The 72,089-nt window shown below is 36.8% G+C and overlaps 1 pseudogene; it reads left to right on the top strand.

Annotated features, from left to right (window-relative positions):
* Positions 1-4,773: 4,773 nt before the first annotated feature.
* Positions 4,774-30,041, top strand: LOC137394934 (dolichyl-diphosphooligosaccharide--protein glycosyltransferase subunit STT3A-like; annotated as a pseudogene).
* Positions 30,042-72,089: the final 42,048 nt, after the last annotated feature.

The raw sequence follows: 72,089 nt of genomic DNA on the forward strand, positions 1-72,089 counted from the left end.
AAGCCAGAAAGGAGAAAGAAAAAGGCAGCAATTGATATGACTAAGACTAAGCCAAGCCACAAAGCTCAACTCAGCCCAAGCCTAATGACAGGAAGACTGACAATCATCTTGAAAGAGGCAGGAGGACCGATTGCTCTGGCAACTGTTATTATTTTGGTTTGCAGCCTAATTGGAAAAGCAAAAGCGCACCCAGATAATCCCATACTATGTCACACAGCAGATGACCCCAGATCGCACCCATACTTAATACTGGACTTACCTGACGAGATAACGTCAGGTAAGTCCAAAGACTCTACACTGGAGGTAAAAGTGCTGAATCTACAAATATACGAGAAGTGTTACAGTTTGGGAGCAATGAATATGCTTTCCAAACAAAGAAGTAGACACTATCTATCGTGGCCAAAGATGAACAGGAAAAATAGCAGCCAAACTTTTTCAACTCGATACCTGGATTTAACGCACCTATTGTTTCTCATGGACGAGCCAACAGCACCCAAGTGTGTTAGACAACAATGCAACAAAGGCGATACATGGCGATATACATGTATCTGAACTGTCAAACGACATGCAATCACATTACGGAAGACTTGGAGGAGAAAGCACGCCTAAAAATATGACAACAACAAACAGAAGGTATGAGCTACAAAGCCGTACAAAGAAAAAACTGATGACGGATTATATTTATGACGATGAGCTACAGGATGATTTGGAGTAGCTTACAGCATCCAGCTCTACACATATATCAATACATTTTAAAGAAAAACTACATAAAAAAAGGTTATAAAAAGAATAAAATACTTTACAGCTTGATCCTAGAGCAAATACACAACTAGATACTTATCGACAATTGAGGACATGCAGACGGCAATAATTATAAGCAACTTGCGTAAAACAATAAGCAAGTATACATATACGTATATCCAATGCGGTTGACTGTCACGATGATATTGTGAGTGCAAAATATTTCCCGGATGACCCACCTAAAATTGACAGAAGAGTGATCGACATTCTTTAACCTGAAGCAAATTGGCTATGCGATGGAGAGTCATCTAATGAGGATTGAGAAACTGCAATATGACACGCCCGTAGAGCCTACTTAACCAAAAGAAAGACAAAATACAGAAGTACGTAATGAATGTTAATGAACTGAGATGATGATCATTGTTGTGACAGGCGAATAAAGACCAAAAACCAAACAGCATATAGATAGGAGATGATCAAAATGGATTCCTGCAAATGATTAAGCCAGGGTCTGGCATCACCTGAGGGCCAGTATGTGTCAGGATTGGAAAGTTTGAAAGTTTGAAAGCTTGCAGAAAGCAGCATTCACGCTGAAATTGGCATCACGGATATTGTAATGCTAAAACCAAAGCGTGATAATTTGCCAAGTTACGAATACATCAGTATTGGAAGCTATGACAGATCAGCGTGTCAGACTGCAGAGATAGGATTGCATCAGTGATAGAAGTGATGACAGGGCAGTATGAAAAAAGCATCCATATTACAAGCCTTGCTACAACACAGCATTGCTTGTCAAACAATTTATAAGCAAATTGTTTGACAGGTAATGCCGGCACAGGAAACTTAAAAAAAACTAAGACTAACGGCAACCTCTCCCACTGCTACAAACAGCGTAATAATTGATGTATTACCCCTATGCTCCCATGTACCAAACATAGTAGCAGTCAAGCCATTACAATTGATGAAGAGATATTAACAAGCCCGACTGTATATGATGTCACCACTACACATGAAGAAGATGTATAGCCTTACGCTAATCAATTACAGGAACAAGCACAAGCAAGGACATACATACATCGAACCATCGACCAGTCGTAAACGAAATTGAACATTTACAACACTTTTATAGATATAGCTTATAATATCATTAATTATAGATAATATGACTTTGTAAAATCATAATATAACAATGCATGAATTTTAATGTTTTTAAAAAAAAAGAATTTATGTAATGAATATAGAATAGCATGAAATATGATTATCTCTTTTACTTTATGTAAGATAAATTATTATAACTGTCTCAGAATGAAGATTACAGCAAAATCCATTTTATATGAATCAGCTATTGATGGTTTTTCAGGTTATGGCCAAGTTTGTAGTTATAGACTTAGTTTATTTCATGAATGTATCCCAGCGTCATGGAATCCCATAAGGTGCCAATTGTCAAGGCATCAGATACCAAATGTCAGAAAGAACCGCTGGCTGACATGGAAGACAAGCCTTGTACAAATTATTAGTTTAATTCACAGGCATATCACATTGTCATGGAATCCCATAAGATGTCAACTGTCAAGGCGTCAGATACCAAATGTCAGAAAGGACCGCTGGCTGACATCGGAGACGCTAGAAACAGACATTACGAAAATGTTGTAAGAATCCAGTGACATTTGACACTTATGCGAGAATAAGTATATAAGGGAGAAGCTGGCAGCAAGCCAAACAGACAGGATTTGGCAGCGAGCCAGAGCGCAACTCGCAGCGAGCCAGAGAAAGGCAGAGGGCATCTGGCAGCGAGCCAGAGACAGTAACTTGGCAGCGAGCCAAGCAGCAAAAGAGGGCGCAGAGAGAGGCTAATATAAGCCAAAACCTGCAGCAGATAGCCTGCAGAGGAGCATCCCATTGAGGAGGAAACATACAGCAGATACAATCTACCCAAAGAACCAGGAAGCCACAAAGCCCTGAGAAAATAGAATTCAATCAGCCACCTGCCAGCAGAAGGAGCCGTCATTACACGCCTCGTCACTACACGCCTCGTCACTACACGCCTCGTCACTACACGCCTCGTCACTACACGCCTCGTCACTACACGCCTCGTCACTACACGCCTCGTCACTACACGCCTCGTCACTACACGCCTCGTCACTACACGCCTCGTCACTACACGCCTCGTCACTACACGCCTCGTCACTACACGCCTCGTCACTACACGCCTCGTCACTACACGCCTCGTCACTACACGCCTCGTCACTACACGCCTCGTCACTACACGCCTCGTCACTACACGCCTCGTCACTACACGCCTCGTCACTACACGCCTCGTCACTACACGCCTCGTCACTACACGCCTCGTCACTACACGCCTCGTCACTACACGCCTCGTCACTACACGCCTCGTCACTACACGCCTCGTCACTACACGCCTCGTCACTACACGCCTCGTCACTACACGCCTCGTCACTACACGCCTCGCAGACACACGCAACTATTAAACCTAGAAAGGTAATAACCAATAGGGCCAATTACATATATACAAGCGTATTGTTATTTTTGCTTGCTTTGGCTAGTAGCATTAACAGAATTACTGTTATTTTTTGTTCTTCAAAAGGAAATAGATTTACAGACACTTGAAAAACAAACCACTGGTGCATTCTTGTTGTCTATTACAATAATTGCCTACAAGTACTAGTAGGCCTATCAGTACTACTTGCTGTGAACTTTGATACTTAGGCTCATCATTGCAATAACGAGCTGCTGTCAAAACAAGTTGCAAGGAGAATTATAGGAGTGTCCATCTCCATTGATTGAGTTGTTATTTCAATTTGGCCTTATAGCAGCAGTCGAATTTTCGTGGGCAGAAGTGCCACTTTGTCTGCGGTCAAAATTTGTCTTGGGAGAAATTGAACTCAAGGTCCAGAGGCTAACCATTACACATAGAACCATAGAACCATAATATTATTACACTCAGAGAAAACACAAAAACGATACAGTTTTCATTATTTTTGAAATTATAAATATAAAAAATTCAAATATTATCAACAATTATTATTTCTACTGCTAACAATTAAAAATATTATTAAATATTTAATTCTTATTTTCTTTAAATTTCTCTCCTGACAGTAGTAGTAGTACATATTATATGAGGGCAATTGAGTGAGAGCTTGATGTGTGCGAGAAATGAGTGAGAGTTGGCAGATCAAAACAAAAAAATCATATTGGTTGGAACGGCATTATAATAAACAAATCTGTTTGCTTTGATTGATGATTTAACTTTAAGAAAAAGAAAATGAGAACATATAAATCATTAAAATGTAGCCGTCATTGGTAAACGATAAATACTGGGCCGTCATCGACTACATTGGAAAATATTTGTAGAACAAAGGCTTCGTACTTACGTGTACATGTATTTATACAAGAAAACCTACATTTATACACACTTTTCACTAATATCTTTTTATACTCAAATGATAAAATACATTAAATAGTTCACTATATCAAATACTATAAATGCTGAAAACTTTTTTGTTTTGAGTGTTTTATTAAGGGTAAATAACTAAAAGTACCTTAGCAAGGATTAGGGTCTGTTTTCGTGTACGGTAATTTAATGATTGCTATACGACACTGAGTAAAATATTGTAAAGAAGAGCTCGCTGTCAGCTTGAAATACGATGCTTTACGGTTCTGAATAGTCGTAGAATATATGGAACAATAGACAGACTAACAATAAACAGTTGTAAAATATTTTGTTCTGGCAAAACTAGAGAAAAACATTCCATTTCAGTACCCTATGTGTACCGTGGTGCTTAGATAGATCTTAGCTACAGGCCGCCTCGGAAATGTAGGCTTGTTCGTAACTAGGCAGACGGTCTTTTGAAAGCACATCATACCGTGCAATGTTTTTTGCTCGAGGCCATACTCGGACTAATCGGCGCGGATTTAATCATCTTTCGACCGGAGTACAAGTACTACACGTATTATCGTTAGATTTGTTTTGAGTTAGCAATTTTATCGAATGCTTATCGCAAGCTAGTTAATAAAGAATGCAGTGACCTCCATAGGTGTCAAGAATGCGGTATGGTTAAAAGCTGCTTATTGTGTATCCATACGCTTATGCGGTTGCATGCCTGGGACAAGCCTAATTAGTAGCTATCATCAACAGCAGCTATTAGTTAGTTGCTCTTAGTTTAATGGTTGCTTTTTATTATTGCTCACCCAATGATCGAATGATTTTTAACATTCTGATGAGAATCATCTAACTCATATGAAGTTTGATATATGCTTGATAACGGCATTGTATTTGCCGTTTGTATAAATTTAATCCCTTTATCTAAGTAGAAATGTCTGACAGTTTTCAAATGTACGAACTTTTGTACAAGTTCACAATTAGGAGCAGAGATGGGAAGCTCGTGGGGGTTGGAAATGGTGTAGATTGTTGCCTAGCTCTAGGTTATCTGTCTATCAGATTTTAGTATTTAAGCTGTTGAAATTGATTATCCTAAATAGACTGCTGGTTTATGAACCCAACCAGCTTTCACAACAGACTTTGATTTTTATGAGCTGCAAAATACACATGAACTATAATTCTGATGCTTGTCAAATTGTGAGACATTTTTGTAGGCACAACTTATTAGCCTATAGGCTATGCAGAGAATTTTAAACTAGCTTGGTCATTGGCTCATTAAAGAACTGTTTGAAAATATAAATTGAACTGGTCACAGTTTCTGTGAAAGTTTAAAATCAGACACATTATCGAGTTTTTTCTGTTGTGACATCTTATTGCTTACCCTTACCCTACTATAAATTGCTAGTAAATGTGTTAAAAAAAGAACAAGTGTGAAAGTAAAATTTTCATACTCTTTGTAGATCTCCTGCTCATTGAAATCATTTAAAAACAAACAAGTTCGCTGGTCAAACGCTTTTATGTGTATTTTCCGTTTGACCCATAAACAGACACAAGTTGTTTGTCTTCTTGCACAGTAAACTTGTAAAAGCTTGAAATATTAAGTTACTACCTTGCTGACCTGTTACAAGCTGGTTCACTTAGAGCACTACTTTGAAGGCATGCGTAGTCTCAGAATATTCAGAGCAGCAAGCAGTGCACCTTGGAAAGACATAAGAACAGAATAAAACTTGCTTCTGATGAATGTAGAGCCTCCACATTCGAACTCTGCATTTTTGCATGGTCATTTAATACTGTTACTTAAACCGTAACTGTCACGTGCAACTTTCATCATATTTTCTAGGTAAATCAGCCACGCTGATTCCGATTTTGTACTCAAAATAAAGATTGGTCCACTAATCTTCAATGTCATTTAGGCTTTTTTAAAGCGTTTCAATATCCGTTTCGAAAACAACACAATCGGCATTACAAGCTCCGCCCATAAATATTTGGCGAAACCTAACTTTTTCAGGAACGGAAGTTAGGAATGTTTCGTCCAATTTAGAATAATAGAGATGGGTGTCTTAAAACCCATTATTATCTAAATCCAGCCTGTAAAATAATGTCTTTTATGAAAGGTATATAAACTATTTAAAATTGCTCGTAGCTTGTTATACGATGTTTAAATAGGCTGAACAATGAGAAAAATGAGCTCAAAAAGCGTGATTTTATCACTAGCTAGCGTTGTTATCGCGCCTTTTTAAATATGCAATGTTAACCCATTCAGGACTAATTAGTTATTGGTTGACTGCTCCCCCAGCCCAATTAATTTTTCACTAGCCTTACAATTAAAATAGAGCTACACAAAATTGAGTATAACTAGAGTTCTTTTTAAAATAATCTTGATTTGTTTTTTGCAGCATAACAAAGACATTCCAGGCTACAATGTGATATAAATTTTTGTGCACCTTTACAAATTCTACTGACCACAATTTCTAATAATTCTGTGAACTTTTTTTTTATCAAAATTGTTTTTCATGTTTCGTAGCAGCTCACAAGCAGTTTTTTGATACTGACATTGTTGGACCTATGTTAGATTGATAGCAAACTTTATCAGCAGCGAATAAAAAAAAAGATTTCTCAATTCCGAGCAATAGAACAGGTGTTACTAGCTTTTAACCAACACTACGTCACTGACAGTTTTATCAATTATATAATCAAACAATTTGTTAATTTATATTGAAATGCATTGCAGAGGTTATTATGAATATATTATGCATAAAAAATACTCAAGTTACCAGCTAACAGACAATCAATTACTAGCAAAAAAAATAGGTGTAAAAATACAGTAAAATATATTGTAAAAAATACAGTAAAAATGAATATGCATGAAAACGAAACAATATATACATGTATTATAAGGGTGTGTTCATTAAAAAATTATGACACGGTGAGAGTTATTTGATGCCAACTACACATGCATAATTGCTGCCATTATAAGTTAGTTGATGCAGTATTCATCAGATATTGGTGTTGAAGCCCTAGGCTCATCAACAATGGCATCATCACTCACAAGCCCTTGACTGTCTTCACCTACATGTAGCAAATATGATCGGTAGTAAGCAACCTATTTGCTTTCAAACTTCTTGTACAGCCTAGAAAAAATTGTGCTTTAGTAGCTTTTCAGGGTAAATACCTAATAACAAATTGAAAATAAGTAGTCTATTGCAGCTAACAATTGGTAATACAAATTGCAAATATTTTTGATACTGTAAATATAAACACAAAAAGTCATGAAGATGATTACTGTGGTAAGTGTCCCCTATCGACCAATATTAGAGTTTAGTGGTTGAGGCTAGTTTATAGTAGATGTTGAGGTTGAGAACTATATGCTTGACTAATTGTGGGTTGAACAATTGGATATAAATGAAATAAGAAATTTTTATTATCTTGTAGTTCTACAAGGAAATCATAAAACTTGTTTATTATGGGGTAATAGAGTGATGAGTTCATGCTGCAAAAAGATCTAAATTTTATTGGATTGAAAATGTTATAATCATGTGTATCATGAAAAAAATCCATATCTTACACTGTTAGAATAAAGTTTGTTAGAAATTCACAAGAAAGATTTCGGCTTTTTATCGTTTTTTTTCGGTAAAATTCTATAAATAGCCACATAAAACTTACCTTCTTCCATCAGAAAATTCTCATTTTCTTCTTGAACATTACTTTTGTTGCTATTTTCTTCCCCTGAGCTGATTACCGCATCTAATTCACTTAAAAATTTTGCCATCGTTCGGATAAACCTTTTCCAATATGCGATCATCAAATTTCCAAAACAGTTGATATCTATCACATAATTTGTTAGTTAAAACTTTCTTGTCCAATCACATATTTGGTATCAAAATGATGCCCAGACTCTTAAACTTCGTTTGGTGAATGAATAAAACCGATGTACCTAAACAGCTAAGCAATAGAGCAAATCAAAGTTTAACCCGAGTACTTCGGGAATGGGCCCTGGAGAGCACAACTCTTCCCGAGGTATTCGGGAACAGTCCTGAGTGGGTTAAATAGCTTATCTACCTTTCAGAAAAGAAAGGTTATTTTTAAGGCTGAATTTAGATATTAATGGATTTTAAAACACCCATCTCTATTATTCTAAATCGGTCTAAACATCCCTACGTAACTTCTGTTCCTAAAAAGCTAGGTTACGTCATGTATTTATGGGCGGAGCTTGTTGTGCCGATCGTGTTGTTTTCGAGACCGATATTAAAACGCTGTAAAAAAGCCTCCATTACTCTGAAAGTTAGTGAACTAATCTTTATTTTGAGTACAAAATCGGAATCAGCGTGTCTGATTTACCTAGTGAATAATGATAAAAGTTGTATGTGACAGTTATGGTTTAATATTTTGTGTCTTCATTTAATATTTGACAGCTTTGAGAAATTTGGTTTTGTGACAACTGAGTCCTTTGTGTGCTATTTTAGTAATAACAAGCTTACATTATAGTTTTCTGTTAATTAACACAGCAAATCTCCGTATGTAAAACTATTCAATGCAAGTGAGTGGATTTTAGGCTGCGGCTTAGGTTAAATTTACCACCAATCCTGCACTTTTTCGTGTCGTCATTCTATCGTTGTCTGCCATCTTTATGGACAACTTTTATCATTAAAAACATGAAACTTCTGCAATTAATTATTGCAAACAATTCTTTTGTTTGCGAATTTTTTATTTTGGTAGCAAAACATCACAGAAAAATCCTATTAATCAAGACAATGACGATCGTTTTCTACAAAGATGACGGCTTTTTCGTGGACGAGCGCATGTGCAAACAGGGTGGTGACGTCAAAAAAACGATGGATAACTGGTATTGTGCCGAGGTGTTGCTAAAGAAATGAAATAGTCTCATTTGTAATTCCTTGATGTTGTTATTACAGTGAACCTCCGTCATGCAGCATTAATTTGTTCCAGTGTTGGCATCGTAAGGCAATATGACAGATAGAGGTATATAAAAATACATAGAAATTATTTGATGCAAACACCTCTCGGCGATAAAATATCAAAATTGTATATATGTACTATACATTTGTATTAAAATTAGGAACAGAATAGTTTTTAAACCTTAGTACCTATAGTCAACAGCAACCATTTTACTGGTTATGGTCTGCAATAAAATGTAGCAGTACTATGTATAATACAAATCGAATGAAATTCTTAAATTTGAGACCGATGTATATCATAAACTTTGAATCTAACTTAAATGAATTTAGCTTACTAAACACACTTGAAGCTGAGTTTTAGTAAATATTTTACTAAACTTTAATTCGTTACCGTCTTAATTTATTGTTTTACGAAACACGGAGAATGCTAAACTGAGAGAGGGAAAGCAAGATTTGTATCTCTTTCAGGCGTTGCGGGAGGGAATTCGGCAAATAACAGATCGGCATCTTTGTGACTCTAACGTATGCAACATACCGACCACTAAATTAAAGTTTTGAGACACATTTGTGTTAATGTTATATGGCGAAACAAATGCCATAAGGAGAGGACAAAAAAACACACCTTGTTTTGCATCGTAAGTCGATAAAACCATAAAACAGGGACGCCGTAACTCGATGGTGTATTGTATAGTAGGCACTCCTACAACATGAATAATCTGTTCTAGAAAAGTTTATGTCATACGAACAGTAAAATACAAGTAATTTGTCTTTTCCGCTCTAAGATCTTTATAAACCCACCCCTTTGCCCTTTCAAAAAGGAAAAACTAGACCAAACATTCATTTGTTGGCTGTAACGTAACTGTATTTTTATTGGTTTGTAGCAACAAATTTTTCCTTTTTCTTATCACTTTCACTCGATTTACGGTCCATGGATGTGATAATCTATACAAACATGTATATAAATCTCAGTGTTTGTTGGTCTTTTGTTTTTCCTGTGTACAGTTATAGCAATTAAAGTCTAGAAATAAAAATCTGCATGGCAGCAGCTTTGATCTCAGAACTTCCCATCCACATGGAGACTAACGTAACCAATAAGCCGCGCGGGATACAATTGGTTCATTGAGCAGATACATGTAGCTATTATTCGAGTTAAAATACGCATAAAAATTCTGTGCGTAATATGCACAGTGTTAGAATGCTATGCCCAGTGTTGAAAGGCTCTGCATAGCAAGGCATAACAATGCTGTGTTACGCGCAACATCACTGAAGCTTGCTCTTATTAGGAAGTTTAGCAATGCATATGCTAGTTTACTCAAATTAGTGAATGCCAATTACATTCCCTGCCACTGTTTGTAAGCTGTTTTATATTACCATGCATTGCCGGTTATATAAAACAGCTAACAGCAACTCCCCTTAACTTATAGTAAAACTAGTAAAATATTCACTAGTTTCACTATAAGTTAAGGAGAGCACATACCTCCAACATCAATTTACAACAATGTATTCATCTTTTTCCAGGCAGGAAGGTTTATTCTCCAAAGAAAAAAAAAGAAAAATATCTTTCAAATTTGCAATCAAGTACAACAATACATTTTTACTACTCTACTGCTAATTATTATCTGTGCTTTACTGACACACCTGATGTTACGTCTTTTATGGATTGCCAATGGAGAATGACTGATGCTTGGAGTGTGCGTGTATGTGTTTATTCCGTTGACCTTAAAACTGCAAAGCAAATGTACATAATGAGTGCAGCTATACAGTAATTATATAAAACCCAAACAAACTGAATGTATGAACAAACAAAATAAAGCCTCGTTACCTCTATTATCTGTCATTACTGATGAGCAAAATACTTGATACCAACAGTGTAGTATGAGCGAGAACGAATGTTTATTCGATGAAGTTTTCTTTTGTCCTCTTCACAATAGTAGTAAGGTGTGCTTTTATATGACATGGTAAAGATTAATACTTTAGCTTGTGTTGTAAACCATGAGGTGCCTAACTGATAGCAAGAGACTTATGCACAGCAAGCTTACTCAGCGGGTTACGGAAAACCTGTGTATAGCCAAAGAATAATTCCTGATGACCTCCATTACACCCCCTCTGAAAACCTTGTAGTTTTCTCAATATCTGGAGTTGTATGTAGAAGTATCAGCTTGTAAACTGGTCTCTTCAGTTGGTTCTTGGGCGTTTGCAAGAACACATGCCTCACATAGCATCACTATTTGTTTGGGCTTTAGTTACTTTCCCGAGTTACCAGTGGCATCTAAGTAGTACATTGACCATAACTATCACCACATCTCCAGACTTGAGGTTCCACTTTCGCCCTCTCCGTAAATTCTGAAGATACTGTAATTTCTACTCATACCAGACTTGATCAGTCAGGTACTTCGCCCGTTTCCATCGTTTTTGACTGTATAGAGGTCTGGTGAGGCAAAAGAGCCTGGTGGTGGTGAGAGGTTTTTATTTTTTATGGTCAACAGGTTGTTGGGAGTTAATTTTTGACCTACTGTAGTGGATATGACCAAATGTTGATTTTGCATACTCTGTATTCTTGTAGCTATATAACTGATTGAAAAGATGGTTGATGTGCGTTTAAGAGCAACTCATTTTGCGTGGACAACTTGCCAGTCGTCACTCTCATAGCATCAGTCTTGGTGCCTGTCAATATAATCTGCATCAGACTGTTACCTTTGTACATGCATGTTGCGCAACCGTTGAATAGCTAATGTTGCATTGCGCAATAGTTAAATTGCTGACGTAGTATTGCGCAATTCATGGTTGAGTCATACTATTTCTTTATTAACACAGTTCACCTACTCAGTTATTACGCAACATTCTATTTTTAGCAACTGACTAATAATGCTGTTTTTTCTGGAAATTTCTGGAATAATGTTTTTAGTATATAAAGACGGACATGCTGCTGGCTAGACATTCATTATTCATTTGGCAACGCTATTCATTCAAAGGCAACGTCTAGTGAAAAGTTTAAATCTTCTCTCGATAGACCCGCACAAGGGGTCATATATAAGAACTCAAGGGCTGTCACCACATCTACTGTGTGACAATGCCAGCTTTGGCAGTTGCTTGTCTTGTGCTATCTGACAAGAATCGGATAGTAGATGTTTCGGTTTTGTCTAGGTAGCTAGTTTTCTCTGATGATGTATTACTTTGATTGGCTGATAGAACCTGTAGCGTGTCTTTGGCTATGTCTGCAACAGTAGAATATTCATGACTCCACAAATAACTGGCTGTATTGACAGTAGTTGGCGGTACAGGCAAGACTCTCCGGGTGCTCAATAAAGAGACTGTTGTGTCAACTGTTTGAGGTACATCTTGTATTGTGACTTGGTTGTCAGGTCGGTTTATGACCACTTCATGAGTTGTTACTTGTTGACGGGTTTCTGTGATTACGGCACTGAGGCTGATATTAGTTGTTATGTCATTTGTTGAATCAACTGGATCAGTTGTCGCATTTACACTTTGTCCTGACGCCTTCAAACTTTGCTTCGTAGTACCTAGGTCAGCTTCAGTTGCTTCAGAAGTGGAACGATTAACTTCAACAAGATGGTCGTTATCATTCGTTGTTACCAAATTCGTGCCTGGTTTGGAGATAATCCTGTCAGCACCTTTTGTAGTTTCTAATAAATGGTCAGTTTTGATATGTTCCCCAATATCTGTTGTCTTTTCATCTGTAGGGTAAGTATTTGTAATAGCTTGGCCAATAACGCTCACTTTTTCTGAAGCCTGGCTAGTTGTCATGACAATTAAAGCAACATCGGTTTAAGGTAGTACGACTGTGTCAGTTTCTATCTCTAATGTTTCATCCGTTTTAGAGGTCACTATGTCAGCTTTCGTATCTTCAAATGTCTGACCGGTTGTCATGCTAGTCAAGCAAAAACTTGGCAGAAGTTCTGTACGTCATGTAGAATCTATGCTATAGGATGTGTATGTTATAGGGGAGTCTACTGTAATAGGTTGTTTTGGGTAAAAGATTTCTACTGTTAACAGGTCAGATATGTTTCCTTTATAATGCATTCATCTCTACACCTTATATGTTGTGTTTAGTTACCATAAAACCTCTAATTGAATGCCATGGCACTTTATTTTTCAACCCTTCCTCTATGGTGGCAGTCAAATAGATGTGGCGTTCAAATAGATGCTGGCGTCGTATTTTTCAAATGTCTCATCAAAATTCTGAAGATAGATTTAGCTCTTTTAAAGAATAGAGAAAGCATAATATTAATATGCTTTATTAGTTATCTTGAGGTGTTGACTGATGTTCTAAAAAAAGAATCAAGGAGATTGGCCCACTAGAAGCTGATATATAGCCAGCCAAACACAGGGCTACCTAATAAAGAATCAGAGGAAAACCATTCGAAAATCCCGAAAACTGTGACGTACAAAATCGACTTAATGTTCATGTGCCGGAGTTGCGCACCCTTACCGCCGTTACGTATAATGACTGTTTTGGCTACGAGATGTGAAACGCTTCTCGCGATAGTAAATAATTTACAGACTAGCTCTGGTTTTTCAGGAAAATCAAGCAAACATTGTGTGGTAAAGGCATTTGCCCACAACCCCTCGCCATGATTTTTCAAAACAGAAGAACAGATTCTGACTATTGCGCTTCAAATTTTAACTCGATCTCCACGAATATGCTCCGAAGATCCTCTGTTCAACGAACGGCGCGTGTATAGTCTATAGGCGACATCCGCGATATGCAGTTTGTTTAGAATAAGAAATAGGAATGTGACTTTTTGCTCATTCATCATTTTTCCAGTGTGTATCTACTGCAGCATTCAGTTGATTTTCATGAATATCGTCACTATTAACAGACTGTAAGTTCACTACACCCATGATCCTAAAAAGAATAATTTGACCGTGCTGCTCTTGCTGAAAGAAAAGAAAACGATAACTTTTGATTTGATTTTTCTATCGATCTATTATCTTATCTATGATTATTTTTTATGATTAATATAATAATCATAATGCATATTATACAAAATAATAATAAAACTGCGTATAAAATAAATGATGTAACTAATATAATTTGTAGAAAATTCCAAATGATAACCGAGATTGATGATTGTTGTAATTGATTCCATTTATTAGCTAAAAGTTAGTTAAAAAAATTATTGGGTTAGTTCATTGCTATTAGTTAAAAAAACCTGAACAACGCTAAAGATGAGTCTGAATAGGGAAGCTAAGTAGGAGAACAACAAAACTGAGCTGAACTAGCAAGTTAGCGGAATGTTGCGAAATAATAGATGCGTGTAATTATTTTATGGTAAAACTAATCTACACGTCAGAGGGACTGGTTCGGAAATCTCAGAGCAATAATTGTTAGGCCCAATTTGATTGTTCTATACTTCCAGGGATTAAACCAATTAAAACGCCGTGATTGTTATAGGAGAGCGCATTAGTTGGCTTAATTGACCAATGGCACACAAGTCGATTTCATACGTCATATATTGATGATTACCAAAACACTTATGTTTTTTGGTAGACCTGTGTTTGGCTGGCTATATCTCAGCTTCTGGTTGGTCAATCTCCTTGATTCTTTTTTTGGAACATCAGTCAACACCTCAAGATAAATAATAAAGCTTAATAATATTATGCTTTCTTTATTCTTAAAGGCCGAAGTGAATGCCACCTATATTTTGCCCTCCCTCTGCTGAATCAATATTAACCTTGTTAGATGCAATAAATCGGCTAACTTCCGACTTGTCAAATATCTCTTAAAAATATGCATTGAGAAGCCAAAAAGATCTCTACCAGTTAATATATATCGCTTGCAATTAACCTGCGATGATATTACAGCCTGTGTCCTACTTCAAGATTGTATATGGACTTCGATACGTACAAAAACAATGAAAGAACTAATTATTGTTGATGTAACCAAGTCATTATTAGTACGAGTTTGCGGACACCTTTTTACTGATCACTCGCTATTATGATTTCGCAAAGATCAGAGAATGTCAAGGTGGCAGCCAAATCAACTGACGTTCAATTAAAGGGTGGCGCTCTTTTTTCAACTCTTCTCCTATGGGGTCAGTCAAATAAAGAAATATGATGGTTGTTCAATTAAAGGTTTTACAATAGCTATGAAGGTACAATAGTCCTAACAGAAGCCTTGCTTATTGTTCACAATCTTGTTATTCAATGATTATTAATAAGTTTGTCACACCCAACTACAATGTATATCCATGTACACAGATATAAGGAAGGTTAACATTAGGTTTATTACAGAGTTAAGACAGGTGTGAATATCAATTATGAATTATATGCAAAATGTTGTTTCATTGTTGAGTTCACAGACCTAAAACCTGTCTTTAAATTGAGTTTTAATGTTTCTTTGCGTAGCGAAGACTAATGTACTCATTCAACACAGCAACACTTTGAACACACAGCAAACATTCTGTTTTATTTGTCACCTTTGTTTAAAATTACTGACATCCATTCATTAATAAATGATTGATATTTTCTGTCAGTTTAGCGTTTCTTGGGAACTTCCATAGTCGATAATTTTTTTAAATATCAAAAATGTAAATTCCTAATCTAATACTAACTGATAACCAAAGAAGAACTCTAACAGTCCCGTTGTGGCCTAGTCTTCAGCCGTCGTAGTGAAATGAAGTGTAACATTTATATTCGTGTCAGCGGAATGCAGTGTCTTATGCTAGTTACCACTCATGTCTCACACAGACAGTTAACTAAGAGCACAGAAATTGGCAGCTGCCAGTAATTAGTCCTCGGGCCATATGACATGGTGTGGCTGAATACTTTATGTAAAATGGTAAAAATACTTTCAGGGTCTAGACCCTGCTCATTGACAGTATGTTGCCCACAGGAAGAGTCTGGACCCTGCCGATGGGCAACCTATTGCCCACTGGCAGGGGCAGTATGTTGCAGGGCAAGAGGCAGTACTTCAACCTTGCCTACAAACGTTGGAGTATTGGGCAGGGGCAGGCAGGGGTCAGTACTTCAACCTTGCTTAAAAATGCACTTGTATGCTGAGAGAATTTTAGGCAAGGTTATTTCTGTTTTGTTTTTAGAATGTTTTGAATTGTTGCCAATTATTTATGAAGCTTTGTTAAAAATGGTTAAAAATCTGCTATACTGTTTCTGGCTACTTTATTTATTCTGACAGTTGAGTACATTGTCAGATAGATAAGTATCTGGGTTCAAATCTAGCATCCTGGTATGGCTATGCTATAATCATGTTGTCTTGACAATGGCCTAACCTTTGACAGATTTACTGACTTTGCTCATAATAGTGATAGTAAGGAGAATGGTTTAGTTAGTGTTTGTTTTCTGATATTAGTTTTAACAGGAATAACCTATGGTAATCTCTTTTAATGACACCTCTTATATATATACTCGCCATCAAATGGCACAATAATAATAATGGTCAAAGGAGTCTTTGCACATTAATTTTCCTTAGCTACCCACGCTTGTTCATGTTTCCATTTTTCCTATGTTGAAACTAAAATCATTCCGGCTTTTACAGATCAATTTTTTTAACTAGTGGCAGAAAAAGTATAGATAACTGGCATTATATGTGTTATTGTTATAGATAAAAATTAAGGCTCTTGTAGTAAAGTCTGCTGTGTTTCCATTGGTATCCAGGTTTGATGGTCACATCAGCTGCCTTGTTTGAAGTTTGCACTATTTTAACATGGAATTTGACATCAGAAACATCTGCGTTTCCCTGGTTCCCATTTTTCTCGGGCCTCACTCCTTCTATTCCATACCTTCTGACCAAAGAGCTCAAGGTTTGTTGCAGAGATCATGAGGGTTAAATGTGTGTTTCTAAGCAGCAAATACGTAGATATGGGTTGTACATTTCTCAGCTGACTTGAAATGACAAAAAATGAAATACTCATTCAACTTTTATATATTGTTCACTCAGCAGGTCTTAGTTTGTATCCCATTTGTGTTACATCTCAACCTACCTGCACTGCCTGTCAATATTTCTTATTAAGATTGGATTTGGCGACTAATTTTTATTCGAGTTTTAACTTGTTATATGACAGTTATAGCAGGTATGAGTTTATGGTAGTCTTACATGACAATTATAATCTATATGTAGTTATTTTACAATAATTATACAGTTACCATATGCATCACATAATCTTATATACCTCAACCTTAGGGTTACATGAACTCTATGGAACTTTCTAACTACAACATATTTGCTACATAGTGACTACAAAGTGATAGCGCAAGTATATGAGAGAGAGGTCAAAGTTCAGAAGGAGCATCATCATAGCCTGGCATGATGTATAAATCATAAGTAGAGTTTAGTTAAAGGAAAAAATTGGAAATGCCTTGTTCACTTCATGCAGGATCAATCAGCTGGGTCGGTGGCTGCTGCCTTCATCTCCATAGTACCAGGCTCTATCAGCTCAGGTCTGTCGGTGGTTCCTATGAAAAACGAAGGAATCGCCATATTCTGCATGCTCTTAACCTACTACCTCTGGATTAAACTTGTCAAAACTGGTTCGATCTTTTGAGCTGGTGTTTGCTCTGTTGCCTACTTTTACATGGTTAGTAGTTTCCTTTTTATATTTATCACTGAGCTAGCTTTCAGGTAAGACATGTTCTCGCTCCCAAGTATTTATGACCTACCGAAAGACGAGTCGTATCGGTTTTTTCACGATATATTTCTTATAAAATTAGTTATTAATACGAAGAAAGTAGGTAAAGATATTTGAAAACTGCTACAAGTGGAAGCGAAATTTCTGGTCTAACATCTCGTGCAAAAATTAAACAGATTGGTTTGCGTTGTTGCTTAGAAACAGGGATTGTAAACAGAGTCGTGCCAATGCCGGTTTTGCGGTCACTAGGGTTTCTGACACACCCTACTTAATGCCGCAAATGTGGCCGTTAGGCTTCAATGAGTTAAGTACAGAGATTAAGTAGTTGTGCAGTTGTTCAGAAATATTTAAAGGCAATAAGTAGGTGCTGGATGTCACGCGTTGTAGTCTCGTCGAATGCTCTATTTTATCCTAACATTAAACTTTGGAGACGATAGTCTGACGGTCAGACTGACACTGATATTATTATGTGTAGTAAAGATATAGATTAGTTTTACTTTATTATCCTTAACCTTAATTATTAGTTAAATTTATTAATTATCACTACTTTAATTATTAATGCTATTATATTACTTTATTTCTAGTATCCTTCCTGTCATGCTCATATTGTTATATTAAGTTAGCCATTTATTATGAGACATTTCATTTAGCCGAGTTATTATAGTTAGATAACTTTTAAAGACAGGAAGTATATTCCTTAGATGATTCAACTGAGTCATCTTATCTCTTACTTGGTTTTTTTAAGGGTCATAATCACTGTTAGTTTGAGACAATAGTGTTAACATTGTTTATAGGTTTTACAGTGACTGCTGCTGTTTGCAAGTTCATTGAGAGCTCAATAGGATTGTTTGTGTAACAATTTGTATGACTGAGCCTCACACCTTTCATGTCTGAGTTTTGACTTGTTGTCTCTGATGCATTATAGCATTTAGTATGTCCAAGTTTTGTACTACTTGCCTTGTATATAATGCACATCAGTTCTTGGGTGTCAGGTGTCATCTCGGAGAGGCTATGTATTTCCCATCAACCTTATCCCTCTTCACTTGTTGGCACTTATGGTTACTTGAAGGTTCTCTCACAGGATATATGTAGCCTACAGCGTAGTAAGTACTATGAAATACATTAGCGTTTATGAGATACAATCTTGTCTATGAGATATACCTGCGTCTATGAGATATGCTTGTCTCTATGAGATACACTCGCCTTCATGACATATTTTATACTATCATTTTTGAAAATAAAATTTTAGTTTAAAACGTATCTAAAAAAGTTGCCTATTTTCTTCTGTTAATGGAGATTGTAAAATGTGAGTTACCTAGGCTAAATCGCCAAATGAATAAACATTGTGTGCATTCCTAAGAATTACATTAGTACACTAGTTCGTTATCCGGTTGTAGTACAACCTTACGACTTAGTAGCCTGTGTTTAGGCTATTATTCACAATCAATATAATATCAATTAGACAAGCAGTCTTCACCCTTTGTTCAATTGTTCAGACATGATTAAAATTGTATTTTCCATTTATCATTAGGTATCAAAGCAAGCAAGTTAAGGACACGGTATGCATGTTTGACCCAGAGAATTATCTCCCCTTGATTTTGTTTTGGTTCAGAGAAAGCCAATGCATTGGCATCCATTTAGATTACTCAGATTTCTGAGCCATGTTATTCATAAATCAAGCTTGTCGGATCTGTGTCTACTAGTGTAATGGCCATGTGATAGCTTTGTGTTATGTTGTTGAACCTCATCCTAGAGTTGTTGGTATTTTTGTTACAGGTTTATTGTCTTGGTACCCTCTTGTTTATCTCCTTTGTTGGATTCTAACCAGTACAGTCGAGTGAACAAATGGCTGTAAGTACCTACTCGTCGTTGTGGTAAAAGGGGAGATGTAGGGCTATACACAATATGTAAACAACGGTTGACAATTTGAAATCTAACCTTGTACACACGAGCAAGCCTTTTCACCCTATATCGGTTACCAAACTCCACTTGCCTGTAAAAGTACTCGAGGTAGCGCACTTCTTTGTGGACTGATTATCATATTGGAGCTCCGAACCTTTTATCACCAAATGAAAAAAGTAGAAGTAATGTATTGCAAAGTGTAAAACTCAATAAAAAAGAGAAGTTGAATATAGCAAATAGTGTCAGGAAAATTGGCGCGTTCCCCTTACTGCTGCACAAGGAAACAAACCACTGAGTGCAAAGCAATAGGAATATATATATTTGACAATATATATAATAATATTACTGCTGTACAAGGAAACAAACCACTGAGTGCAAAGCAATAGAAATATATATATTTGACAATATATATAATAATATTACTGCAGAAGATTAGATGATCTTAGAAAGAGATCATGTTTAGTATTACAAACTTATTATTAGTATTAGAAACTTCAGTATTACAAGATCAAAAGTATACTGCACAAAGCAGCAAAAGTTTCATAAGCCGGAAGTGTGGAAGTACAAAAAGAACTAATGTTCTGTCAGCAGCCGCTCTTTAGTTCTCGGTCAGCTGGAATTGCCTTCGGAAGTTTTGCTAAGCCTCAAGAACGAATAGTCTAATGGACTCGAAACTATGAATTTATATTGACATTGTATACACACACAAAAATTGTATACGCACAGACAAAATTTTTTTAATCCTATATACACCGGAAGTACAGAAAAACCCTAGCGGAACTATGAATCCAAGGTGAATCAGATAGGTAAACATTTCCCTGAATTATTTGGAGCGCATGTGTTAAAGTGTTAAACTTAAATTGTTTTAAACATTCAGAAGTTGTCTTATCATAAGCTAAAATATGATAGCAAAAGATATGATATAGTGAAACTAGTTGATTTTGAAAGTGGGTGAAGTTTGCTGCATAAAATTATTCCTTAACCCTTTCACTGCCGTACGCGCATTTATGCGAAATCCATGGTTGACTGCCGTGTATGAATTTTCTGGCAATTGCATAGTAACCTAATTTTATTATTCGTTGACAACATAGCCAACGACCTTTAGTACCTTTATGGTATTGACAGTATTGTTCGGAAACTTCTCTATAAAAGAAGCCTAAATTTGCGAAGCAATTTTGAATCTTTGTTTGGGATTTTCCAACTCAAAAATGCACATTTTTCATTTTTAATGTTCAAAATATTTATTGTTACATGGCTCCCTCAAGCACCTCCCAAGTAAGAAAATTAAAAAATACTTATGTTGATGGCATTATGGCCGATTCCGATTTTAGTGATTACACAAATAATGAAAGCAATAGCTCTGACGACGATGAGATTAATATTAGTGTTGCAACAAGATGTCATTTTCAAAATTTTAGTTTTACATAGCTTTAGTAAGCTATATAATATAGCCACAAAATTATAGCTTCACATACATGTAGCTTTAGCAAGCCATGTAGTATAGCTAAATTGACAATGTTTGCATAGTGATGTTTGTAAACATTTAAAACAGTTAACAACATAAAATATACTTGTACAATTTTTTCTTAAACGATGTTTAAAATTGAAAAATTATGAGTATGTATCATGCTCTAAAATCAGCAATTTTCAGTAAAATGGCTAGCAGTAGGCCAAAAGCTAAATTCCTACATGGATGGCAGTGAAAGGGTTAAGATCAGGTTTGCTATACAAAAATTAGTAATTGGTATCATAAAGGTTGACTTTCAACAATTTACATTACAGTTATTTAGTATCAAAAGGTTCACAATGTCTTTCTCTGTTGTGTGGTAGGTTCAAAATATGTGGAAATGTGATTACAAGCTCCTAAAAGCTCAAAAACGAACAGTTAAAAAACGACTGTAGGTTGGAATCCCTTTCTTTTATGACGTACTCAACTCAACGTGGTTATTGTTTTGACACATGGTGTTATCAACCGAAATGAAAAGCCAATTGAAGGCACAATATAAAACGTCTCGGAGCACTAGTTTAGGACTAACACTTTGGGTTCTACCAAAAAGCCCTCATCAAATATACATGTAGATGCTCGCTACTTCACAGTTTCTTTTCAGCCTTTTATAATCATCTAGTCATAATCTTATCATGTGACCCATATTTCCTAAAAATGGGGCAAGCAATTTTTACAATGTGCATTTTTCGACCAGCACAGGTGACCAACAGGCTCCTCATGTTTATCAAAGGATGGTATGCCCCTTCCAGCTAAGAATAAACAATTAAACTGATTTTTAGGCCACGTTTTGAGTTATCAGTGCTCAAAGTGACAGCATTATGATGATAACGAAATAGATGACTAAAGATAGTAGACATGGTTTTATTGAATGCGTGAAGTTTATTCGTGAAAGTATTTTGACGAATGAGGTCGCATGAAGGTGTTAACAGAAGCACATCGTGTTCAACTACGTCATATCTGAGCTGTTTTGAGAGGGGTTCCAACCTACGGCTGTTTTCGTGATGGCTGTGATTAACTGTTTGTTTTTCATCTTCTACGAGCTTGTAATCACATTTCCACATATTTTGCAATTACAACACAACAGAGTAAAACATGGTGAACCTTTTGATACCAAATAACTGTAATGTATACTTTTTTGCAAGTCAACCTTTAAGATACATCCTGTTAGTCTAGTTTTTAATTTGTCTATAAACTAGCCTGGCTAGCCGTTGTTGTCTGCATATTAAAATCAGCTTGTAAACAATGAGCGTTGCCTGTCACTCGCTATCAGCTTGGCACATTGCCAAGGTACAATTTGAGTAAGCCGACCAATAAGAAGTACCACTCTCCGTGACTTACACCCACAGTTTTTCGTCATGATCAAAAGCAGTAGCCCGTTTGCTCCCATATACCGACATATATCGCCTAGCGATTCCATCAAGATTGTGTGGCTAAATTGGTAGGGCGTCGGAATGGCAAATTGGAAGTCCGAGATCAAATCTTCGGCGATGTGGATTCTTCATTCCAAGATTTTAATACCTATAGCTGGACACATTCAATGATGACAAAGTTTGATATACAATATACAAAATTGATCATGGGTAAAACGCTCAAAAGAAAATGATGTCTTTTCTTTTGAGCATTTTAACAATGATCAAGTTTTGCCAGTGTCAATCTAAAAAACGTCCTGGCAATAACGTCACCTCAAACAACAAACCAATCTCAAGTGATAGAAAAATCTCTATACTTTTTGATAAAAACGTTTTAAACTTTACATTAGAAGTATTTAATTTGAAACAAGCCATTTGTGCTTTTGATTTATATTATAGTTTGTATATGTACATGTATCTACTAATAAATAAGTAAATACATGGACTTGTGACAGTGCTCTGATAACTTGAACGCTCTGATAATTCGAACACTTTCGCTCGGTCCCGTGAAGTTCGAGTTATCCATGTTTGACTGTATATAGATATATTTCTCAAAGTTGGTCGTGTGTATGTGTGCATGCCCAGCTATAGCTATTGAAATCTTGGAATAAAGATTCTGTATCGCAAATGATGAGACATCGGAACCCCCCTATTCGCTAGTCTGACACCTTACTAAACAAGCCAGACGAGTTTGATAGATTCGCTAGGCAATATATGCTGTTATATAGAAACAATTACTCTACCGTTCTCCATTACGACGCAACATGATGACGTAACGGCATGGACAGCGGTGGCGTAATTTTATGCTTGCTCAATCGTGAGAGCAAATAGTTAGCTCTTATTAGTAAGCTTACTCAAATTAGCCATTGGCAATGGGCCAGGCTAATAGCAAGTGGCAGGGAATAGCAAATAACAATTACTTCTCATTGTTTATAAGCTGATTTTTAATACCCGGGCAACGCCAAGCATATACCTAGCAATTTCAAATGTTATATGTTAAATACCAATAAGTTTTCGGTCCAAAGACTTTTTTAGTACCCTGGCAACGCCGAGTAGTACAGTTTTTTAGCATACATATGCCTTATTGAGGAGTAAACAGTATCAAACTTTGATGAATTGTTGTGATGTCGGAGTTGTCCTCTTATTAAAACACTGCAGCTGTGCTATACCTTGTCCTAATACTGTTTACAAACTATAATGAGATTGGAACATTTCCATGGTCACATTATATTCACAGTAACACAGAAGCACAGAAATTCATCTTTTTAATAACTAATCACGTTCTTATCACTTCCTTAATAGGCATTCGGCGTGTTTGGATTCTGTCAGATTTACACGTTCGTCGACTATGTCGGATCTCGTATGACATATGACCAGTTCACCCTTCTGCTCAGGACCATAGTGACTGTTGTTGGAGGAATGGCGTTGGTCGTCGGTGGACTGCTCACTGCTACAGGTATTGTTTGTTATAAAATGTAATTGTAGAAGTTTAAATCTGTCACACCGTCTCTCACTAGTTTGTTTATATGTAAAACTCTGTTTATGAATTGTCTTTTTATGCAGGCTTCAATATTGACTACAGTAACTCATGTACATCCGTAAGCTTTTATTTCTCTCTACAAACAGACACTAGTTTAATGATGTTAATGTCTTATTATATAAAATTTGTCTTTCATATGTCTTATGTAGAAAGAATTTTACTTCTTGAAAATAAATCAACTTGATGAGTTAATGTAAACTTTGAGTGAAATGAAGGCTAAGTCTGGTCTTCACAGTCGATACATAGCAAACATATAGTATTGCTATATCTACATAATATTTAAATATAGTTGTGATATATACATTTTTATTTAATTGTTCTTTTCATAGTTGGTATAAGTAAAAAGTAAAAGTAAACACTCATGTCTGTATTCATACTGGAGTGTCTGACCTGTGAGCAGGAGGTTATAGTTCTATAACCAGAAAAGGCAACTGGTGTTGACAGGAATAGTATCCAGTCTAAAACTGCTCTCCGTAACTGAGCATGTCCAGTCATCAAAGTTAACATTCCATTGGCCTCAGGCGTGTTCAGTCATGATCACAGAGACATTGTTTGCACAAAAATGTTCTAAATAACATACACAGCTTCTGCTAGCAGTAATTTTGGAATATGGCATGCTTAATTTTTTCAGTATTGCTCACACAGACATCTGGTAATTGTTTAGGTAAATTCTCTCCTTGGACCGAAAGGTTCTACTCCCTGCTTGACCCATCTTACGCTAAGAACAGCATCCCCATCATAGCTTCAGTTTCTGAGCATCGGCCTACAGCATGGAGCTCATTCTATTTTGACTTACAAATGATCGTTTTTATGTTTCCATGTATGAAAACGTTATCTAGAACAGTTTTGCATCTATGGAATTTGGATGTTTTATAGCTGTTAGGTTATATTAGTGATCCGAGCATACAAACCAAAAACTATAATACGAGGACCATGTTATGATCATCGGGTACAGATAAGGTCAAGGTAGCTTAAGGGGAGATCACGCCTTTCAAATTGAGTTTCATATTTAACCTGACCATGATTTGAGAATGTTAATGAGTATTGAGTAGTAAAATACTTTCCATAACTTTGGACCACCTGTTGTTGTAGTTGGTGCCTGACTTTATAAAGCTCTTTCTTTTGCATCCGGAATGTACTTCTGCTTCAGTAAGCTCACGGATGCCAACATTTTTATTATTGTGTACGGCCTTACAAGTATCTATTTTCCGGTGAGATTTTTATCTGTCATTATGACCGTTTTTTACTGTTATTTGCTTGATATTCTGTTTGCTCTATGATTTCAAGTGATTCATTCATTTTACCCAAAATATTTTCAACAGAACTATGATTGCTGTTTGTATTTGCCACTGTAGGGAGTAATGGTGCGTCTTATGTTGGTCTTGGCTCCTGTTATGTGCATCCTTGCTGGCATCGGGGTCTCCACCATCCTCTCATTGTACATGAAACATATGGATCCAATCTTTGTGTCAAAGAAACCTGAACCACCCAGTAAAAAGACATTTGAAAAGATGGTTAGAGAACTCATCTACCCATGTAAAAATGAGGTGGGTTAACGGAGGGTTCTCAGTAGCTTGTATGTAATACTTTTAGAATGTTGATGTGTGACTATATCATGCCTACAGATCTACAAGCTTTAGTTACCGAGGGAACTAGAAGTGACTTCAAAAAGTGGTACCTTCTGAAACATCACCATTGTTAGCGAGAAGAAAATTACATAGAAAATGGAGCTTGGCTAAACAGATCAATTCAACATTTTCTATGAGCATTGTTTCTATGGCTTGTACTTATTGAGGAGTTGTTTCCTTTTGAAGGTGGCCACTGTTGTAGTCTTCACCATGACCCTTTTCCTCATCACCTATGTTTTTCACTGCACCTGAGTCACTTTGTAGGCCTACTCCATTCCTTCCATCATTCTCTCCGCCAAATCAGGCGATGTTGGCCATGTTATATTTGATGACTTCGGGGAAGCTTACTACTGGCTGAGGCAAAACACTCCAGAGGTAACAAGGATGTTCTTCATTGTGATATTTAGTAATACCGTAAAATGCAAATGTTCATTCGTGTCCTGCTAACTCTTGCTGAATAATATTGTAGCTAAAGTGATATTTACTTTTTGAAATCCAAGACTAACTATGAACCTGTTAACAACGTCTGTTGTTCATTTGAACACTCATATTGGTTAAAGATTTTTTATTCACTCTCTGATTAGTTTGGTCTTCTAGAACTTGCCTCCTCCCTTTGTAATGCGCCTTAGTTGTTTATTGACTATATAGCTAGCCATTGATTCTCTCGCTAAGTTTATATACGCACTTGCTTTTCTGTCCAGGATGCAAAAATTATGTTTTGGTGGGATTACGGATATCAGATAACAGCTATGGCTAACCGAACAATTTTTGTAGGCAACAATACTTGGAACAACACTCACATATCCAGAGGTGGGCAGGTGGGCATCTTAGCATTGACTTTGCTTATTCTTTCATTCTGAGACATTCAATAAATCTATTACTTGGCTACACAGTATGATCCCATTTACTATCTGTCATGCAGGCAATGTCATCGCCTGAGGATAAAGCCTATTAAATCACGAGAGAGTTGGATGTGGGATATGTGCTTGTTATATTTAGTGGTCTCACTGGATATTCCTCAGATGGTAAAAACTCTTTTTTCCAATGAACTTGCATTTGAACACCTTCCTCTCGATCTCTCTCACTCGTCTCGCTCTCTCTCACTCGTCTCTCTTCCCTACTCGTCTCTCTTCCCTACTCGTCTCTCTCTCACTCATCTCTCTCGCTCATCTCTCTCGCTCATCTCTTTCATTCATCTCTCTCACTCATCTCTCTCTCACTCATCTCTCTCACTCATCTCTCTCTCACTCATCTCTCACTCATCTCTCTCTCACTTATCTCTCTAACTCGTCTCTCTCACTCATCTCTCTCACTCATTTTTCTCACTCATCTTTCTCACTCATCTTTCTCACTCATTTTTTTCACTCATCTCTATCACTCATCTCTTTCTCAATCATTTATTTCTCACTCATCTCTCTCGCTCATCTCTCTCACTCATCTCTCTTTCACTCACTTGTCTCTCTTTCTCACTCGTCTCTCACTCGTCTCTCTCACTCCCTTCTCTCTCACTACTCTCTCACTCACATTTTTCTCACTCGCGCTTTTCTCACTCACGCTTTTCTCACTCACGCTTCTCTCACTCACGCTTCTCTCACTCACGCTTCTCTCACTCACGCTTTTCTCATTCACGCTTTTCTCACTCACGCTTTTCTCACTCACGCTTTTCTCACCCACGCTTTTCTCACTCGCTCTTTTCTCACTCACGCTTTTCTCACTCGCACTTTTCTCACTCGCGCTTTTCTCACTCATGCTTTTCTCACCCACGCTTTTCTCACTCGCTCTTTTCTCACTCACGCTTTTCTCCCTCACGCTTCTCTCACTCACGCTTCTCTCACTCATGCTTTTCTCATTAACGCTTTTCTCACTCACGCTTTTCTCACTCACGCTTTTCTCACCCACGCTTTTCTCACTCGCGCTTTTCTCACTCACACTTTTCTCACTCGCGCTTTTCTCACTCATGGTTTTCTCACTCACGCTTTTCTCACTCGCGCTTTTGTCTCTCACGCTTTTCTCACTCGCACTTTTCTCACTCACGCTTTTCCCGCCCACGCTTTTCTCACTCGCTCTTTTCTCACTCACGCTTTTCTTACTCACTATTTTTTAACTCGCGCGTTTCTCACTCCTTTCTCACTCACTCTTTTCTCACTCACACTTTTCTCACTCACACTTTTCTCACTAGCGCTTTTCTCACTCACGCTTTTCTCCCTCACGCTTTTCTCCCTCATGCTTTTCTCACTCGCACTTCTCTCACTCACGCTTTTCTCACTCGCGCTTTTCTCATTCGCTCTTTTCTCACTCGCGCTTTTCTCCCTCACGCTTTTCTCACTCGCACTTCTCTCACTCACGCTTTCCACACTCACGCTTTTCTCATTCGCTCTTTTCTCACTCGCGCTTTTCTCCCTCACGCTTTTCTCACTCGCACTTCTCTCACTCACGCTTTCCTCACTTGCGCTTTTCTCACTCGCTCTTTTCTCACTCGCGCTTTTTTCATTCACGCTTTTCTCACTCACGCTTTTCTCACTCACGCTTTTCTCACTCGCACTTCTCTCACTCGCGCTTCTTTCACTCGCACTTCTCTCACTTGCGCTTTTCTCACTCGCGCTTTTCTCACTCGCGCTTCTCTCACTCACGCTTTTTTCATTCACGCTTTTCTCACTCGCGCTTTTCTCACTCGCTCTTTTCTCACTCACGCTTTTCTTACTCACTATTTTTTCACTCGCGCGTTTCTCACTCACTCCTTTCTCACTCACTCTTTTCTCACTCACCCTTTTCTCACTCACACTTTTCTCACTCGCGCTTTTCTCACTTACGCTTTTCTCCCTCACGCTTTTCTCACTCGCACTTCTCTCACTCACGCTTTTCTCACTCACGCTTTTCTCACTCACGCTTTTCTCACTCGCTCTTTTCTCACTCACGCTTTTCTCTCTCCCCTTCTCCGCTTTTTCCCCTGCTCCGCTCTCTCCTTTTCCGGTTCCTTGTTGTTCCCGCAACCTCTGCTCCTGCTCCCGCTTCTTCCTTCTCCCCTTTTCCTTCTTAGAACACGACAGGAGTATGCCGATGTTGTGTACTAATCATAAAAAATGCTCTTTTCAGATATCAACAAGTTTTTGTGGATCGTACGCATTGGCGGCTCAACACCAGAGAGCGCTCACATAAAGAAAGCAGACTACTACACTTCGCAAGGAGAGTTTAGGGTTGACAAAGATGGTTCTCCATCTCTGCTCAACTGCCTCATGTACAAGCTCTGTTATTATAGATTTGGTTCAGTCTTCGCTGAGCAGAGTGAGTGTATATTTGTTTCTATAGCTGATTTTTGTATATCTCAGTTGGAGAAATCATTTATTTGTGAGGGTGTGAAGGAAACTGCCGGGTCACCTTACTTCTCCACAAGACAGTCAAGCAGTACATATAAACACCAAGAGTCTTTAGTCATCAAAGAATATATATATATTCCAGCGTAAATATATACATTGTATAAACACATGAAAGCAAATGTGTGTGCAACAATCGTCAGTCATGAAGAGAGCCTGCGCTGCTCTTCTGGAATGAGCCCGGCAGTCTTTTATATGCTTCTTTTCTTATTTGCTCCTGCTTATCGCCTCTAGACATCTTCCTTAGTGATGTAACTTGAATATGTTACTCGGCTGTCGTATCTAATTCATAATTGGGTCAGCTAAGCTGAGTGTAACTGAGCTGACTCATTTTGTTTATAACAACGGGGATGGTCCTGTTGTTGTGCCAACTTGATTCCATTAGCCGAGCTGACTTGCTTCTGCATATAATACATGCCACTACTTCTTGGTCTTCCAGCCAGACCGCTCAGTGTTGGTGCCTGACTGGCTGCCACTACAATAGACAATTAGAATGTTGGATTATCTCTTACAGAGAAAGGTACTATTTTGACAGAGTAGGTGGAATATCAGCAGCGCCGTGATGTTTACAATTTTATGCAGTTTGTTATGACATTCTTCATCTTTTTTTTGCAAATTTGTAGCCAAGCCATCAGGATATGATAGAGTACGTAATGCCGATATTGGTAATAAGGACTTTGAACTCGATGTGTTGGAGGAGGCATACACCACAGGGCATTGGATAGTTAGAATATACAAAGTAAAAGACTTGGTCAACCGAAGCGTTTTAGAGAACCCATCAAACCTTTTGTATAGTTTCTCAGTCTCATGCTAGTACATTCTTTAGCTTACGCAATGGCTCAGCTACAGTGATACAGATGTCTCTCAGAGATATATAGCATCTGGTTAGATTCATGTCATGAATAACTCCATATAACCTGCTAGTAGCTTTCTTGAATGCATGATCTACGTGTGATTTGTAGCATCAGTAATAATTTAATATGCTGTTTAAACTTAGTTTTACAGTTCAATAAAGCCTATGCACTTCTCGGTCGCCTTTATTGTATAAGTTTTGTCTGTTTTGCTAGTGGATAGTTCAGATATTAGGTATGATATGCCAGGGCTCAGGTTTCAGATTTGATGAGTAGACAAATAGCAGTCCATAAAGGAGTCTTTAGACATCTTCACCTTGAATATTGTTTGAATAATCCCCTAGTAAACACCAGGTAAATGAACCAATTAATATTTAGCAGACCAGTACTAGATGAATACAAGGTGGACAAAACTTATGATGTTTAAGCAGCTCTATTCATCTCTATAGAACACAAATTTATATATGGTTCGACCGCAACATTGGCTGGCCGCCTACGTTCATCATAACTTGGTTGTATACGGACTAGTTTGTTAGGTTAGCCCAGGTTCATAAAGACATTTACACAGGTTATTTCTGTGGCAATAAATCCCACCTGACAATATGTTACTACTGAGGAGCAATAGGTTACTACTGGGGACTACTACTGCTTACTACTCTCCTTACAGTTAACTGTTCTACTATTAGTCTTGCAGTATTTGAGTGGAGAAGAGCCATCTAGAAGCTTTCATTTTTAAAGAACACTTACGTTTATCAGCGGGTTGACATGAATAAAGAGCTTACTGTAACATGTTTATCACACATTATAAACTAAACATGGCGGAGTTGTGAATATTCAACATAATCTACTAATAGTTTAGAAAGAGCCTGTTCTACAATGGATGGAAGCATTAACATGTCAGAGCTTTCAGCATGCAACTAAGGACTAATTATTGTCTACTCTAATAATTGTGCTATGATTAAATACTAAAGTTATAGTTTACTAGCAGATTCAAACTGTATACATTGTATCTGTTAAACATCAATTTGTGATTATGGGTAGTTTGTAATAAAGTAATTATGAAACTGATGTATATGCCAGTTTGCGCTTATTATTATTATAGACCCATTTGCACTATAAATGTAATAAAACTCATTCACTTGTTGGTGGACGACCGGGTTTATAGCTGAGTATGTCATACACAGCTAGCCGGACAACCGACGTATAGTAGACCAACTGTGAGAGACTCGGGCCGCCCCTACATGACTGTGACTAGCAGAGATAGGACGCCTAGAAGTACGATCGACCTGCTGCCAAACAGTAGAGAACAGACTGGCTGACCGTCGAGCTGGCACATAGAAGATCAATAAAGATTTTGGCAAAAAAAGGCCATCTTAAAGATGAAAGCGAAGCCTAAATCTTCTCCTTCGATGTAAAAGAAACAAGACAATTGACAGCCAGGCAGAGCATGGACAAGCCTTATCATATGCAGTTCACTGTATGCAAACACTTCGACTGCATTTTCATATATTTATTTATATAAATATATCTATACTTTTCTACTTGATCAAGTGGTTGGTTCAATGTAAAGCAGTAATAGATTGGCAGCGGTTCCATTACAATAGTATGGTTCAATATAAAATGCTTTGTACCCTGATTTAACAAATACAAAGGTCCCTTTGTATCTGTTAAGTGGGATGGCCTGTTGCTAGTATCAACAGGCCATGCTGTGCTGATACTAGCAAAAAAATACGATATGCATTGATTTTATAAGAAATCCTTTTTATAAATGATTGATTGTGTACACGAAGCCACTGCGTTGGCCGCCAGTGACACAGATTGGATTTATATCTCGCATCTACATTGAATGAAAAGTTATATAAACTATATTACAAAGATCATTTATGAGTGACGTTTAATCTCATCTACAAGCCTGACTAAAGCTGATTGCCATTTGCTGATCTCACTCAAACTTTCACCACCCTTCTTTACAAGGGATCAAGTTAAAGAGAGGCTGGTAAGTACTGCAGCTTGTAACTATTGCTGTACTGTAGTAATTAATGAAGGTCAAGGTGAATTCTAGCAAATATTGGCTTTATTGATGGGCACTCAAAGGCTATACAGCTTATTATAAAACCGGTCTTCCCATTTTAGGAGTGATTAAGCGTGTTCGTTTGGTTCTGCAAAAGTTTGGTTCGGCAATTTGTACTGTAGCTACAGATTATCATGAAACTGGTTGTCTCCCCTCTTCTACTGATTAAGAGTGTTCCTTTCAGTAAAGAAGTTGGGAGGCTATAGCTGGTTGTTTCAAATGTTCTATTCAGTGTACCAATAATAATCTACATGTATATATATATATATAATTGTTTCCTCACCTCGGATACCCCGTATGGGTGGTAAATTCTGCTCTAACTCGGGTCTCCTACCAGAGACCTGGGAGTTTGAGCACTCGCCTCAAGATCTTAGCTGTTCCCAATAGCGCACTTTTCTGCAACTCACCTGAGTTGATTGTTGTTGGTATTTGGGCAAGCCACATTTATGCGCTGGTGTTATTGCGCTGGGATGACTACTGGGATATATATATATATCTATAGATTTTAGTTTGTTGCATTTTCATTTCAACTCACATTTTTTAAACATAATTAGGGTATCGTGTTTGAAGTTCAAACGTTATTCATTTTCCTATCACTGTTATTATTACTTAGTTAGTTTCCATTCTGTATAATTAATATTGATTTTTCATTCAACCATTTTTGGCAAACATTGTTCTAATAAGATTTTAACTACAAATTACTACCATATTCTGTCATATTTTTTATTCATCTGTTAAATACAAGTATTCTCAAAAGTTACACATTGTCTAATAGCTCCAAAGAAAAAATCCTGTCCTGCACAAAATCGTTTTCTCATAATATAAAAATTAAAAGTTACAGTTGGTTGACGATGTTTGAAAACCTTTACAGTTGAGTATCTATATATATATTTCTAAGTGTTGGTGTGTGAGTCCAGCTATAGATATAGCTAAAGCGCTCTATAGCTGATCATTTTACCAATGAGGCAATGCGTTAGGAATTTTTTTCGTAAGGTTCAATTACTATAGCTGGGGTCAAGGCCATTTCTTCTCGGGCCGATAAATACATTGAAATATTTTTGTACCCAAGTATATGCAACGTGATGCTTCTTTCTCTTTTTTTCGCAAAGGCTAATAATTTATCTCGAACTTAAAACTTGGCGATTTTTGTACTGATTATATACTCTACCAAAATATATACATTGCATCGACATTTCGTAGTTTGCATATTTGCTATTTATTTTACATCTATATTTAGTTTGCTACTAATTTATTCCAGCTGCTCAGAAGACTTTTTCTCATCTCCAATATGTTTTTTGGATTTTGATTTGTACCTTGCGCTTCACAGTCATTAAATACGAACAAAGATTTTGTTCATTTAAAACTCTATTTACATTGCCTTGTAGTTCAAATTAAAACATGTTTGTTTGTATGTTTCTATGGGCACTCGCTTTGTGTATTAGCTTTCACATCTTTCCTTCTAAACCTAACAAATTAGTAATTTGTAATTAATTTCACATTTTACAACAAACATTTGTAAGATTACTGTAAGATTATCTGTTAGGTTATCTGTAAGGTTTACTGTGATACTTATTGTTTAAGATTACAAGTATCAGTTATACCTCAATCTCTTATATTTACCTACATTTACATACCTTGAGAAATATATATATATATATATATATATATATAGATAGATAGATTTACATTCTCTTATTACATTCATAAACTTCATATAACTTTTGACGTTCATAATATAAGTTTTTAAAGTTTGTTGCATTTTCATTTCAACTCACATTTTTTAAACATAATTAGGGTATCGTGTTTGAAGTTCAAACGTTATTCATTTTCCTATCACTGCTATTATTACTTAGTTAGTTTCCATTCTGTATAATTAATATTGATTTTTCATTCAACCATTTTTGGCAAACATTGTTCTAATAAGATTTTAACTACAAATTACTACCATATTCTGTCATATTTTTTATTCATCTGTTAAATACAAGTATTCTCAAAAGTTACACATTGTCTAATAGCTCCAAAGAAAAAATCCTGTCCTGCACAAAATCGTTTTCTCATAATATAAAAATTAAAAGTTACAGTTGGTTGACGATGTTTGAAAACCTTTACAGTTGTTTTTATTTTTGCTCTTAATTTCCTTCAAATACACAAAACACCTCTTTCACAAAAAGTAGTTTGAAAATTAGATTGGCAAATATTGTTATACATGTTGAAGCACCTAAATTACATAATTTTTTTATTATGTAGTTCAATACATCAGAGTCTTGGCTTTCAAATAAGTCTATATTCAATCCACAAAGAATATTAAAACTATGAAAAACAGGGTGTCAAAAGTATGTCCTGCAAAAAAACACTTGGTTCAAGTTCTCAAAATGTGATGTCACAACTATTATTTAGCCTTAGGTAGTCGATCCCTTTTGCTGCTATTGAGGCTGTGCTTTTCTGTGACAATCGATGCTGTTAAACCCGGAGAGCGCTAATAGTAAACTAGGATTCTAGATAATCAACAATGTCCGGAGATCGTGTTTAAGCCTGACAAATACAAACACATGTTCTGAGTTACTAAATTATGCTTCAATAAATATACTGTCATTGATAAAGATAATGAAATCACATCGATTAAATTGTGACCTGCGGTTGCGTGGCACTAAGACTATATGTCAATCGCATTTTCGCGAGATCATGCAATGCTTAAAATTAATTAGTCTCAGTCGTGACCCTCAACATCACAATAAAATGAGAGGGCTAGTGCTTAATATCATCAGGAAAACATAGTATGATGCTTGGAATCTGAGTTATTTATCCTAGAAATAATCTGTACATAGAGAACTAATGACACTAATTCTTTCGTCATCTTCATTCGTTCTCTGGAGTTTTCCTACCTTTGCCTGACATTAGCGTCATTATCGTAGTGGATAAATATAAACGGTAAGCAATAATATAGGTGGTAAGAGCACACAACACCGCATATGAAAATTGTGACGTCACAGTTGTCGCGTCTATGCCATTGAACATTTCTGCGGTAGAGCTCTAGGGAAATCCTATAAACACCAACGAATGTCGGTTTCACCATGTCAAACAATGACTCATTTGAAAGCCAAGACTCTGATGTATTGAAACATATGATAAAAAATTATGTAATTGATGTGCTTTAAACATAAATCAATTTTCTGTCCAAAGACTTTTTATTAAACTGGCAACACTGGGTAGCACAGCTAGTCTATACATATATTTTGCAAAGTTGGTCATGTGTGTATTTGTGTATTCGTATATTCATCATTTTGATTGTCCAGCTATAGCTATTATTTTAGCGTCGCGCTCACACGGTACGATGCCTCTATATACACTATTTTCAATGTTGGTTTGTCCGTCTGTATGCGTGTCTCTCCGGCTGTAGCTACAGCACACAGACTATTTTACCAATGTGGCTACCCGTTACGGCGCCCCTATTGAGAAATATTTTTGTAAGATTCAATACTATATCTGGGGTCAAGGCCAATTCTTCTCATACGGAAAAGTATACTGTATTTGTAAAAAGGGCCTTGACATTCTCTCTCCTTTGGGTCAGACAAAGTACGGTATGTCATTTTTTTACATTTGTACCAGTATTGAGAGATAATAGTATCGTCGTCATAGTTTTGATGGATATCTTCTGATGGAACCTGTGTACAAAACCTTTGCCCTACGATGTCAACACAATAATAAATTAAAATCAAACGACCAAGGTCCATTGAATGATGTTTCAGCTATAAAAATGTTTCTCTCAATGTATAAGAATAACAAAATGTTAATTAATTACAGTTTGATGAGGATCTGAATATCAAATAACTGTGTTTTCTACAATCACCTCAGGCTGATGATGCATTTATAATTACGCATAAAAAAATATAAAAAATGTCTTTAAACCTTTAAAATTATCAATATAAAGGTAAAGTTTTCTCATCTCGGTGTTATGTCTTTATTTCATGTTCTTTCAATCTTTGCTCATTAACTGTAGGTCCATATTTGGAGATTACCAATTTCGAAAGAACGTCGACATGCAGACACCGCTTCTTTAGGCTTTATTGAGCCAAGGTTACACATCTAAAGGTCAGAAACCTGAAAGCAAATGAGTGATAAACTAGTTAGTAACTTACAATACCCAAATTATCATAACTTCACCAAATTCAACTTATCTACCATACTCTGTGTTATATATCTTCTTGCCCAAATTTAATCTCATCAATGGTGGCTAGAACTGTCCAATGAGACAGCTCAGCTTTGTGCGCGAATGTCCTAGTAAAAAAGTAACTTCTCATGGTTTGGGCTATCAAAACATGATGACGAAAGAGGATGGCGATGCGTGTCAAGTGGTCAACAACTGTAATCTATCTAGTTTTTATGCTGTTGGAACATTTTCTACAGTTACTTAGTCTCCTCACTAATCTCACTGTTTGTATAATATCCAGCATTTAGTTGGTTTTCATAGTCACAGTGACTTATATTCAGGAACTAATGCTCCTACTTTACTACTAGGACTTATATAGTACCAATAGTATGTGAAGTATTCACTACTTATCCATATATATATTTCTATCTACGATATTGCTGTTCAAGTAATTGTAATTAATGGTAAACTGATACTAATAATAAAAAGTCTCAGTTGAAAATTCTCAAAACATTATATCTGCGGACTTGGAAGAAAGTTGCGCTCAGGATTGTGGAGAATATAGCTTGCCTTATTATTGGCTGAATTGATATGACAGGTGAAATTGCCAGGGATGCTCTAATGAGGTGTGGACAATCAAACAAAACTACTTTTTGTTTGAGATATTGTTTAAGATACCTCTTTGTTTGAACACGATACTAGCCCTTTACATGGTTATTGATTTATTGTGTTTATATTATCATCAACATAGTTACAGTCTTTGCTGCTTAAACAGTTATTCTATATTACTGTTCTTATACAAATGCTCAGTATTAGATTCTCCATTGTTTTTGCTAAGATGTTGATATAATAAAATAACCTCAAGGAATGTATTTCTCTTAGCAACTACCAGAAAACTCGATCAAAGGATTGAAAGCCTCTATTATCTTACTGATAATGCCTGATGCAAATCATGACTCTATAGATGTTATATATGTATAGACTGCTTAAATTTATTGATCTACCTTATTTATTGTTCACATTTGTATGCTAGTAATTGGGTTCCATTTTGTTTTGGCCAAAATGTTGTTCTTACGAAAGGAATGTAAGGCTAAGTATCAGACTGTAGAGTGCAGGTCACTGCATATACAGGCAAATATTTTGGGTTTCTTCAGATCCTCAGTTTGTTGAATGTTATACTGAATGTAAATCACATAAAGGTGTTTTTGGAATTTCAAAAGGAAAAATATGTTTTGTCATTTGAAACTCTAAGATCATAAAGTGTTATATAGAAGATGAGCTGAATATCATTAGAGGGATAATGTAGGCAAATTCATCATACAAATCTGAGTAAAAATGATTCAAGCCTTCTTATTTAAGCACCCCTAAAACCTTTCTTTAAATGCCTGTTTTCAAAAAAATATCACAAAAAACATTTTAGTGTGTCTCCCTTAAATTAAGGCAACAAGTAGTATTTCGAAAATATTTACACAGACGGATACGAGTTTGTATCTCTTACTTAATAACATTGTAGTTTGAATAGTTAAATCTTTATCTAGAATGTTTCGCCAGTGGAAATTTTTAAAAGGTTAAATACTCCCAGCATCTATCACCACATGTACATCTTTTCAGTTGTGCCATGGTCTACTAGATTTTTGAACATATGTTTGAATGTAAAACACATGTTATAGACTCTCTATAGAGTGTTGAGTAAATTATAAGTCGACCTCATTAAAAACTTCTACCGAAAAAGCTAGCTTTTAACAAAGTGCTAAATTCTACAAAACCTTTCAAACCCTGACCAAACCTAAGCAGATCCACAAATGTATCTAGTGCTAGATTCACATCTCATTCTGTACAAACAACGACAAAAAAACTTTGTAGACAAAATATGTAGTTCTAATTAATAAAAGAGGCTTTACTAAAGATAAGCATACAATACATATTAGTTGGTGGAGAGAAACAACATTATTACAATAACAAAAAGACTACTAGTTATAACACATACTAAAGTGTACAATGACCAAGGAAAGATAGATTGTTAAGAGCCAGCCATTTGCATAGCCTTTGGTTAAAGGGAAAATTACTAGCTATCTATTAGCAGATAGCAAACTGCTTGAAGCTAGCCTTGTTTAAATTAATAATGACTGCATAAAATTGAAATAATGGTTTGGGTTACTGCCTAATTTGATAATGACACTTTCAGGGCTTTTTTACTTAGATGCATTTAGAGAATTTGCGTTAATTTTAATGCAAACAATTGATGTGAGCGATAATCAGATATCTTGTCATATTAAAACATCATCATTATCTTTTCCTTAATAGAACACAATCATATCTCAGGCAATAACGGAACAGCATCATATACCTTGTCATATTGAAGTGCAATCTTACGCTTTGTTGGAGTAGAGCATAATCATTTACTTTACCACATAGATGAACACCCTCATCTGACTTGTCAACTTGGAACACTAATCGGATGTAACTCTGAACTATTCCAACACTAAAATGACTTACATAGACACAATCCCTAGTAATAAAAGTACATGTTTTTCATTTCTCTTATCTATGATGATTGTAGAAAAAGAACAAGAGACTGAGCACCTAATGGATGTATTATTTTACATAGATTGGTTAGCTAGAACTTACAAAGAGAAGGCAGAACGGTCTGGCAATTGGAGACACTACCTACAGGTAATTTTACAATATTTCAGGTCAACTAGAATAAATTGTGAAGATGTATACAAGGAGACCGAATACAGTGGGATAGTGGATCATACAGTAGGAGACTCAAACATAATTTAACGGTTATTAAATTTCAAGTTGCACTTCACTATATTTAAAACAATTGTTTAATATAATTCAAACAATAGTTATTTAAATCGCAGCAATAAGAATATATACACATTATGTTAGGTTGTGGCTAACCGAGTGATTATTGTGCTATCAATTGGAAACTTTGAAAGGTCAATAATGGTTCAAAGTCCAATCTAATAATATTTGTTATCAAAATTGTTTAATATATTTGTTGTAGCTGTGAGTTAAGTCAGTTTTTGTAACATAATAAACACTCCTTTATAGCTTCTCTGCTGCTAAAGTTAAAGAATCTCAGAGGCACCCTTGAGATTTGTGAAAGACTTCAAACTAACTTATAGCAATTGGCTGTAACTTCTGAATTTATCAAGCCTGGAATTGTTATTCATCAGAACTACAATGACTGAGAGTTGTTATTAATTTTAGAAAAAGTAAATAAATAAAATAAAGGTAAAATAAATTAATTTAGATAAACTTAAATAAAGTTAAATAGCAGTAAAATGTTATAAAGATGATTACTATGTTATGTCATGGTATTGGCAGTAATTAGAGTAACTTTGCTGAAAATAGAAATCAGGTTGAGTTGTACTGTAGACTCTAGGAACACAGAATTCTTAGTATTGTGTTGTTAATTATTTACAATCTTTAGGCTCACGGGCTAGCTAACTTCTGCCTCTCTCAAGACTTAACTCCAGCAAGACGTAGACTTGTATATGAAATAGAAAAAAGCTGGTACAAAGGAAACCATCCTCTCACCTATGATCAGCATCAACAGTTAATCAATGAACACAAACAACTTCTGACAAACTACAGAGAAGAAACTAAAAAGAGCTTTGCGGGTTTAGACAGCTTAGTCGAGGCTTTAGACACTGATGAGCTATTCGGTGAAGGAAGTTTAACAAATGCTGAAAATTTCTGTCAAGAACTATTTAAAGCAAGTGAAACATGTACTAATGGACTTATCAAGGTGTCGAGAATAATTCTCCAAGATAGTGTTACTATACTAAAACAAGGAGGGAAATACCCGCCATGCCAATTTGCACTGATAGGGCTAGGATCGATTGCCAAAGGAGAAGCAACTCCTTACTCTGATTTAGAATATGCCCTCATTGTTGATAAGGAATCAGACTACTTTGAAAAATTAGCTGTTGACACCTACTTTAGAATAGGGAACCTGGGAGAGAGTCCGCTTAAAGGATTTGATATTGAAGAACTAAAAGGCATTGATAATCTTGATAATCATATGAAGCAAATCACAACTGGTTACAGAATAGACGGAATAACTAAAAGCTCCGGAAATATTCCGACAGGTAATGGCAGAGAAGGAGGTCACAAAATGATCCTCACAGTTGACAGCTTGATGGTTCTCTATCGACAAGAAGCTGAGGCTAAATTTGATGGATTTCCAGGAGACAAATCGGACATGTTCTCTTCTACTGTAGTCATTCTCTTTAATGGAGAAACGCATGATAGTAGCCAGGTCTATGATCAGTTTATTACAAAAAGAGAACAGTATGAAAATTCTGTGCTGAATGGAAAGAACGTTGTTCAGCAAAAACGCCTCAATTCATTTCGAACGGATATTGAAAAGTTTTTATTTGCGCCCGACTTCATTAGGTTTCAACCTCCAGATAATCTAAATGTGAGGGTGAAAGAGAAGATTTTCCGTTACCCAACTCTACTAGCAAACAACATGAAGATGTGTCTAGGATTACGCTCTAAGTACTCGTGGGAGATATGGACAGAAATGCATCAGATGAAAATATTGTCAACAGAGAATCAAAAGTACCTAAATATTCTTCTAGCAACTGCCATTTACTTACGAACCTCTGCTTATCTCAAGTCAAACTCTCAGACAAATGATGTGCAAATTGACAAGTACCATAAAGGAAGGCAAGATAGAGTCTACACTGTTCCTTCACACTTGTTTGTACTAATGGGCTACTTACTTGTACAAATCAAACAATTTGTTTGCTCTGAAATGCCTCAAGTAACAACCTCCGCCGAGTTATTGTTGTTACCGCAGCAACTAACAGTTTCTCTTGAGAATCATTGGTTGCTAGCTAAAGTACTTTATTTTACTGGACAGTACGAATTGGCTAAAAAGGCAGTCAGTAAATCTATAGACCAACCACTCAACAGTGACAGCGATGACGCACTGTGGGAGATCATCAGTCAAACCACACCACAAACAAGCGACTTCCTTGACCGCAAAGATATTCCACAAAAACGAGCTGAACTTTGTGCCTACCTCCTATACTACACGGGAGAGTATAAATCAGCGTTTCGTTTCTTCAATTATTTCATCTTCACACAGAAAGGGCAGCATGCTCTTTGGAAGCTGTTGGCAGCTCACTGCAGTAAAGAAATAGGAGACTACATAACAGCTCAAGAACTACTTAGAGATGTGAGTGTTTATGTGTTGGTATAAATTCCACATCGCTTTAAACATTTAAAGTGTGGAGAATTTAAAGTTGCAAGATTAATCTTTGAAATGCTTTCTCTCTTGATAAAATGATTTTTCATTTATAACATTTGGCAGCTCGAGCTCTGTTTGTTTTTTTGGTTTTATATTTTTTGAAATTCAATTTCTTTAATGTTTTATTTTATTTTTTTTTCTATTGCTCATGAGATACATTTGCCTCAGAAAGATTGATTGGTTGAAAGATGGGGAAAACTAGTGGTGATAGCACAAAGCAGCCAGAACTGTTAAGAAATTTATTTACGCGTAAAATTACTGTGTAAAAAACGTGTCAATTACTAAGGAAATGAGTCGAGTAAAATATAAAAATATAGTAATATTACAGACCTTTAAAGATTCCATGGTTATGTATCTGTTGTGTAACTAACACTATTCAACACAGACTATCAACAACTTATGTTAGTCTTTGGTTGACCTTAAACAACACAGAGAGAAACCTATGTTGACTTTTGCTCCAATTTTTGTACCCTTGAAGAGTGATAAACACTGTGAAAAAATCAAATACTCCGCTCAGAGCAGTTTTAATTAGTTTGTCAAGATCTGGTTACCTCTCCTTGCTGCCTTCTTTTTTGTCCATGTTTGGGGTGAACGATTAAAAACATATAGTCACAGTTATGTGTCTTTTTTATTTCAGCTCTTCAGTGCAACACTTTAGTGACAAGCAGCATTAATTAGTTTGTATAGAATGAAATGTCGGACACCACTCGATGTGTCATTAGCAAAATTACAGTCAACTCAAAACTGGAAATATGAAAACTACGAATTGATTGACTCCCTTACTTTTAACATTAAGATGAATTTCGATTGCGAAGCAATTCAATTTCGACTTCGTGCATAAGATGTTGTAAATATCTGATCTCAATGAACCTTTGATTCATCATTTAGTAGTAAAGTTAGCAATGAATCTGATGATTTAGATAGTGACTGTGACGCTGTTGTAATTAATGTTTCTATGGAAAGCTGAGCAAAGAGAGTTATTTCATGGAAAATTCGATTTTTGAAAATCCGAATTTTTAAAATATGCAAATGCTATTGTCACATCTACCAGAGCTGGGTAGTCGAGCTAACACATTTGCTTTAGCAATTCTCACTTCACTAATGAATTGAAAATAATCGATTCTCTTGTATCTTTTACTTACTTTAGAATTGTATTGACTCGCAGCATCCTACTAGTAATAATTGAATTGAATCGAGTCTTCACTGTCACCATATAGGAATTTACTTAAACTCAATTATCAATAAGCAAAATGACTCAAATGAAAATGAAACAATCCTTCTCTTTATATTTATTGAGTTGATGAAATTCTATCACCAACAGGATGTCTTAGGTGACACAAATGGTTCACAAATTCTATGTGAACAATAAAAAAGCTAACATGACGACTTGCCTTTGTACCTATACAAAAACAGCGATCACATATCGCAGTGTTATCAGATCTGCCCAAAACTTGGTGGCAATAAATTTAGGAAATTAGGTTATCATTGTGCCAAAAAAGAACCAGTTGCATATACTCTCCTTTACTCACAAACAGCATAAAATCGTGGATAGATCTTTTAATTTCTTGCTAAAGATAAATGACAGAATTGTTGTAAATAGCGACCTAAACGTATTTCTGCGAGTGAGTCAATGAACAGCAGGCGAGGCAATCAATCACATGGAATAACTATTGGCACAGTTAATCTTGAACACCAGAAAACAGTTGATCAGCGCATGTGTTAGAGTGTCAGTCTAATAATCTGAATGTTGTGGGTTCAAAACTAGCTTATAGCAATCTTTTATCTTAACCTGTGACCATTGCTTTGACAGACAAATGGAAGCACAAAATCACGACTTTTTTATAAAGAATAATGCAGAAGAGTGTGGCACACAGCAAGCTTTTTTGCTGTCATCTTAATATACAGATAATAATATAGTATAGGTAAAGTGCCTAAGTTGAGTTACTTGTTTTGGGTTTTATTTTGGCACTCCAATCATAGGAACTATAAATGCTTATATTGGTGACAAGTTATGTTATAATGCATTCCCCTAAAACTAAGATCATGTTACAGTATACAATATTTATTGTTGAGTTTCCTATAAAGATATCTGATATCTGTCTCAGGCTGAGAAAGACATAGAGACATCAGATAGCAGAAGCTTGTTCAAAGAGACTGATGACAACAACAGAGATACACCACGGACATACATAAGCATAGGATTAGTGTACTTTGGTCTGAGTGAATATGATAAGGCTTCTGAATACCATACAAAAGCTTTGAAGATGGACCAAACCATGTACGGTGAAAATGTTCATTATAACCTTGCTATGGACTACAACAACATAGGTTCAATATACGGCTCACAAGGTGACTATAGGCAAGCACTAGAGTATCACACCAAATCATTGGATATGTGTAAAGCTATATATGGTGCTGAGGCTAATCATACTGCTACTGCTACTAACTACAACAACATAGGTTCATTATACCACTCACTAGGGGACTATGGACAGGCACTAGAATATCACACCAAATCATTGGATATGCGTAAAGCCCTATATGGTGCTAAGACTAACCATACTGATATTGCTACTAGCTACGACAACATAGGTTTAGTACACGACTCACTAGGGCACTATGGACAAGCACTAAAATATCACACCAAATCATTGGATATGCTTAAAGCTATATATGGTGCTGTGGCGAACCATACTAGTATTGCTACTAGCTACAGCAACATAGGTTCAGTATACTACTCACTAGGTGACTATGTACAAGCCCTAAAATATGACACCAAGTCATTGGATATGTGTAAAGCTATATATGGTGCTAAGGCTAGTCATACTGAGATTGCTACTATCTACAGCAACATAGGTTCGGTATACGACTCACAAGGTGACTACGGACAAGCATTAAAATATCACAAGAAGTCATTGGATATGTGTAAAGCTATATATGGTGCTGTGGCGAACCATACTAGTATTGCTACTAGCTACAACAACATAGGTTCAGTATACTACTCACTAGGTGACGATGGACAAGCACTAGAATATTACACCAAGTCATTGGATATGCGTAAAGCTATATATGGTGCTGAGGCTAATCATACTGATACTGCTACTAGCTACTGCAACATAGCTTCAGTATACCACTCACTAGGTAACTATAAACAAGCACTAGAATATTGCTCCAAGTCATTGGATATGCGTAAAGCTATATATGGTGCTGAGGCTAATCATATTGGTATTGCTACTAGCTACTTTAACATAGGTTCAGTATACAACTCATTAGGTGACTATGAACAAGCACTAGAATATTATACCAAGTCAATAGACATGAGTAAAGCTATATATGGTGCTAAGGCTAATCATACTAGAATTGCTACTAGCTACAGCAGCATAGGTTCAGTATACAACTCACTAGGTGACTATTGGCAAGCACTAAAATATCACACCGAGTCATTAGATATGCATAAAGCTTTATATCGTGCTGAGGCTAACCATACTGCTATTGCTACTAGCTACATCCACATGGGTTCAGTATACCAATCATTAGGTGACTATGGACAAGCACTAGAATGTTTCACCATGTCATTGAATATGTTTAAAGGTATATATGGTGCTGAGGCTAACCATACTGATATTGCTACTAGCTACAACAACATTGGTTCAGTATACCGCTCACTAGGTCACCATGGACAAGCACTAGAATATTACACCATGTCATTGAATATGTTTAAAGGTATATATGGTGCTGAGGCTAACCATACTGCTATTGCTACTAGCTACAACAACATTGGTTTAGTATACCGCTCACTAGGTGACTATGGACAAGCGCGAGAATATCACACCAAATCATTGGATATGGATAAAGCTATATATGATGCTGAGACTAACCATACTGACATTGCATGAGACTACAACAACATTGCTTTAGTATACTACTCACAAGGTGACCATGGACAGGCACTAGAATATCACACCAAGTCATTGGATATGTGGAAAGGTATATACGGTGCTGAGACTAACCATACTGACATTGCTACTAGCTACAACAACATAGGTTTGATATACAACTCACTAGGTGACTATGGACAAGCACTAGAATATTACACCAAGTCATTGGAAATTCTTAAAGCTATATATGGTGCTGAGGCTAATCATCCTGATATTGCTACTAGCTACAGCAACATTGGTTCAGTATACAACTCACTAGGTGACCATGGACAAGCTCGAGAATATTACACCAAGTCATTGGATATGTGTAAAGCTATATATGGTGCTGAGGCTAATCATTCTAGTATTGCTACTAGCTACAACAACATAGGTTTAGTATACAACTCACTAGGTGACTATGTACAGGCACTAGAATATTACACCAAGTCAATAGACATGAGTAAAGCTATATATGGTGCTGAGGCTAATCATACTAGTATTGCTACTAACTACTGTAACATAGGTTCAGTATATGAATCACTAAGTGACCATGAGCAAGCGCTTGGCTGTTACACCAAATCCTTGGATATACTTCACATAATACACTGTGAACAACCAAATCACCCTGACATACAGCATTTACAAACTATAATCTTTACCTGCATAAGTGAAGTTTCTTCTGAGTAGCTATTTTATGAGTAATCCTTTGTGTCAAAATTGGCAACTTTAATACCACTACCAGTGCTTGCATCTTTCCTTTTTGATTCTACTGTATGTTTTGGGTATAATGTTTAATATTGAACATTCAGTTTAGCCTTCTGCATTAATTGTGACAGAAACATGCTTTATTATGTACTCCGTTTTTTCCTATGCGTAGTCCATGTTTAATCAAACAAGTCTTTAGAGCGTTTTCTTTTGTTTAAATTTATTTCATTCCTTTTTTATTATAATATATAATAACACTATACATATTATATATTCATGGTAATATATAGTAATATCGACAGCTCTTGGTGAGGTATATTGATTGTTCATAGTTGTTAATTAAGGCGAAGTCTAAAACTGGTCTAAAGGATTATACTAGTAGGCAGGGTTAATATTACTACTGAGTGGGGATGCAAAAATAGCAAACAGCAAGTAAAACAGCAGGGCATTGAATGCAACCAAGCCACATCATGACACAAATCCGTAGCCGATATCATGAGATGCATTCTGCTTTTACAGTTCTTGCTTTGAGCGCTAAACTTTACAATTATCTCAATTGACCAACTACATTATTGTCTTTCTCCTCCACATACATTCTCACTATGAATAAAACTCCATCTTATATACAAGAGTAGTGATTCCACTGTACAATAACTTTTCACAACAAAAAGGCATTGAAACGCATAAAATGTTTTTGGCCTAATGTTTTTGGAAGTCGCATTCTCACGTCAATCAAATACCTAGCCTTTCACATTAATTTTAACATTGATAATTTAGTACCATGATATTGACCTGTGTTTAAAGATTTGCTATCCTTGAGTCTTTTCCTAGTTGTCTGCTCCTATCAAATCTTATAACTCAGCACCTCTGCATCTACGCCTATGAATTAGAAACTCTAACACTCAGTTTATGACTATCTCTAAGTCGGATCAGACATAAAACTGTGAAGAGAATTACTGCCCTTTCATTGCTGATCCGACAGATGCAAAGGTAAGAAACCTAAGCTATTTTAGTCTGACCTACTGCTAAAGGTTTTAATATCTACATAGCTTATAGTCTTTTACAAATTTTACATCATTGTCACTAAACCAAGGCTATAATGATGAGCAACCCATAATATGATAATGATGTTTTTACCATGCTACATGGTGAGAAGCTGAACATTTCCCTTTACAAATATTTAATAAAATTATTATAGACCAGTAATCAACCTGCTGCAAGGTAAGTGATTATGTTGTAATAGCTTTTACAGGAGTTAGCTTACCTAGCAAATGCAAGTGTAAGCAACTTCAAGTTATCCTAATTAATTTGCAGCGTGGTTCCTGAAAGGCCTAATCTTGGCTGAGCATTGGTCTCTTAATCAACTCCACAAGACCATCAATACACCAATACAGCAGTTACATGGTATCTTTAACCAAGACTACAATTGATGAATAATCAATGACATCATAGTGTTGTTTTTAACACGCAACGGTATGAGAAGTTAAAAACTTCCCCCCCCATAAATATTGACATCATAGTGTTGTTTGTCTCTCTCACTCTCACTTCTCTCTCCCACTCATCTCTTCCTCCCACTTATCTCTCTCTCACTCATCTCTCTCTCTATCCCACTCATCTCCCTCTCCCACTCATCTCCCGCTCCCACTCATCTCACTCTCACTCAATCGCACATTTCTTACTCACACTTTTCTCACTCACACTTTTCCCACTCACACTATTCTCACTTACGCTTTTTCCACTCCCACTTTTCTCACTCACGCTTTTCTCACCCTGCTTTTCTCACTCACGGTTCTCTCACTCACACTTTTCTCACTCACGCTTTTCTCACTCACGCTTTTCTCACTCACGCTTTTTTCACTCACGCTTTTCACACTCACGCTTTTCTCACTCACGCTTTTCACACTCACACTTTTCACACTCACACTTTTCACACTCACACTTTTCACACTCACACTTTTCTCATTCACGCTTTTCACACTCACACTTTTCACACTCACACTTTTCTCACTCACACTTTTCTCACTCACGCTTTTCTCACTCACGCTTTTCACACTCACGCTTTTTTCACTCACACTTTTCTCACTCACACTTTTCACACTCACGCTTTTCACACTCACGCTTTTCTCACTCACGCTTTTCACACTCACACTTTTCACACTCACACTTTTCACACTCACACTTTTCACACTCACGCTTTTCTCATTCACGCTTTTCACACTCACGCTTTTCTCACTCACGCTTTTCTCACTCACGCTTTTCTCATTCACGCTTTTCTAACTCACGCTTTTCTTACTTGCGCTTTTCTCATTCACGCTTTTCTCACTCAATCTTTTCTCATCCACGCTTTTCTCACTCACGCTTTTCACACTCACGCTTTTCTCAATCACGCTTTTCTCACTCACGCTTTTCACACTCACGCTTTTTTCACTCACACTTTTCTCACTCACACTTTTCACACTCACGCTTTTCTCACTCACACTTTTCTCACTCACACTTTTCATACTCACGCTTTTCTCATTCACGCTTTTCACACTCACGCTTTTCTCACTCACGCTTTTCTCACTCATGCTTTTCTCATTCACGCTTTTCTCACTCACGCTTTTCACACTCACGCTTTTCTCACTCACACTTTTCACACTCACGCTTTTCTCACTTACGCTTTTCTCACTCGCGCTTTTCTCACTCGCGCTTTTCTCACTCACGCTTTTCTCATTCACGCATTTCTCACTCACGCTTTTCTCATTCACGCTTTTCTCACTCACGCTTTTCACACTCATGCATTTCTCACACACACTTTTCTCACTCACACTTTTCACACTCACGCTTTTCTCATTCACGCTTTTCACACTCATGCTTTTATAACTCACGCTTTTCTCACTCACGCTTTTCACACTCACGCTTTTCTCAATCACGCTTTTCTCACTCACGCTTTTCACACTCACGCTTTTTTCACTCACGCTTTTCTCACTCACACTTTTCACACTCACGCTTTTCTCACTCACACTTTTCTCACTCACACTTTTCACACTCACGCTTTTCTCATTCACGCTTTTCACACTCACGCTTTTCTCACTCACGCTTTTCTCACTCACGCTTTTCTCATTCAAGCTTTTCTCACTCACGCTTTTCACACTCACGCTTTTCTCACTCACACTTTTCACACTCACGCTTTTCTCATTCACACTTTTCACACTCACGCTTTTCTCACTTACGCTTTTCTCACTCGCGCTTTTCTAACTCGCGCTTTTCTCACTCACGCTTTTCTCATTCACGCTTTTCTCACTCACGCTTTTCTCATTCACGCTTTTCTCACTCACACTTTTCACACTCACGCTTTTCTCACTCACACTTTTCTCACTCACACTTTTCACACTCACGCTTTTCTCATTCACGCTTTTCTCATTCACGCTTCTCTCACTCACGCTTTTCTCACTCGCGCTTTTCTCATTCACGCTTTTCTCACTCACACTTTTCTCATTCATGCTTTTCTCATTCACGCTTTTCTCATTCACGCTTCTCTCACTCACGCTTTTCTCACTCGCGCTTTTCTCATTCACGCTTTTCTCACTCACGCTTTTCTCATTCACGCTTTTCTCACTCACGCTTTTCTCATTCATGCTTTTCTCACTCACGCTTTTCACACTCACGCTTTTCTCACTCACACTTTTCTCACTCACACTTTTCACACTCACGCTTTTCTCATTCACGCTTTTCACACTCACGCTTTTCTCACTCACGCTTTTCTCACTCATACTTTTCTCACTCACGCTTTTCTCACTCGCGCTTTTCTCATTCATGCTTTTCTCACTTATGCTTTTCTCATTCACGCTTTTCTCACTCACGATTTTCACACTCACGCTTTTCTCACTCACACTTTTCTCACTCACACTTTTCACACTCACGCTTTTCTCATTCACGCTTTTCACACTCACGCTTTTCTCACTCACGCTTTTCTCACTCACGCTTTTCTCATTCACGCTTTTCTCACTCACGCTTTTCACACTCACACTTTTCTCATTCACGCTTTTCACGCTCACGCTTTTTTCACTCACATTTTTCTCGCTCACGCTTTTCTTGTCTCTCTCTCTTCCTCCGCTTTCTTCCTTGCCCGCTCTCTCCCGTGCCTCGCTTTTTTCCCTGCCTTGCTTTTTCCCCTGCCCCGCTCTCTCCTCTGACCAGCTTTTTTCCCTGCCCTGCCTTTTCCTCTCCCGACTCTTTCCCCTTCTGGTTTCTTGTTGTTCCCGCACCCTCTGTTCTTGCTCTCTCTCTCCCAAGAACAAGTTGTAGTATGCCGATGTCTTGTACTAATCATACTAATGCCTTTTTCAGACATTAACAAGTTTTTTGTGGATGGTACGTATTAGCGGCTCAACACCAGAGGGCACTCATGTAAAGGAAGCAGACTACTACACTCCGCAAGGAGAGTTTAGGATTGACAAAGTTGATTCTCCTATTCTGCTTAACTGCCTCATGTACAAGCTCTGTTATCAAAGATCTGGTTCAGCCTACACTGAGCAGAGTGAGCGTATATGTTTCTACATTATTGATATTTGTATACAGTCATACGTTGACTTATGAGTATGTCAATTCACTCGCATGTTGGTGCAATTTATTTGTATATAGAACAATTACATTTATATTGATTGGTTTCCATACTCTAAAAAGTCCAAATAAAACACTCAAAACAAGATATTGTAACAGAACGAACATGTTGGTTATTGTCCTAATTTACCACATGCTTTCAAAAAGCAACAAATAAAATATAATGCAAGGAAGTGTGATTAATTAAAATGTAAAATTAAATAGGCCTACGTACATACAATAGCAGCTAACGCTAGCATTCTCCAGAGAGGGAGATATAGGTATCCTTCATTACAACAGTTGACTTTGATAAATTTAGACTTTATCAAAGTCTTAAAAGACAAACTTAGAAGCAAACCTAAATGCAAACTTTTATTTTTAACTTAATTAGCGTAATTGAAATTTATTCGGCGTTCATAGTTTAAAGTTTCTCGCTGGTTAGCTAATTTTTCCTTTGTTTCGCTCTCTCAACAAGCCGGCCGTTTTAAGATAAACCTATCTAAGGGCGTTTGCCTTTGTCGCCCTTTCAACATGTTGCGATTAGGACGAACTCAGGTGTCGTCTCAAAGGGTTAATGCACGACCACTAGCCAACTTGTCCGAATGTCTATTTTTATAGTTTTGATTGACAGAACCGGCCTTTTTACATTAAATCGTTTCAGTTACGCTGTCACCGGCCAATTGTTTATCTTTTATCTTATGCCTGAGCAGTCTCTCCATCAGCGGTCGTGAAGATCGCTGCGCCGTTTAGAAATTATGGTTAGTCTTTTTGCTAACTGAATGCCCTGAAGATAATTCTTCTGTTTGATAATTGTGGATGTATTTCTGTCATATTGCTGAGCTAGCTCAATTACGCATACACATTTCGCGTATTTTTCAACAATTTTCCGTTTAATATCAATTGTTATCATTCGCTTTTTCTTTGCATTATCTTTCATTTTACTAGCAAACTTTTTGTCTACGCACAGTAATTTTAATTCACATAATTTTGCACTGAAAATCACGCATGCAAACACGGTACAAAAGTATAACCTGAGAAGTTGAAAAATTCAAAGTGATGCTGTTCTCATAAACCACATCCGGCATACTTGGCAACTGACTCACGTGCTCATATCTCAAACATGGCTTATATGTTACTGCTAAAATCTGCTTAAAAGCTGGCTTGTTTCTCAAATTCCTCGTACGTTGGATCACTCATAAGTTGAAGTCTTACTGTACTTCAGTTTGAGAAAACGTTTGTTTGTGAGAATGTGAAGGAAAATGCCGGTTCACTTTACTTCTCCACAAGACAGTCAAAAAATACAAATAAACACACAAAGTCTTTAGTCATCAAATAATATATATTCTAGTCAAAATATATATAAACTCATGAAAGCAAATGTGTGTGCAACAATTGCTAGTCATGCAAAGAGCCTGCGCTGCTCTTCTGGAATGATATAGACAGGTTTTTATATGTTTATTTTCGTGGTAGGCTCCTGCTTATCACTTCTGGCCATCTTCTTTTGTGATCTACATGTAACTCGGTCCGTGACTCGGCTCTCATATCTAAATTATAACGTGGTCAGTTAAACCAAGCCGAGTTAAACCAAACCTAGCTGAGCTGATTCATTTTGTTTATAACAACTGGGATGGATGGTCCTGTTGCTTGGCCCACTTGATTCTGTTAGCCGAGCTGACTATTGCTTCCGCTTATAATACATGCTACTACTTGATCTTCCAACAGAGCTGCTCGGTGTTGGTGCCTGGCTGGCTGCCACTACAATAGACGGTTAGAATGGTGGTATATCTCCTACAGAGAAAAGTACAGCGAAACCGCGGTTCTCGACCAACTCGGTTTTTGACCAATGAATTTGAAACTTGTTCGTTTCGGATCTCGACCATAAATTATGTTCTCAGTCAAACCGGAACATGCGCATTTGTGTTAAACTTTCGGGACAGCTTCGGAAACAGCATGTTTATACGTTTAATGCCGTTGTTATTAGCCACTTTCGGAAGGTTCTCCATAAAAAAAAGAAGTTCGCATCATTAATTCTTTACAAAAAAGAGCCATCTCTGAAGATGACGCCTCTACCGAAGAGATTTTCTAGGGACACAACGCCTCCAGTCGAGTTATCCTAAATTGTTTTGGAGGGCGATTCTTCTTCAAAGATGTGAAGTATACAGGCCATTGCTGTTTCTATTTTATTTTCCACACAAACTTTTATGTAACTAATTTGTGGCATTTTTTTGCTGTTTCATTATCAAGTTCTGCGATCTTTGGTATCGCATCTTAACCTTTAATGGTTTTGATTTTATATATATATATAAATATATATATATATATATATAGATATATAAAATTGTTTCCTTACCCCGGATACCCCGTATGGGTGGTAAATTCTGCTCTAACTTGGGTCTCCTCCCAGAGACCTGGGAGTTTGAGTACTTGCCTCAAGATCTTAGCTGTTCCCAATAGCGCACTTTTCTGCAACTCACCTGAGTTGATTGTTGTTGGTATTTAGGCAAGCCACATTTTATGCGCCAGTGTTATTGCGCCTAGTGCCCCAATGACTACTGGGATTACTGTTGTTCTTACTTTCCAGCATTTTTCAATTTCTTCTCCAGGAGGGAGATATTTCTCTACCTTTTCTTTTTCTTTGCTGGCTATATTGTAGTCATTGGGTGCTGCTATATCTATTATAGTAGCTCTCTTGTTGTCCTTGTCTACCACCACTATATCTGGTTGGTTTGCTAGGACATGCTTGTCAGTTTGGATGTAGAAGTCCCAGAGGATCTTAGCGTGGTCATTTTCATTGACCTTACCAGGAGCTTCCCACCAGTGTTGTGGTTTATTAAGGCCATACTCATCACAAAAACTTCTATACACAACACCTGCGACATGATTATGTCGCTCAGTGTTTGCGTTCCCTGCTAGCTGCTTGCATCCACTGATGATGTGTTGGATGGTCTCAGGTGCATCTTTGCAAAGTCTGCATCTAGGATCGTCTCTAGTGTGATAGATTTTCGTTTGGAGTTGCTTTGTTGGGAGCACTTGCTCCTGGGCTGCCATGATTAGGGACTCTGTATTGGCCGTTAGGTTTCCTTTGTTCAGCCACATATATGTCTGGTGAAGATCGCTAACCTTAGATTTTTGTTGGTGGTAAGCACCATGAAGAGGTTTCATGTGCCAGTCAATTTCCTCTTCATCAGGGCGTAGGTCTGTTGTAAGAGCAGCCGATTGAAATTCAGCTAGCAACTTATCTGAGATGGCCATGGAGGCTGCATATGCTTTGATGCTTTGCTCCTCCTCTTTCACTGTCTGCTGTACACTTTTGAGTCCCCTACCGCCATCTTTCCTATCAAGACACAATCTAGTAGTATCAGATTTTGGGTGGAGTGCTCCCATGCATGGTCAGCAGTTTACGAGTTGCTATATATATATATATATATATATATATATATATATATATATATATATATATATATATATATAGCAAGTGACCCCAGAATAAATCATCAATCTGGAATAAAGATAAGTAAAATTAACCTATTCCACACTCTAGTTAGTTATAACACTCCGATCTTTTTAGAGCGTAGAGTGCTGTTAGCAGTAGGCCTGACCACTTATCTATTATATATATATATATATATATATATATAGCAATGTTTATTTAAAAACTCTTTTTACGTGGCCTTGTAGTTCAAATTAAAACATGTTTGTTTGTATGTTCCTATGGGCGCTCGCTTTGTGTATTAGCTTTCACATCTTTCTTTCTAAACATAACAAATTAGTAATTTGTAATTATTTTGTAAAATATGTGGTTCTAATTAATAAAAGAGGCTTTACTAAAGATCAGCATACAATACATATTAGTTGGTGGAGAGAAACAACATTATTACAATAACAAAAAGACTACTAGTTATAACACATACCAAAGTGTACAATGACCAAGGAAAGATAGATTGTTAAGAGCCAGCCATTTGCATAGCCTTTGGTTAAAGGAAAAATTACTAGGTATCTATTAGTAGATAGCAAACTGCTTGAAGCTAGCCTTGTTTAAATTAACAATGACTGCATAAACTTGAAATAATTGTTTGGGTTACTATGTAACTTGATAATGACACTTTCAGGGCTTTTTCACTCAGATGCATTTAGAGGATTTGCGTTAATTTTAATGCAAACAATTGATGTGAGCGATAATCAGATATCTTGTCATATTAAAACATCATCATTATCTTTTCCTTAATAGAACACAATCATATCTCAGGCAAAAACGGAACAGCATCATATACCTTGTCATATTGAAGCGCAATCTTACGCTTTGTTTGAGCAGAGCACAATAATTTACTTTACCACATAGATGAACACCCTCATCTGACTTGTCAACTTGGAAAACTAACCGGATGTAACTCTGAACTGTTCCAACACTAAAATGACTTACATAGACACAATCCCTAGTAATAAAAGTACATGTTTCTCATTTCTCTTATCTATGATTATTGTAGAAAAAAGAACAAGAGACTGAGCACCTAATGGATGTATTATTTTACATAGATTGGTTGCTAGAACTTACAAAGAGAAGGCAGAACGGTCTGGCAATTGGAGACACTACCTACAGGTAATTTTACAATATATCAGGTCAACTAGAATAAATTGTGAAGATGTATACAAGGAGACCAAATACAGTGGAATGGTGAATCATACAGTAGGAGACTCAAACATAATTTAACGGTTATTAAATTTCAAGTTTCACTTCACTATATTTAAAACAATTGTTTAATGTAATTCAAACAATAGCTATTTAAATCGCAGCAATAAGAATATATAAAAAATTATGTTAGGTTGTGGCTAACCGAATGATTATTGTGCTATCAATTGGAAACTCTGAAAGGTCAATAATGGTTCAAAGTCCAATCTAATAATATTTGTTATCAAAATTGTTTAATATATTTGTTGTAGCTGTGAGTTAAGTCAGTTTTTTGTAACATAATAAACACTCCTTTATATCTTCTTTGCTGCTAAAGTTAAAGAATCTCAGAGGCACCCTTGAGATTTGTTATAGACTTCAACCTAATTTATAGCCATTGGCTGTAACTTTTGAATTTATCAAGCCTGGAATTGTTATTCATCAGAACTACAATGACTGAGGGTTGTTATTAATTTTAGAAAAAGTAAATAAATAAAATAAAGGTAAAATAAATTAATTTAGATGTACTTAAATAAAGTTAAATAACAGTAAAATGTTATAAAGATGATTACTATGTTATGTCATGGTATTGGCAGTAATTAGAGTAACTTTGCTGAAAATAGAAATCAGGTTGAGTTGTACTGTAGACTCTAGGAACACAGAATTCTTAGTATTGTGTTGTTAATTATTTACAATCTTTAGGCTCACGGGCTAGCTAACTTCTGCCTCTCTCAAGACTTAACTCCAGCAAGACGTAGACTTGTATATGAAATAGAAAAAAGTTGGTACAAAGGAAACCATCCTCTCACCTATGATCAGCATCAACAGTTAATCGATGAGCCCAAACGACTTCTGACAAACTACAGAGAAGAAACTAGAGAGAACTTTGCTGGTTTAGACAGCTTAGTCGAGGCTTTAGACACTGATAAGCTATTCAGTGAAAAAAGTTTAACAAATGCTGAAAAATTCTGTCAAAAACTATTTCAAGCAAGTAAAACTTGTACTGATGGACTTATCAAAGTGTCGAGAATAGTTCTCCAAGATAGTGTTACTATACTAAAACAAGGAGGGAAATACCCGCCATGCCATATTGCACTGATAGGGCTAGGATCGATTGCCAAAGGAGAAGCAACTCCTTACTCTGATTTAGAATATGCCCTCATTGTTGATAAGGAATCAGACTACTTTGAAAAATTAGCTGTTGACACCTACTTTAGAATAGGGAACCTGGGAGAGAGTCCGCTTAAAGGATTTGATATTGAAGAACTAAAAGGCATTGATAATCTTGATATTCATATGAAGCAATTCACAACTGGTTTCAGAATAGACGGAATAACTAAAAGCTCCGGAAATATTCCGACAGGTAATGGCAGAGAAGGAGGTCACAAAATGATCCTCACAGTTGACAGCTTGATGGATTTCTATCGACAAGAAGCTGAGGCTAAATTTGATGGATTTCCAGGAGACAAATCGGACATGTTGTTTTCTACTGTAGTCATTCTCTCTAATGGAGAAACGCATGATAGTAGCCAGGTCTATGATCAGTTTATTACAGCAAGAGAACATTATGAAAATTCTGTGCTGAATGGAAAGAAATTTGTTCAGCAAAAACGTCTTAATTCATTTCGAACGGATATTGAAAAGTTTTCATTTGCGCCCGACTTCATTAGGTTTCAACCTCCAGATAATCTGAATGTCAGAGTAAAAGAAAATATTTTCCGTTACCCAACTCTACTAGCAAATAACATGAAGATGTGTCTAGGATTACGCTCTAAGTACTCGTGGGAGATATGGACAGAAATGCATCAGATGAAAATATTGTCAACAGAGAATCAAAAGTACCTAAATATTCTTCTAGCAACTGCCATTCACTTACGAACCTCTGCTGATCTCAAGTCGAACTCTCAGACGAATGATGTGCAAATTGACAAGTACCATAAAGGAAGGCAAGATAGAGTCTACACTGTTCCTTCACACTTGTTTGTACTAATGGGCTACTTACTTGTACAAATCAAACAATTTGTTTGCTCTGAAATGCCTCAAGTAACTACTCCCTCTGATGTATCTTTGTTGCCACAGCAACTAACAGTTTCTCTTGAAAATCATTGGTTGCTAGCTAAAGTAATATATTTTACTGGACAGTACGAATCGGCTAAAAGGTCAATCAGTAAATCTATAGATCAGCCACTCGACAGTGACAGCGACGACATGCTGCGGGAGATCATCAGTCAAACCACTCCACAAACAAGCGACTTCCTTGACCGCAAAGATATTCCACAAAAACGAGCTGAACTTTGTGCCTACCTCCTATACTACACGGAAGAGTATAAATCAGCGGTTCATTTCTTCAATTATTTCATCTTCACATATGAAAGGCCGCATGCTCTTTGGAAGCTGTTGGCTGCTCACTGCAGTAAAGAAATCGGAGATTACATAAGAGCTCAAGAGCTACTAAGAGATGTGAGTGTTTATTTGTTGGTATAAATTGCACATCGCTTTAAACATTTAAAGTGTTTGGAGAATTTTAAGTTTCAAATTGAATCTTTGAAATGCTTTCCATCTTGATAAAATTATTTTTCATTTATAACATTTGGCAACTCAGGCTCTGTTTGTTTTTTTGGTTTTAAATTTCTTTTTTGAAATTCAATTTCTTTAATGTTTTATTTTTTTTTCTATTGCTCATGAGAGATATTTGCCTCAGAAAGGTTGATTGATTGAAAGATTGGGAAAAAGTAGTTGTGATAGCACAAAGCAGTCAGAACTGCTAAAAAATTTATTTACATGTAACAACACGTGTCCATTAGTAAATGATAAATTACTAAGGAAATGAGTCGAGTAAAATAAAAAAGATAAAGTAATAGTACAGAACTTTAAAAATTTCATGGTTATGTATCTGTTGTGTAGCTACCACTCTTCAACACAGACTATCGACAACTCATGTTAGTCTTCGGATGACCTTAAACAACACAGAGAGAAACCCATGTAGACTTTTGCTCCAATTTTTGTACCCTTGAAGAGTGATAAACACTGTGAAAATAATCAAATACTCTCAGAGCAGTTTTCATTCGTTTGTCATTTTCTGGTTATCTCTCCTTGCTGCCTTCTTTGTTTGTCTATGTTTGGGGTGAACGATTAAAAACACATAGTCGCAGTTATGTGTTTTGTTAGTTCAGCTCTTCAGCGCAACACTTTAGTGACAAGCAGCACTGTTTAGTTTGTACAGAATGAAACGCCGGACACCACTCGATGTTTCATTAAGAAATTACAGTCAATTCAAAACTGGAAATATGAAAAGTACCGATTGGTTGACTCCCCTACTTGTAATATTAAGATGGATGTCCATTGCGAAGAAATCCAGTCTCGACTTTGTGCATAATATGTTGCAAATATCTTATCCCAATGGACCCTTGATTAATCATTTAGTAGTAAAGGTAGCCATTAATTTGATTATTCAGATAGCGACTGTGATGTTGTAGCTAATGTCTTTATGGAAAGCTGAGCAAAGAGTGATATTTCATGGAAAATTTGATTTTTAAAAATTCAAATTTTTAAACTATGCAAATATTATTGTCACATCTACCAGAGCTGGGTAATCGAGTTAACACGCTTGCCTGAGCAAGTCTCCCTTCACTAATGAATTGAAAAGAATCGATTCTCTAGTATCTTTTACTTAATTTAGAATTTTAATGACTCGGAGCATCCTACTAGTAATAATTGAAATGAATCGAGTCTTAACTGTCACCATAAAGGAATTTACTTAAACTCAATTATCAATAAGCAAAATGACTCAAATGAAAATGAAACAATCCTCTTTATATTTATTGAGTTGATGAAATTCTATCACCGACAAGATGTCTTAGGTGACACAAATGGTTACTCGATGTGTGACAAAGCGAACACATTATTGCAGCCTCATGCTGCCACCTGCACACGCTTTTGTAAGACTTCTATATCGCTGTGTATGTTTTATTGACCAATAACATGTACTATACACTAACTTTATGGTTTGTCTGTGCGCTGACAATAAGCTTATTAATATGTTTTATAGCCGCTTGCAAGTGTCGTTAATTCTATGTGTACGATGAAAAAGCTAACATGACGACTTGCCTTTGTACCTATACAAAACAGCGATCACATATCGTAGTGCTATCAGACCTGCCCAAAACTTGGTGGCAATCAATTTAGGAAATTAGGTTATCATTGGGTCAAAAATTAACCAGTTGCATATACTTTCCTTTACTCACAAACAGCATAAAATCGTGGATAGATCTTTTAATTTCTTGCTAAAGATAAATGACAGAATTGATGTAAATAGCGACCTAAACGTATTTCTGCGAGTGAGTCAGTGAACAGCAGATGAGCCAATCAATCACATGGAATAACTATTTGCACAGTTAATCTTGAACACCAGAAAATGGTTGATCAGCCCATGTGTTAGAGTGTCAGTCTAATAATCTGAATGTTGTGGGTTCAAAACCAGCTTATAGCAATCTTTTATCTCAACCTGTGACCATTACTTTGACAGACAAATGGAAGCACAAAATCACAAATTTTTTATAAAAAATATTGCAGAAGAGTGTGCCACACAGCAAGATTTTTCGCTATCATCGTAATATATAGATAATAATATAGTATAGGTAAAGTGCCTAAGTTGAGTTACTTTTTTTGGGTTTTATTTTGGCACTCCAATCATAGGAATTATAAATGCTTATATTGGTGACAAGTTATGTTATAATGCATTCCCCTAAAACTAAGATCATGTTACAGTATACAATATTTATTGTTGAGTTTCCTATGAAGATATCTGATATCTGTCTCAGGCTGAGAAAGACATAGAGTCATCAGATAGCAGAGACTTGTTCAAGAAGACTGATGACAACAACAGAGATACATCACAGACATACAGAAGCATTGGTTCAGTGTACTTTGATCTAAGTGAATATGACAAGGCATTTGAATACCATACAAAAGCTTTGAAGATGGACCAAACCATGTATGGTGAAAATATTCATTCAGACCTTGCTGTAGACTACAACAACATAGGTTTAGTATACTACTCACTAGGTGACTATGGACAAGCACTAGAATATCACACCAAGTCATTTGATATGCATAGAGCTATATATGGTGCTGAGGCTAACCATACTGCTATTGCTACTAGTTACTGCCACATAGGTTCAGTATACAAGTCACTAGATGACTATGGACAAGCACTAGAATATCACACCAAGTCATTAGATATGCGTAAAGCTATATATGGTGCTGAGGCAAATCATACTGCTATTGCTACTAGCTACAGCAACATAGGTTCAGTATACAATTTACTAGGTGACTATGGACAAGCACTAGAATATCACACCAAGTCATTGGATATGAATAAAGCTATATATCGTGCTGAGGCTAATCATGCTGATATTGCTAATAGCTACAACAAAATAGGTTTGTTATACGACTCACTAGGTGACCATGGACAAGCACTAGAATATTACACCAAATCATTGGATATGCATAAAGCTGTATATGGTGCTGAGGCTAATCATACTAGTATTGCTACAGCGTACAACAACATAGGTTCAGTATACGACTTACTAGGTGACTATGGACAAGCTCTAAAATATTACACCGAGTCATTGGATATGTGTAAAGCTATATATGGTGCTGAGGCTAATCATACTGATATTGCTACTAGCTACAACAACATAGGTTTAGTATACAACTCACTAGGTGACTATGGACAAACACTAGAATATTACACCAAGTCATTGGATATGTGTAAAGCTGTATATGGTGCTGAGGCTAACCATACTAATATTGCTACTATCTACAGCAACATAGGTTCAGTATACCAATCACTAGGCGACCATGAGCAAGCGCTTGACTGTTACACCAAGTCATTGGATATACTTCACATAATACACTACGAAAAACCAAATCACCCTGACATACAGCATTTACAAACTATAACCTTTACCTGCATAAATGAAGTTTCTTCCTAGTAGCTATTTTATGAGTAATCTTTTGTGTCAAAATTGGCAACTTTAATACCACTACCAGTACTTGCATCTTTCCTTTTTGATTTTACTGTATGTTTTGGGTATAATGTTTATCATTGAACATTCAGTTTAGCCTTCTGCATTAATTGTGACAGAAACATGCTTTATTATATCCTCTGTAGTTTAATCCTATGCGTAATCCATGTTTACTCGAACAAGTCTTCAGAGCGTTTTCTTTTGTTTAAATTTATTGCATTCCTTTTTTATTATAATGTATAATAACACTATATATATTATATATTTATGGTAATATATAGTAATATCGACAGCTCTTGGTGAGGTATATTGATTGTTCATAGTTGTTGATTAAGGTGAAGCCTAAAGCTCGTCAAGAGGGTTCTATTAGCAGGTATGTTTAATATTACTACAGAGTTGGAATGCAACTCCATTTTCTACTTCAAAATTTTAGTTCTTAGCAAAGCTACTTTAGATCAGTGGCTACATGAGTTGAACCAGTTGAATCATAGTCTTTTTTTCTTAAATAGCATCAAGCATCATGTCAAACAAATCTGTAACCGATACCATGAGATGCATTCTTCTTTTACAGTTCTTGCTTTGAGCGCTAAACTTTACAAGTATGTATCTCAACTAACGAACTTACATTATCAATATCTTTCTCTTCCACATGTATTCTCACTATCAATAAAACTTCATTTTAGATACAAGAGTGGTGAGACCACTGTACAATAATTTTTTATCTACATTAAGGCTTCGAGACCCATAAAAATGTTTTGGCATATTTTGTTTTTAGAAGTTGCTTTCTAATGTCAGTGAAATACCCAGCCTTTTGCAATGATTTTAACATTGATAATTTAGTACCATACTAAAGACCTGTTTTTTCAAGATTCGCTATCTTTGAGTATTTTCCTAGTTGTCTGCTCCTATCAACTCTTATAACTCAGCACCTCAACATCTAGTCCTAGGAATTAGAAACTCTAACACTCAGTTCATGACTTTCTGTAAGTAGAATCAGACATCAAACTGTGCAGGGAATTACTGTCTTTTCATTGCTGATATAACATATGCAAGGGTAAGAAACTTAAGCTATTTTAGTCTGACTTACTGCTAAAGATTTTTATATCTGCATACACTAGCTCTACAACTTTTACACCACTGAATGAACAAGCCATAATATGATAGTGTTGCTTTTACCATGCTACGGGGTGAAAAGTTGCAAATTTCACTTTAAAAATCACTAATAAGATTTTCATAGACCTGTAATCAACCCACTGCAAGGTAAGTATTGATGTTGTATTAGCTTTCACAAGAGCTGGCTTATCTATCAGGTGCAAGTGTAAGCAACTTCAAGTTATGCTGATTCATTTACAGCATGGCCCTCCTAAAGGCCTGATTTTGGCTGAGCTTGTGATCTATGACTAACTCCACCTGGCCATCAATAAATATATGCAGCAATCCAAGGTATCCTAAACCAAGGCTACAACTGATGGATAAGTTAGTGTTGTTTTTATCATGCTACAAAGTGAGAAGTTGAAAACTTCACTTAAAAAATATTTAATGAAATTACGATGAGCTTTAAATCAATCTGCTACAAAGCAAAATGATGGTCCCCTTGACAACCAAAACTTCCAAGGTGTATGCTTCTGTAACAAAATTGTGAATGTTTCTTTCAAAGTTTTAGAACTTTGGTTAACATTGTGTTAATCCTTTACTAATTACTACCAGCCTGATGAATGTAGTGTTACAGTCATCCTCTACATCAACTCTGTTATGCTCTCTTCTATACTAGATTTCCTCTGAAACTGTAACATTAACTGAACTAAACATGGTAACTACTAAACATGGTAAAGCGTATCTTTAGCAGAAAACCTCAAAGACCACATAGCGCAGTCAAAAATTTAAGAAAATCATCAACGGTGATATTTTTAGCTTCTTGAAAACCTAGCCTCAGTCTTAAAGTAAAATGATAAAAAATGGAAGTGTCACTTTTTGGTCATTTTCTAGCAAAAGCAGCAAGATACATGTACTTATGAGTTTACAAGAAAAATATTTGTGTATAAATTAATACCTCTATCAATGTATAACATTGAGTTAACTTAATTTATGATAATGTATTCTCCACATATTATTTTTTAAGGGCACATGAATTTAACTAACATACATGGTTTAATCATTTTTCAAAGTAGATGTGAAAAACTTTAACAAATTTTTAAAACTCTAGTTATTTGCCAAATGTAGTTTTTATTAAAATCCATTATACTTCACGAATTATAGCCTACTTGTATTAAGAACACTTGAAATTCTGGAATCACCACAAATGTACTTAGAAATTGGATTGCAATGCTGGGAACTGCCCTGTTCTTAATTGTACTAAAATTCCAGCAAAACTCTACTTCCGCCACAGGATTCTGTTTACTGCAATTATTTAACTTGTTCATTTACAAAAGCAGAAAAACCTCCACTTACAAAAAGATCTACACACAAAATTTATATGTTGTGAAACATATTTTCGTAGAAAACTTGCTCCGACCAAATAAAGATGGTACTAGACACAAAAGCTGGAAGGTCTTGCATACTTAGGCCCTTTGGTTTGAAAAGCAAAAGAAAAATAATAGACGGAAAAGTAAACTTTAATTTTTCTGTTTGTGCTCTTTTTAATCTATTGGTTATGTCTTGAATCTAGCGTTGAACATATTTTTTTTCATCTGTTATCTTGTAGCTGCCTCTTCCCATTGTTGTATAGTGTGGAGTTATCATTTATCAAATACAGAGTAGGAAAACTTCTAGTTTTAGGTTTTTAAGTCCTACAGTTCCTGTATGAAAACAACTTTTCAGTTCACGCAGATGTAAATAAATATATTCACTTGCATTCCTAAAAGAGTTATTCTGAGCACAGTAAAACCAAGGTAATTATACAACGCCCACCTACTCTGACCATCAACTTCCTTCAGCCTTATCTCGCCAGCCAAATGTAAAAAAAATACAAAACACTGTTTGTAGTTTTTATTTTTTATTTATCTGTTCTTTCTTCTGTCCAAGGTTGCTTTTTTATTAATTATTATTATTTTTTGTACATAATTATTATTTATACATATATTATTTCTGAGCTTTGTAGGGGCTTGGAACGAATAAAGGAAATTATATTGAGGCAGCACTTCTTCTAGACTTTATGTATCTTGATGGGACCTTGAAAATATTACCTATTCAGAGATGAACAAAATACCCTATACAGTGCAACCTCCCATAATTAAGGTCATATGGCAAGGGTCCACTTGTACTTATGTTTTAATTTGTATGTTCTACAATGTGCTTCTCCTTTTCTCTCCTCTGCTCATACTTTTCTCTCTCTCTTACTCACTCTTACTGTCGCTTCTCCTCCCACCCCTAACTCTTGCCTTCTCCCCAAAATGATAGTGCTGACTAGTATGGAAAACATTGCTTATTTTGTGGAGTTGCTCTCTCCTTCACTACTCATCTTTTTATTACTCCATCATTTTTTTTGTATTTTATGAATTAACTATGGATATCGATAGTATAACTCCCCAATTGTTTGTTTCTGCATGCAAATGAAGGGATTTGTGTAGTATGTGTAATTCAAAATCTTTCTACCCACCAAATGAAACCAACAATTAAATTAGTTCTTTACATAGACTAGATACTTTAGCGATGTAATTTTGCCTCCAAGTCTAGTTTTAAAGGTGAAATTAGTTCATTCGTAATTAATGATAACATTATGAAAGGATGCATCATTTGTTGCATAGGTCAAATCTGCCCTCGCGAGATGATGAAAATGTGACCTATGCAGAAAATTGTTCAATTAGGGTGCGATATACAAGCAAAGACAATTATAGACAAAAACAATATTAAAGTTAAAAGAAATAGTTGCAAGTCACAATTGGTAGTAGGAAAATCAACACAAACTAAAATCAATGTTTGGACTAGGTGCCCGGAAATGGTCATACCAAAAGTGTTCAAACGATGTACCCGAAAATTACAATACATAGATGGTGGTTTTATAATAAAATTTAGTTTAATCAACAGACACAATAATAACACAGCATAGCGCCGTTAAATGCACTCTAGCAAGTATAAATACAGTGTCAGGCGTAAGAGTGTGTGTACATGGGGAGATACCTCGAAAAATCTCTTTAATATTTTTATTTTCCATTATGTGAAAGAAGACTACTAGTCGGTTTTGTCCTCTGTATGTATTCTGTTGTATATGTGTGTGTCTACCTCGTGCTCGCTCATGTTGCAGGAACTTAGGTTACATATGCCAGTCCGGTATTGAGGGGTCGCACCGCAAGTAAGTGGGTCTATATGAGTCAACCATGTGGATGACTACAGAGCTATATAAGCATGTGACTAATTGCAGATGGGGCTTTTTCCTTGTGAATCTATGTGTGAGTCTTATAAGAATATTTTAAGAATATTGTAAAAATATCATTAGAATATTTAACATATTCTAGTAAATTTTTGTGCGTGCCTCTCACTAGTGTAGCGGATTACTGCACTTGCAAATAATGTACTACCATGTGGGATCTATTACAAGTTGGCTCATCTTACCAAGTGTGATTATATAAATATGGCTGTAATCGTGTACTACGTATTTTAGTCAATCTATCTATCTATTTATCTCGATAAAATATCTCTTGTGGCCCGATAAGTCTTTAGAGACAAGATGCGACTATAACGATAAAAGAGATCAGATATTCCTGTAAAATCGAGAGTTAAATAAAATCTGCTATTGAGCTTGTTCCATATATATATATCAAAACTTCATGACTCGGTTAAAAAATGAGAACTTCATGGCATCTGTATTAATAGTGTGCCTAATATTAGACCCCCGAGTAAAATAGGCGGAGTTGCACAGTGTAAACTTTTTAAAATCGACCATAAGGTCTTGATTTAAAATTTTCAGTAAAGTGTTTTTATCCTTAGTCAATGACTCAGTAGTACTCGTGACTAGTTGTTGTAAGTACAAGAGTAGATCAAACGGTGCAAAAAAGAGACCATGTGCATATCAATATGACAACAATGTATATTCTAACAAACTAATATTTGCTACAAAAAGATAAATTTACGCCCAATAAATTGATCCGACATTAATGCGTAACTTGTAGTTGGGACATCAATAGATTGATGACTCAAACCTTGCTGTACAAAAATCTCAGATACAGAGTAAACCAGAGTTACAGCCTTTATGTATAACAAAGTTAGGCGAACTTGAGCACACTCGCAGCTACAGCCTTTTTGTATATATGTAGTCACTTGTCCCGGATGCTTTCGGAGAGTTATAGATCTTATTAGAAAAGTGGTGTTTCCGGTTCAGTAGGAAATTATTTGACTCGCTGATTTCTTGTGCTGTCATGGTTACATAGATAATAAGTGTTGTGTTGACAATGATTATAAACTAGTGATGCACCTTCTCTGCACCCAACCAGTCTTTCCAGATTTATTATGAGTTACGCTACCAGAGCCGACTGCCTCAACCCTAAATGCCTTTTGCCTTTACTACTTACATTACATGATTTTACTGTAAGTGTAAAGTTGTGTGACTGACGGTATCAGCGAGTGACTAAGGTAGGTAGATTTAATAAATCAGTAGCGAAATATTGTAGGTTAAATGTTCCATGCTCACGGACCGGAAACTAGCCGCCGCGCATGATCACCTTTTATTTCATATATAAAGTTATAACAAGCAAGTTTATACCAGACTCGCTAAAAAGTCCAAATGTTTTGTATAACAACAATCGCTAAAATCATTAGCGATTAGGATACTCAACATCCCCGCTATTACAAGGAAAAAACAATAACTAGTAATTAGTGACTTGGAATACATAATATAAGATTGTCATGACACACAGATACTCTTAAGAGTTCCGGTTATCGGATATAGTCTTTCAGCCACGCAGGTTCGTTGCGTTGTCGCCCAGACCGCCTTGGTTCTACATTACTCGGAGGCACAGTTTCCTCAGACACCACTGGGTTGTGGACTCGTGGTTCTGCTTGGGTTTGATCGGACTCTATACCGGGATAACCAGCTTCAACGGGGGCCGGACGTAGATCTCTCCGATTTCTTCTTCGCAGCTCCCCATCGACTTCCACCGTGTATGATCTCTTTGAGAGTTCGGCTATTACCTTCGCTTCTTTCCAGCCTTGTTTGTGTTTTCGGTAATCGCGAATCATTACTGGCTAGCCAACCTGGAGGGGCGAAAGATTCTTAGCCGTTTTATTGTAGTTTTTCTTAATTTTCTGTCGCTTTACCAACTTCTCCTGCCAATTAGCTTCATTTTCTTTAGAGCCAATGATGTTTTGGGGTATCATAGATCGCGTTGGTCTGCCGATAATTCTTTGTATTGGGCTGGTAGACATACCTTCTGTAGGGGTATTGCGATACTCTAAGAGCGCAAGATACGGATCTGTGCAGCGTCGGAGAATTCGTTTCGCTATTTTCACAGCCGCTTCCACCTTCCCATTGGACTGTGGATAGTGTGGACTACTGGTTGAGTGGATAAAATTCCAATCTCTGGAAAACTTTGAGAATTCGATTGACGTAAAGTTTGAGCATTGTCTGATTGCACCATCTTTGGCACTCCCAACCTAGCAAATACCTCTTTTATTCCAGTAATAACATCTACTGCCTTTTGACTGCGAAGACGAATGTATTCAAGATAATCTGTGGTATAATCAACAATGATTACAAAATGTTCTTTTTTCAGCTCAAACAAGTCAATTCCCACCTTGCTCCAGGGTTGAACAGGAATAGAGTGGCTTTTCAGATCTTCTTTCGGCTGTTTCGTCGCATCTTTCAGGCATGTCCTGCACTCTCGGCATTTCTTTACTACGTCTCCTGCCATTCCGGGCCAGTAAATAGTCATCCGTGCCTGTCTCAGCGTGGCTTTGATTCCTGGATGTGAACTGTGAAGCCGATTCAACATATCTGACCGCATTTGTGTTGGGATGATTGCCCGCACGCCTTTGAAGAGTACTCCTTGCTCTACCGACAGCTCATCTTGAAATGACAGGTACTTCTTCAAGGATGGGGGTAGTGCACATTCTGGTGGCCACTTGCCCTCGACATATTGTTGAACTTTCTGAAGGTCCAGGTCTACTAGGGTAGCGTCTTTTAGTGCCACATACGTGCTGTCTGGCAGCGGACAATCTGTGAATTTAGTTTCTGCAACCGAGAAAGCATGATCTCTGACTGGCGTTGATATTGCTGGCTCCATACAAGCATCTCGAGACAGAAGATCTGCAGTTAGTTGGTCTTTACCTGGTTGCCACACAACTTTCGCACCTGCATACCGTTGAAGGCACAACAGCATCGACTGGATCCGTCTAGATGCTTTAAAAACTGGCTTCTCGAAGATTGGAATGAGGGCTTTGTGGTCGGTGTGGATTGTGACATCTCTGTGGCCGAACAAATACTGGTCGAACTTTGACATAGCATAAACAATCGCTAGTGTTTCCAACTCTATTGGCGCATAGTTCTTCTCACAGTCTGTTAAAGATCGTGATATGTATGCCACCGGCTTCCCTTTTTGCAGAAGGGTGGCGCCTAAACCTGCTACTGAAGCGTCTGTTTGGACTAACGCTGGGCAGTTTACATCAAAGTATTGTAAGTTCTCTGTTTGAGTCAGCATTTTTTTGATTACTTGAAATGCATTTTGTTGATCTGTCTCCCAAACAAACGGTTTGTGTTTTAGCAGCCTCCTGAGAGGCTCCGATTATGCTGACAGGTTAGGTAGAAACTTGGCCATGTATGTCACATGTCCCAAAAAACGTTTAACGCCTTCAGCTGAGGTAGGTGCTTCCATCTGGAGGATGGATGATACTTTGAGTGGGTCGGCCTTGACTCCACAACTAGTGAGAATGTGTCCAATATATGGTAGTTCGTCTGGTAGAATTTTGCATTTTTCTTTATTTAGGCGTAACCCGCTAGCTCTTGCTCTTTCTAGTAACTTTCTTAGATTACTGTCGTGTTCAGGGCGAGATTTACCAAAGATCAGGATATCATCCGCAACTACCGTAACGCCGTCCAAACCAACCAGAGAATCTGATAATCGACGTTGGAACTCTTCCGGGGTGCTAGATATCCCAAAGGGCATTCTCAGATATTTGTAGCGGCCTTTTGGGGTCCAAAATGTAGTTAAATCTGTAGACTTGCTAGCTAGCTTTACCTGAGAGAAGCCACTTTTTGCGTCACAGAGCGAGAAGTACTTGGCAGCGTTGAGCTGTGGTAAAACATCGTCCAATGTGGGCATAGTAGTGTGATTCCGACGAATAGCTTTGTTCAGGTTTTGAGGATCTATGCAGATACGAATTGAACCATTGGATTTTCTAACTGGCTGCATATGAATTATCCACTTTGTGGGTCGGTCTACACTGGTAATTATCTTCTCATTCTCCAATCTGATTAGTTCTGCTTCAACTTCGGATTTCATAGTTAACGGAATCTTTCTAGGTCTGACTTGCACCGGTCTTACTTCAGGATCTATTTCAATCTCGTATTCCCCTGGTAGCTCTCCTAGTCCATCAAAAACGTCTTCAAACTCAGTGAACAGGGCATCCAAATCTTCATGCATCGTCAAGTGCACGGACTCGGCCACGTGGAGCAGCTGCATTTCTAAACAGGTGCTCATTGACAGCAGGCTATGTTGCTTTATATCAAGGACCAGAAATTTTAGTGTTATTTTGTTCTCTTGGCTGTCTCTCGTTTCCAAATAACACCACCCTAACGGAGTACTGTTAGTCTCATTGTAACAGGTAATCGTCGTGTTCGTGGGTTCTAGTTTTGGCCGTCCAAGTAGGTGATAGTCTTTAATACTGAGAATATTGCAGGTAGCACCTGTGTCTAGCTGAAATTCAATGTTTCTCGCAACATCTCCTGCCTTAATGTTCAAAACTGACAGCAGCTTTCTATCCTTCTTGGAGACGCTGATGCTGTTACTATGTTCATCCGAATCAGATGAATAATTCCACTCAGTCGTCTGGTGGGCTTCTTCTTTCTTGTGGAACTTTCTTGAATCGTTGTCTCGACTTTGTTTCTTGGACGAACACAACTTGGCAAAGTGATTCATTTTTCCACAAAGATGACACTCTTTTCCATAGGCCGGACAACTCCTAGGAGCGTGTGGGCTGCCACACCGGGAACACTTTGCTGCCCCAACGCTTGGTGAAGGTTTGTACTTAGCATCGCGCTTATTTGCTTTGGCATAGCGGAGCTCTTCATCATCTCTGTTTCTGGCATCCAATGCTTTAAGCTCTCGACTTGCTGCTTCATGAGACCTGCATATGTTGAGCGCATCTGTGAGTGTTAAGTCTGTTTTCTCAAACATACGTCGTCTGGTCCTGTCACTTTCTACTCCGAGAATGTTTGGAAGTCACAGTTCCTGGCTATGTTATAGAGCTCAGTGACATATTCATCGATGGTCATTCTTCCCTGTCTGGTGGTGAGTAGTTTGTGGGTCAAAGCCACAGTGTTTACTCGTGGAGCACAGAATTCCTCAAATTTGTCAAGCACGGTAGCATAAACATTTTTATCTGCTGCATTTGTCCATGTAAAAGAGTCATATATATCGACTCCTCGTGCACCTATTGTTCTCAACAAATAGGCCACTTTTACAGCATCATCAGCATCCGTTTTCTCAGCTGCTGTGAGAAATAACGTAAAATTCCGTTTATACCTTTTCCATTGCTCAGGAAGATCTGCTCCATCAGTTAAAGGGTCAGGGCACAATAGTTTTTCCATATTCAAAGTGTTATTCACATCCAAGAGTAACGTGACGACTGTATAATTATTATAAAGTTCGTTTATGACAAACGTCCGAGACTAATGAGTTCGAAAAAAAAATACTTTCCATACAATGAAATACAAATCGACTCTCCATTTAAATACATTAAAAATACTCGGGGCACCATGTAAAGTTGTGTGACTGACGGTATCAGCGAGTGACTTAGGTAGGTAGATTTAATAAATCAGTAGCGAAATATTGTAGGTTAAATGTTCCATGCTCACGGACCGGAAACTAGCCGCCGCGCATGATCACCTTTTATTTCATATATAAAGTTATAACAAGCAAGTTTATACCAGACTCGCTAAAAAGTCCAAATGTTTTGTATAACAACAATCGCTAAAATCATTAGCGATTAGGATACTCAACAGTAAGTATACTACATGACCCCTACATGTATAAATAAAAGCTACTACAAATGCTCTTTAGCAACATATCATGTCAATGGTTCCATAGACACATTGATGAAAGGTGTAGTGACTGGTATGGTTTTGTTCGTCATGCAAATCCTATGTGAACAGGCAAGTCAACACACAAGCCTACCAAGTCAAATCATTCACACACACACTTCTTATTGTAGGATAGTGTCCATTTGAGGCTGTCTGTTTATTTCCCGGTTTGTTTCCCAATTTTCAGCGAACTTAAAAAAATTTATTGTAACGTGGTGCTTAGATTGATTTTAGTTACAGGCTGAGTAGAACATAGAATAGTATAGACAAGAGTATAGAAATTCTATATGAAGCCTTACTTCCGGTGGTGGCGTACGTCTAGAAAATTTGCATACACTTGCACTGAGCTGAATTTTTTTTACACTTTTCGGAGCTTAGATACAGTGCTAAAAACAAATATTGACTAGAGGACTTTTACATTTGTTCAAACTAACAAAAAGTTCTAATTCTAAAATTCTAATAATGATTAAAAAACTAATTAATTAAAATAAGGCTACAGGCCACCTTGGAAATGTATGTAGGCTTGTTCGTAACTAGGCAGACGGTCTTTTAAAAGCACATCATACCGTGCAATGATTTTTGCTCGAGGCCATACTCGGACT

Source organism: Watersipora subatra, chromosome 4 (assembly GCF_963576615.1).
Source record: "Watersipora subatra chromosome 4, tzWatSuba1.1, whole genome shotgun sequence".
NCBI classification, from domain to species: domain Eukaryota; kingdom Metazoa; phylum Bryozoa; class Gymnolaemata; order Cheilostomatida; family Watersiporidae; genus Watersipora; species Watersipora subatra.